General features: G+C 36.7%; 1 protein-coding gene across 1 annotated transcript; it reads right to left on the reverse strand.

Annotated features, from left to right (window-relative positions):
* Positions 1-13,892: 13,892 nt before the first annotated feature.
* Positions 13,893-60,529, reverse strand: LOC117418154 (transcription elongation regulator 1-like protein). The gene is made up of 14 exons (XM_034030791.3): positions 59,549-60,529; positions 57,915-58,219; positions 56,230-56,376; positions 55,633-55,813; positions 47,788-47,979; positions 25,889-26,002; positions 23,500-23,591; positions 21,607-21,695; positions 19,231-19,385; positions 17,657-17,726; positions 16,936-17,068; positions 15,967-16,056; positions 15,369-15,487; positions 13,893-15,054 (listed from the first exon to the last, which is right to left on the reverse strand). The coding sequence occupies exons 2-14, from the start codon at positions 58,182-58,184 to the stop codon at positions 14,898-14,900; spliced, it is 1,809 nt and encodes a 602-aa protein (XP_033886682.3). The 5' UTR covers positions 58,185-58,219; positions 59,549-60,529; the 3' UTR covers positions 13,893-14,897.
* Positions 60,530-72,089: the final 11,560 nt, after the last annotated feature.

Genomic DNA, 72,089 nt, shown 5'->3' on the forward strand with positions numbered 1-72,089 from the left:
TGGAAAACTACAAAGCGTTATGCAATGTAATATATGAGCGTAACATTATTCAGCAGGTTTCATTCGATTTTAAGAAGCAAAATGTATTGATTCTATAGGGTGATGCAAAACGTTTGGTCATAGCTTTAGGTTAGTCCTCATTATCGGTTTAACTTATTCCACATGTTTTTTGATCAGTTAAACCAATTACCAGGATCATCTGTTTGGTACACTGCAAACAGGATTAAGTTAGTCCCCTTGATGTGGACTAAATCACTGGTATGCTGCAATTGACTTAATGGTTAAATAAATAAATAAACAAAAAATATTTACTCTAAAGCTTTAGAATGATGAGTCGGGTATTTATGCCTTTTAAAAAACAAATTGTAGAGGCCTTTCAATAAAAACCAGTACAAAAGAAAGATTGATATGATACTAAAAATGCTCAACATGCACTATGGTATTCGATTTACTGGTGCAGTGCAGCAGTGAAATTGGAGCTAAAGATGTATTAGGGGGCTCAAAGGTGTGATCATCTGTTCCGAAATAGATGGCCTGAAAAGGAGTTAGATATTCTCCTGATACAACTAGAACTAAAACTTTAAGAAAAAGTACATCATACTTGAAATTGTATTTAAGCCTTATGGCGATAAGTTTGACAAGCTGTACCCCAATGAGTGTGATAACAACAACAAGAAGGTGTTCCACATTTAGTAACAATTTAAAAAGAAGACGTTTTTAATTGTATTTAGTTCCAGTGATAAGATTTAATATTGTACTTTTCCGCCAGTGGATGAATACAGATGCACACCCAAATATTAGAAGAATTTCTGAACAAAGGCTGTGTGTTATACAGTATATGTGTTATATTTTGAATATAACAGTACAGTAACCTGTTCATTAACCTGTCAAAACCCCAGCCCCTCACAGACAATTTCCACCTGGGGGGCTGTGCCCTTAAATAAATCACAATATCTTCCAAAGTATAGACAGCACAGGCATGGTTCAGGGCTTGAATTCAAGGTAACCCCTTGGGCATCAAGACTAAAACCTCAGGTGTGATAAAAGTCTTACTCAGTACCACACTGGAAGGAGATATCCAGAAAAAATACATAAAAAAACAACAAATGCTTTTCATTTTTTTATGTTCTATAGTCATTTTTTCAACTTGTAGCATATGAAAAGAGCCAGATTTTTTTCCAGTGCTTCACCAACATGTCTACTATACTGGGTAAAAATTTGGAACTGTTTGAACAAAGGGATCAAATTCTACAGGAGTTTTTACAAAGCTAAGCCCAAGGGTCCCCAAACCTCTCCAAAAATAAACATTGTGTAAATCTTTATGTCAATTGATATACTAAGTTCTAAACGGGATGTTATCTTCTGGCACCTCACAGGTTAGCCATTGCCACATGCATTTGCCTTTGAAAGGCTTTTTTTTCCCCCCTTATCTCATTCAAGAGGTGGGCGTGTTTGTTTGCACATCGATTACTCTGTGATGGATTGGGTTACAAACAAAGTAAAGGTATGAATGGAAAGCTTGTGACCTCCCCTACAACGTGATCAGGGAGACTTTACCGTCATCAAGGTTTTAAAACCAGAGCAGCAAAACGCAAGCTAGTCGATTGCTTTTGTTTTAAATGCATGGGGGTACTAGACACATTGCGAATGGGATATCTCAGCGGTGAAATGACGGATTCAAAAAATTCCTTCGCTGGTTGACGGTAGGAAAACAACGATTTTGATATCGAGTCAGCTTTTTTCTCTTTTGCTTTTGTAATAATATTAAAAATGAGTTATGAAATATAATATTTACGTGCAGTTCCGTGTTCCGCCCGCGGGACTAGAGGGCATAAATTAAGGGGGCACACTCATGCAGCTACCACCATCGAAGACAAATAAGTGTTCCCACAAAACATCACAAACAACTACCTTGTCTCATCAACTGAATGTATTGTACATTGTCTGCTGACCGCACTTGTTACAGTACAAAAAAAACATATTAATGTAGGCAGGTATCTCAGTTTTAAGGCCCCGAGTGCAGTAGAACAGTATATTTGCTGGCTCGTGTAAACCTTAGTTCATGGTGATGTCCACACTCATAGTTAACTAATGTTATTGAAATGCCTGAATTGGTTTCTTTCTGACTGACAGCAGTGGCCAGTGTCCCACTTGACTGTACCTGTTACATTACGTGTTTTAGTACTCATCAGCTATCATTTCAGCTCTCTTGGTATGCTCACTAGCAGGTTTTTTCCACTTTACTTGACTGATAATGATCCTGTTCATTTGTGGGACCTATTTACAAAGCTGAGTGAATATGCCATGGAGCAAAATATGTGACACTATATTTTCCCAGTTCTCTTTCTCAAGTCTGGCCACCTTCAATTGGGTAGTTGGATTGTGCACCATGATCTGCTATCTTCTAAATTGTAATTGTAATACAGTATATTATTCTTACTCTCAGCATAAAACTTAAGTGTAAGTACCCATATTTATTCAAAGCATAAACACGTTTTATATTATCTACGTATTTTATATTATAACTAACTTCAAATGTTATTCCCTTACTTACATTGCACTGAGTTGTTTATGGCCATGAATAATACAGAATCAACTGTTTATTGCAACATAGTAGATAAATAAATACTTTTATTCTACACTGAGTTTATGTTTTTTCTGCATAACCCTTTTCTCAGAAAAGTCTTCCCAAGTGATATCAAATGCCGTAAACCCTGGAAGGGAAATTAATGGCGTATCACTGAGTGCATTCTCTGCAGTGAATATAATATTTGTACAGAGACAAGGTACGTAAAAGCTGGAGATATTGCTTCAATTTTTCAGAAAGGACTATATTGCAGGTGCTCAAGTATTGTTGCAATCCCAAAAGAGTCACAATGACATAGGCAGAATTAGAAATGCTGGAGACACTTTGGTAGTAGCATGAGGTATATTTCTGTAGAACAACAAGACATTATCCAATCAGTTTTGAATGGATAAGTTTCCCTATGCTGAACTTAAAGATTGTTTCAGGGTCTGAACAAATCTCTCTTCCAATATGTTGGTAAATTGAAGGTAGCGTGCAATTCCTGTGATTCCTCATCAACATGCATCTGTAAATATACCTGACACAGATCAATCTTTCTGAACTTCTGGGGAAGTAGGTATTGTTCTGCACACAACACCAGGTTAATGTTAACCTTGAAATCACCTAAGAGCCTAATGGAAATGTCCTTCTTTAGTACTGGAACAATGGGCATTGCTCAATCACTCCGTAACAAATCGAAGGTTTTACCTACCTCCCATCGCACTTTGTGACCTTCTTATCATCTACAATAGCATTTGCAACTACAAAGTACTCAAAACATTCAATATGAGCTCCACTGCTCCACATTTCCTTCAAAATGTCCCATTGGCCCTACTACTGCAGCTGTTATCATGACTGATTTAGTTACTCGATATGTTTCACTGGTAACTTCAGTCAGAAATCCTCCTCCTAATTAACAATGCTTAATGAACAATATACTTCTTTGATCAGTCAAAATGGCTATCCAGTCCTTCATTATGATTTTGCTGGGGGGGGGGGGGGGGGTGGGGGGGGGGGATGTGCAGCGACCCGCACTTCTAAATATAGCACTACACCACTGCTTGTCGCCAATTTGCTATGTTCAAGGAGACAACACTATACTGTATTTTAAATTGCAAATTCAGCAGACATGAAGCAGAGGTGTGAATTCACAGCAGTTTCCTTTATTAACTTACTGCAGCAGAACAACAACAAAACCAAATAGCCCTTGCCATCCCATAATTGACTAGCCTTCCAAGTACGACAAGCCACACAGTATATAACAACACCTTTAATACATTTTTGTAAAATGTAAATCTGCAAGCATTTTTGTATGCTGTAGTAATCCAGGAGCTTCTAAATTTACAAGTTAAATCAATCAGATAGCTGAAATAGCACAGCTGCATGCAGTGTTATGCAGTGGTTTGCCAAGGAGTTTACTGCAGGCAGTAACAAAGCACACAATGCAAAACCTGCAAAACCACTAATTTAGTTGACAGCATACTTCAAGTGAACTCTGTAGCTCAGTCCAAGGTAATCTTTGAACAGTGAACTCAATACAGTTTGTTGTTTAGTGATAACATATTTTCTTACCCTGAAGAACAGTGTGACTGGATAAACAGTAGGACCTGCCACACAAAATCAGAAGAGGCCACCTTAGGGTATGTAAAGCCATCTCTGTGTAAATGCATTCTGATATTTCCAGCTATCCGAGAATGACTGTGCTCATCTTTATGTGTAGCCGCAACAGTTCATACCCCAAAGATGATGGCATGTTAAAGAGGGAGTATGCACCCATAAAACATGCAAAAAGTGTGTCATGCAGGACATGACAAGATGCTCAGCCATCAGGATCACCAGCAGGTCACATGATGTCAGCTGCACCGAGGATTTATGGGACACCTTGAATGCATGTACACCAGTTGTTTCAAGGCAATAACAGGACTTGTTGCTGAACCATGCAGAGAAAATGAATGAACATGGCTATTTATTCATGATATTTAATTCTGTATTTCAGCTCTGCCCATTTGAATGAATTTGTATGCAGCCATTGTAATGCAAGAGATGAGCTCTGGAAGTTGGAACCCTTTGCAATGTGTGATGGAATAAAATACTGTTACAACTATTTTGTTGTGCTAATGTGTTACTTAAACCTGTTTCTTATCAGCAGATACAACTCTACTTTCTGATCATTGGATAGAACAATCTTCCATTTCAGATTTCCAGCAAGTGATTCCCCCCTTGATTTGGCAACCTGTTAAACCAGTGAATTAGGAGGATCTGTACAGCAAATTAATTGTACTGCTGGCTTAGTTTAAAAAGAGATAAATAGAAAAAAATTAAAATGTTAATTTTACTTTTCTTATGATATGATATATTATTCGAACATGAACATGCGTATTAGGCACTAATGCCTGACCTTTAGAGTCTTTTACAGGTCTGTTAATGACTGTCTGGAGGAGGGCCTGAGGCAGACACATAGGCACAGTTTACTGTCATATTCTATTTTTCAACAATACCCAGCTTGAACAATAGAAAACTGAAAGAGGCAAGACTTATAAGGTTGATCATTAATATTGGCAATCATTCTATCTTGAATGGCACAATGGCTGCTTCAAATGACTAGGCCTTTTGGAAGGGGGAATCCACAAAAGGCATCCTCTCCACCAGTAACAGTGAGGAAGCTCTTCTTTGTAACTCCCTTTAAGGGTAAAGCCTGCAGACAGACTTACCTTGGACACCCAGTGAGGCAACAGAGGCCAGTCAACCTCCAGATGCTCTTAAGTTGACCTGTCTTTTCTTCGATCCACAAATCCCTCAGGTGCACCATCTTACCTCCGGTTAACTCAAGCCTGGAGGCGCAATGCCTATTCTTGGATCCACACATGCCTTGAGACATACTGCTCATTCATACCAAGTAAAATCCTCCCATTCGCTCACAACTCCTGAGGAAAGACACTGTTACCTGAACTGGATTGATAACATGATGTTCAAGCATTTGGACTTTAGTTCACTATAGGAACGTAGCAATTGGGATCCGCTTTTATTCACGTCCGTTTTATTCGGCATCCAATTTGATCAGCCTTCAAATGCATTTTTGACCTGTATGAATGTTATTTACATAGCAGTCTTTTAATGTTTTATCAATGTTTTATCAATGCTTAACAATTAGGTTAGAGGGATTGCTGATTCTGCTCTGTTTTGTTTTATTTTGTTCTTTACCCAAACAAGTACTATCCATTTTGTTTTTCTAAATGGATGAAATGAGGATGGTGCTTGTGGGCATGATTAAAACAATTAGGTGCTCAATAGTAGTGCTGTAATAAAGTAGAAAGCAACTACATGTATATCTAATCTTAATCATCTCTGGTTCCATTAATTATGTTTAACACTAATTATATTTAACGCTAAATTAATACTTATTAATTAGTCAGTCCAGTTTAATTTGTATCTAAATGTCATTATAAGCAATAATTAAACCTATAATGTCCTATGTAATTGACTAAACGTACTTAAGCAAACGGGGTAAGTATCTAAAAGGTCTCAGCAAAGAAAATATATAATTTCCATACATCATAGATTAGGATTTAAATCTAATGCTGTAATTGACCCATTGTGATTTACAGCACCAACCTAAATGTCCCAGGGTGTGATAAGTAACTAAGCCACACAAAGAAGCTCAGTGAAATAACCCACTGAATGGTGTGCTTAGGTCCTTGTTTGCACCAAGCGCTACCACACAGTTTTCATCAGTGATCATGGTGTGGAGACCAGAATATGTGCTTATTAGGAATTCTCACTCTGAATCTAATCACATGTCAGGTCTTTTTACCCATCAAGTGAAATAATGTGATAGCACCCATGCACTATTCATCTTTTACATTTTAAACATTTTAAAAAAGAGGAAAACAAGAATAGACCTCAAATTAATACAAAGAAGCACTGTGGTTTATTTGGTGTGCTTGATGTATACCTTTTTTTGGGGAGAATAAATAAAACAAAATAGCTCAGAAATCAATTTTGTCACCAGAAGAAAACTAACCCTGAGGGTATACTCGCTGTGACCTGTTGTAAATAATGGTCTTCAGCATAAAAGCTGCTATGTCACAGGAGTATATAATCATTTTAAAGGCAGTGGCATGCACACTGCCGCATGACAATATTGATTACATAAACACAGAAGAAAAATACATTCTAGCAAAGCAAACCAATGCAAATTCACAAACTTTACTTGGAGTACAGTAGACAAAATGCCTACAGTGTTGACATTTTGGTTAGTCTGCTGCCATAGATTTTACATAAGAGGGCAATCGCCTCTTCTTTCCATCAACTATTATATATAAAAAATGGACCCTCTCACAGCTTTAATAATCAACACAATAGTACACAGTAATTGGTCACAAAGCACACCCTGGAGAGAAAAAAAAAAAGTTTAAATCTGTCCTCTCATCTATGTTTCTAATTGAAATGTTAGCAGCTGTCTATGCTGATTGCTTAACTCTTCCAGTGAGACTAAATTCTAATCACAATAAAGGGGAGTTTAGTTTAGGGGACAGTTTCAATAACTGGTCTACTGTATACAAGCTTCTAATGCATTCCAAGTACTAACCGACTCTCGTGAGATCGCACTTGTGCAATTTATAAAATATCCTGGCCCTCTTGTGAGTTGTGACAGTGGTCTATTATTGTTTGTGTTCCAAAGCAATGTAAAAAGGCACAGTGCACTGCACACACAGCTCATAAGATTCACGAAACTGGCAGGATTTATCATTGCACCAGGAGGTGCACAGCACCCCTGTACTTCATGCCCAGGGGTGCTGCCACACCCCCAACACCCCTACTTCCCGGGCCCCTGGAGAGTAGAAAATTCCAGATCATATGAGCACAATGACTGAAAGCCCCAGTACTGTACCTTCAGTGTGACACTTTGACAAAAAAACAACATGTAGCATGAGATCAGAGGAATGAAAGGGTAGTGTGGGAGTGAAGCTGCAATCAACCCACTGAGATATAGCTTACCAGTAGAAGACTGTGAAGAATTTTAAAAGAAAGATGAAAAACATTGAAGGTCGTCATGAAACTTACTATCAGGAATTTGGCTGTGCCAGAACAGGTGCTTTACTCTCCAATGGCCTGGTTCATGGCACACTAGTAGAAAGTTACACACTTAGACTCATGAACTCATAAACATTAACATATACAAATCACATGTTTGTTTTTTACTTTATTATTATTATTTTTTTTTTTTTTTTTTTTTTCAGAATATGACTATTTTAAAGTGCTACCTTAAAATAACCCCTGTCTTATTTTGAGGTTTGGTGCTATGTCAGATAAATATTTTAATATTTAAGGTGTTATAGAACTCTCCTCACACAATATAGGATGGCATTCTCAGTAGATGGCAGACATGTGTTAACAGTGCATACAAATCTATTTTCTGTGTAAACTTCAGTCATACTAATTGGAATATTAATGAAGCATGGAGGGTGACTTATCAAATTCAATCTTAATAGCTTCTCTGGATTAAAAGTTACAGCATGGAAAAGTCAAGTATTAGGTAAAGGAGACTGCTTAACACAAATGCATAGTTCAAGTGCCATTGCACCAATTAACTGAGTGGTTTACTTGTGATTGTATTAGCATCTTCTATTTTGAAAATAAGTAATTAAAGCAGTAAATTGATCACAGCAGTTCAACATATTCAAAGTTCAAATTGTTATGTTAAATGCATGTCCATGTTAAAATGTATGATTGCAGAAAGGGATTTTTTAGATGTCAAAGGAGTGCTAACCAGGGGTTTAAAGGAGTGCTGACGTTTTTACATCCATTTTCTTTCCTCATATAATATTGCTAGTGTGAATAACAAATGAAAGCCTTGGTTAGCACTCCTTTATAATCCATTTTCTTTCAACATTAGCAGCATTATCATCTTGCAAATAAAATTGGTCATTATACGTCTGCCAGTTTTGGGATAAATATATGCACCCCTTCCTATTAAAATGAGCAAAAGAATGATATAATATTTCCATAAAATGTGAAAAGAAATGCTTATAAACCTCCTCATATATTTCATGGATTATTTACTCTGATTTGAAGACATGCTCCATCAATTTAGTAGGAAATATCAAATATGTTACTTGATAGAGGCTCAGAATTCACTTATAAGTAAAAGCTTAACTTAAAAATGTTATAATTTCTAATAATTGCTTCTTTTCCACCCTTATCAATGAATTGTGATATTGCTTAATAGGAAGCCATTATACATTTGACAAACCATAAATCATTCCACTATTTTGACCATTTAATATGTTTGTATTTCTTAGTCTTGTTATACACATAAAAAAAGAAAATCCCAAAGGGAAAAGATACAAGTGGTAGTCTTTCACATGACACCTCTTCTCCGAACATGTGTGCATCTTTAAATAGAGCCTGTAAGATGTGAGTTTAATTGAAAACATACCTTCTAGAAAGCATTGGATCACGTAAAATGCATGGTGGTCTCATTCCCTAGCCAGTTCCACAGTGGATTATTTGGCACTGAAGAATGTCCTCGATAGTCAATAAAGATTTATGCTTGGTGCCTGGTAGAAATATAATGAAGATAAGGTTGAGGAAGGGTGGGTTTACAAGAATAATACCTGTATAGCAGGACTGGCTGGGAGCAGAATCAATTCAAACAAAATATATAGTAACATCAGGCCGATGGTAAGTGGGTCTCAACAGTCTCCACATATACATTGAGTCTCAATCCTCTCCATCTCCTATTATAACGAACCATGTGTAAAAAAGCTGAAACTTTAGATGGACCTACCTAGCAAAAATCAGCCATACATTCTATCCAGCAGTGTGGAGTAGTGGTTAGGACTCTGGACTCTTGACTGGAGGGTCGTGGGTTCAATTCCAGGTCGGGGACACTGCTGCTGTACCCTTGAGCAAGGTACTTTACCTAGATTGCTCCAGTAAAACCCCAACTGTATAAATGGGTAATTGTATGTAAAAATAATGTGATATCTTGTAACAATTGTAAGTCTCCCTGGATAAGGGCGTCTGCTAAGAAATAAATAATAACAATAATATCCAGCTAAAGACAAATGGTATTGCATTTGTGCTCCAGATGTAAATATATTGTTAGTGGAAAATCTTTACTGACCCTTGTTGAATTAATAAATGATGAATTCACAGAAGGTGTATATGGGGATGATGTTATCTGGATATACACCTCTTTGTATGAGGAACGAATAGACAATGAATTACATTGTAATAAGTGGGTAATTACAAATGGTTACTGCTCTTACACGATTACTGCTGTGTAATTACATGGACATGGCATTGAGAACAACATGCACACCACACCAGCAGCTACTGTACCTGTACGAGCAGGACATGTTAGAAGTCACACAGTTATTACCATGTTATTACATGGTTATAAATGCAACACAGGACTGGATAATATCTTTTACATAATGGCAAACTATTTTCCATTACAAATACTCATTTTTGTTTTTGTATCTTACTCAATTTTATGTTTATAACTATAGCAAAAAATCATAGGTAATTGGACAGAAAAAAGCTCACAGTTTCACCTAATATGTAAACAAAACAAGGGGCAGTGCATGCCAGCCCATCTGATGAAATATTGTCCTTTTTACCAGAATTATCCAGAATTGATAACTTGGCAACTGTTATTCATTAGCAATAATCATTTTACTGTAACTACACTGGGCTTCATTCCGGATCAACATTACAATTCTGTCTAACAGTCAGAGATGTGTTAGTTCAGTTTTATTTTCTCGCTAGCACTGGTAAAATCCTCTTTACTTTTAGGATGTGTCATGTTGATTACCATGTCTTGTACCTTTGAACTACCAATTCATGTAATCCCTCCCCCATAGTTATATTCTTGGGGCTGCACAGCATTTTAACTACCTTACAGCTTTCAACCTGAAACCACAGCTTAGTTCCATGCAGTATACAATCAATAGCCCCCAAGTCTCAGTCACTAGCTTCCATGATGCCAACTATCTTCCTGCATATTTCCTTTCTCATACTGCTTTACTCCATCTAGGAATGTCAACCCGACTTTTAATGTATTCATTCGTAGTCAATGACACTGGTGGGAGTACTAAACCTTAAGGTTTCAAAGCACTCCTCTCGTGTTAATCACAGAAAAAGTTGATTAAAGGGGGAGGAAGGAACATTAAAATGCCATTTAAAGCAAATGATGTGCTAACTTACTGCACCTGTGACATTTTCTTTAAAGAAGAGGGTGTTTTTTAATGCAGCAAATCAAACCAATGTGCACTCACAGATGATAAATGTACATGCATTTATTAAATGTCAATGTGTAGGTTTTTATGGTTTTGTATTTTGTTGTCTGCACATTTTCAGATCAATCTAACAAAGCGTTCTGAAGACTCACTGTGACAGAAATACAATGATTCTTGGCTGTAAATCTCCCTCCTGACCTGTGGGGGCGCTAAGCAGCGAGAACAGAATTCCCTGGACGAGCTGGTCTAACAGTTCTTTCCCAGGGTTCAAGGGAATTCAGCCAGCCAGGAAGGGGGCGAGACTCCGTTGCAATAACGCATTGACCCGGAAAGGAAATGACATAGCAGCCACAGATTGGAGAGGTGGTTGCACTCGTTTACCAAGGGGTCATGTGTAACAGCATAAAAGGGGACGGAGAATCGGAATCTGTTCCTTAATTTTGGTGACTGTATTGAGACTGGAAGGACCTGTGTTATTGTATTGTGAGTGTTTTGTTTTGTTTATCTAACTGTTGCTTGTTGTTTGTTAGACGGCTAAAGACGTTCCGGAGCTGTCGCCAGAGGCCAGCACCCACCTGGAACATCACTGCACTAAAAAGCACACTGTATTATATATTCACCAGGAGCACTACTGCACTCACTAAAGGATTGGTGACTGTGTATGTTTTGTCTGTGTGGGTCTATTTTTGTGAACTTGTGTGTTATTATTTGGGACTACCCCGTGCGTTATTTATACAGAGCAGTACCAAGCATTGGATACTGCCTGTATTTCGTTATAGTTTCTGTTGGTCAGTTTCGACCATTGGATTATAAATAAAAACAACTATCATATCACCAGAACTGTGTTTGTCATTGTTTGGAGCACTGCATCACCTCCACACCTGTGCACTATAACCCACTGTGCCACACTCACATATTAACAAATAAACCATCAATCAGAAATCCAAACAAAATAAAAACTTATAAAAGAAGTATGTGCACTGCACAACAGCTTGTACACTTCATAATGGCAGTAGCAGACAGAACAGGAAGGAATATAAACCTGTTCAGAACTAACAGACCTGTAAAATGCACATGATAGAAAACAATCCTTTCAAACCCACTTTTAGTCCCACTCACAACTGCAATCCCCGGTACCAAAAACAGAACTCTTGGTAGGTTGAAGTTGATATAGCACATTCAGGCATGCAGCAAAATTACTGGGAACCAACACAATCATACTGAGAAAGATAGATGAAAGTATGCTAGTATGCTGCATATCCCTAGCTACATCTAATTGTTTGAATTTGCTTAATGGGCTATAGCTGGGAAATGCTGCATTACTAATAAACACGTCCTTGTTAATATGCAAGTCAGGAAATGTAATCTAATCCCTCTGGTACAGGTATAGCAGCAGCTGAAGAAACTCTGCTTCCCTCAGTAGGAATTTGTAGCAGAGTCTGGGGTAGCAGTCTAGTCTTTAATGTGCTTTTTTCAGCATTTGAAGATTTATCAGAGATGGTCCAATACTTTTTAAAGTGACAGTTTCTTCCTTAAGGCAAAGTCTCCAGTGGACATACCGGAGAACAATTGATTTATAAAGTTCCTTCTGCCTTAAGCTGTCCCTTGAGCTCTGACTGTGTTTAACAGGAACATTAAGATATGGTCATAATTTCCAGCCATATTCTAGTTTATTATGCATCATGGGGGGCTCTAGGCTTCAACATTTTAATGCTGTTTTCATTTGTATTAGTTTTAAAAGCGAAGGCACTTGAGGCCATCCATTTCAGACATGTTGCCAATTATATTATTCATAATAAAATAAAAGCATGGCTGGCTTGTTTTGTTACACCCTGAATCAATCTGGGAATTCCTGTTTTGATAATCTGAGAATTTGGAGACAGAGGCATGGGGGTTTTGTTCATTTTAAATTGTTGACAGTATGTTTTGTTTCAAAGTCATATCATGCATTATCTGTTCGGTGTGTTGATTTATTGAAAAGGTAATACAGAATGACTGATTTTAAAGGCTTAATAAAGTGTGTGCACAGACACCTTACATTTTTTTATTCATGTGTCCTCCCGGAGTATAAAAGTACAGTACCTAAAATCCTTGTCATTCCTACAGCTATTGATTTGAAACATCACTGATGATAAATGCCTGTGCAATGAACTCAAGGAAAAAAGAAAAAGGCTTTTCTTTTTCTTATTCTTTAAATTACCAATCATTCTACATACTGTTAGTTGCAGGTGTTTTTCCATTTTGTTGAGGTTCTCACATTAATCTATTCCTTTTGTCATGTGACAATTCCTTTTTTTTTTTTGATAAGATTATACACCATCATACATGTCAGGATGTACCATATACTGTCTCAAAAATATTCAGATTTCTCAAAGCATGGTGTTCATTACAGACATTTTCTGTGCTTTACTTGTTCTACCTGGCCTGGTAACTTGTTCTCACAACAGCTGATTTGAAGGTCAAAGAACAGAGAATATCTCTCCTTATACAACAGGTGTTGAAAGATATCTTGCTGAATAACTTTTTCGTATTCAACACTATAGAGTGAATACCTTATTTGTACCTGGTTTCTTTTTGGAATGGTGAATCACATTTCCCTTGGAAACTATGAATCTACCCACTAATCACATACGTAATCAAACTGTTCCTTTAAATAGCCTACTCGTCTACTCCTCCTTGTAGTTTTTTTGTTTGTTTGGTCCCCCTCCTCCCCTGCCTCCACCTTGCAGAGCGCCTTGTCTAGGGGGAAGGTGACACAGAGTGCCACTGGTCCTGCCAGCTGGCATTAGTTATCATTCAATCAATATATATTACATCATAGTTCGGCCAGCGTATAGGGGCAGCTATTGAGCTCCAATAGGAGCTTGATAGCCGCCATGGGCCAAATTATATTACGTTTCATTATGGGCATGGTCATTTGTCAGATGTAATAAATAATTCTTAATTTCAAATCTTGTGGTCTCTTTTCTGGAAAAATAACACTGCACTGAGAATCAAAAACATTCTCTGATTTCAGCCTTTTCTCTTCATTTTAAACATACTTTCTTTTCCATACATTGCATTTATTATAGAAAAATAATACAACTCAAACGTACTTGAACGTGTGCTTACAATTCACACTACTCTATGAACCTTCATCTAGTATCCTTTATTCTGAAAGAAACAATATTCACCCCAAAATCCATAAATTGTGAAATTTCAATTGTTTACAGATTGTTTATATGATTGCTTTGCTTTCACCTGTTTGGGTGACAATTTGTTTGCTGAATACCGGAAGAGTTAAACTAGTAAATACGTTTTGGTATTAAAAAACACTTTGCAGTTTATCTGTTACTTTTAATTAGACAAATGTGGGATTCACAACAATTTTGCATTTCAATAAAAATATTTTACTACTAAATAACACAAGTAGTTTATATTGTACCTGTGAGTTAAACAAACAAACAAACAAACATCACCGCAAGTTCAAAACATTACTACAATTACTAGAATTTGAATAACCCCTTTCTATTACATACACACTGGTTGATGTCTGAACATTTATGGTGGATATTATGACCAGCAGTTTCTTGTTGTCCACACACCAAAAAATGAGGCAAAACACTGAGAGGAGTTGTTCACATTATGAAAACTCTTTTAACAATGCACTGGTAGACAGCAAAATGAGCAAAGCAAAATGCTGTTGTTTTCAATTGTTCTTTTTTTTAAAACATCGATAGTGTCTGCCTAATTACAAACCTATAGCGGAACTATAATGTTTAGGTTAATATATTACAATGGGATTTGCATAAGTGATACATCATTTATAGTGATTTGAATGCATAACACCGACTTTATAAAGAGCTTCAATATGAAACAGATTAAATCTGAGAACTGATTTACTTCATATCGTGTACAACTGAATCACACATTACCATTAGAAAACTGAAAACAGAGTGGAATTTCTAGAAGTTTGAACGTACTATGATCAGTTGCATCAGTCTCTGGAATCGCGATTGGGATTTTATAAAACAGACAATCGGATTTAGTGTTCTGCAATTCTGTCACAGTATTTGGAATCCTCTGTTGCAGAGATGATGTCCATTTCATCTCATCTTCCTCAGTCTTAGTCTGTTTTCCTTATCTCGCTTTTTCAAACTGTTTATAAACTGATTGAAGAAATGTTCCTGATCTTTCTTTTTCTGAACTTTTTTAAAACGTTGATCTCTGCCGTATTTCTCTGCAAATTCCTTGAATGTTGACCTAAAGAAAACAAAAAAACGAAAGCTTTGAACAAGTTGTCTGATCATCAGCTTCGGATATACTATAGTGGAGAAAGATACTGTAGCGGTACAATATGTTCTGTATTTGTAAAATCCATCACACTTAGCCAATCTTGCCAAAGCATAGTTAAAGATTAGACAGGTTGTTCACACATATCTTAGTATCATTATCTAGTTTATTGCTGTATCAGTGAAACAAATATTTATCAAAATCAACAGGAACAGTGATAAAAATGTTTAACTACAGTTCATTTTTATATAGTTGGACAGACATATGACTACATTCAATACTACCTGGATGTTATCTTAGATTCCTCAAGAAGTTTTCGAAATTCTTCTTTGGCCTGCTGTAATTTGCTTTTTTTCTCCTTATATTCTTCTTTTATTCTGGTCTTGACAAACTGTTCAAATACCTTGAGCGTGAATGAAAATATATATATAAAAAACATGTTTTTTCTCGTATGTTATAAATATATGCATACTGCTATGCTATAAAAACAATCTGAAATGTGTATGTGTTCCGTTTTATTTTAGGGGACAACTTTACACTCAACTGTTTTGTCTTTCAACTGGTTGACCAATTTTTTGTCTGATTTTACTATCAACTCACCTCAGTGTCCCTGATAAATTTTAAATATTGAGGCAGTGAATGAGAATTCAAACCCAATGTGAAGTCTATTGCCCTAAAAGAGCCAAGGTCAATTTGCATGTCTTTTCATAATTAAAAGTAGTATTGGATGACTGCAGAATATACAGGAAGCTATTTTTAATACCTACTTTATACTCAGACCAAGTAAAAAATTAATTAAATTAATGTACAGTTAAAACAAAAACCAGGAGGGACACCGACCCTCTAGGACCAGGGTTGGAGACCCTGTTTAATGGGTATTACCTGTTTCCTTTCTTCTGAATTCAGCAGGAGATAGCGAGGATCAAACACTATTTTGTGCAACTCTTTTTCCCAAGTGGAAAATGCTGAAACCTATAATTTAAATAGTTTAATAAATAAACACATATACAACATGTTAATATTTATTTTAGAAATATGTGTTACATTCCTATTTGACACACACATGTATTAAGCCTCTTTTACACTGGCACTGCTACCCAGGTCACAATCCCGCGTAGTGTGAAACCACATCCCTGGCTCATATCCAGGTTCCGACCCAGATAGAGCATGTCAGTGTGAAAAGAGAACAGCTGGGTAAATGGAACATGTAGGTCTCTAAACAAAAGATAATATTCTCAAAAACAGAAGAAAACCAAAAATACATGTAAGTGTATCTCACATTTTGAAAAGGGAACCAAGATTAAATTGAGGGAACAGTCAGGGAGTCTCCGCTGTGGTTACTTCACAACATGTAAGGATTAAGATTCACATGCTGTCTAGTTTGTCCCATAAGCGTCCTACCAAAAAGCATGTACCCTACTTGTACCTTCCAATTTGGTTGTAGACTTGTAAAATACTTGCTATAGGAGTATATATATATATATATATATATATATATATATATATATATATATATATATATATATATATATATATATATATATATATATACGCATTATCATTGCTCACGTAAAAAAGGTAATATTAGTATTTCTTGAACGGTGGTTTGTTTATAACAACTCCTTTGGGGTGCAAACACACAGAAGCCAATATATTTTCTAAAGTTTTTTTTTTTTTTGCACATACATATGCAAATCTTGTATTGATTTGCATTACTTAGCTGATATTTTTCTCTTCCAATTGTAATTGCTCTGCTATGTCAGTCTGCTGTACATACTGAGCTACGTATCACAGCAAACCTTACATGATTATATTACATGATTCTTTCAAGATTAGTTAGCTTTGACCGACCCCTCTCTCAAGAAGCATATCTCTGAAGTGACCGGTGCGCACTTCCAAAGGAAGGATGGTCCGGTGAGGGGATACTTTGAAGGGTTTCTCTGTATCTTCTTTCTCCTGCTCCAGCTCTACAGGCTCCTCGATTCTTATAAAGAAAAAGCATATACTCAATGATAACTGTAAATTATCCATCGGATTTGTGTATGCCATAGCCATCTCTTTTAAAACATCTTAGTGATATTCATGTTTGCTTATAATTGCCTGTTATCAAGTTGCCAAAAACATGTCATTTATTGTTCTAGCTGGGCTTATATATGAGCAAGCAGCAGTACATACGGTGAACTGGTTTAATACTGCATGTCCTTGAATACTCCAAAATAAGATAATCTATGAACTTTTAGATTGTAGTAATTATTTGCCATGTCCTTATTAGAACATGTAAGTGGCAACTACACATATCATATTGCTGTGAATGTCATCTCACACTCTGAATTTCTCATAATCACACTTCATTACCAACAGTGCTAGCAAACATTCTTTTTTTAACAGTTTAATAATTAATGTTCATACTACCAATCAAATCCTAAGTTTAATGGACCTCTCGATTTCTCTCACAGGTAAAAAAAACAAACAAAAAAAACAAAAAAAAAAACCTTTTATTCAGGTAGCATTGGTAACATTATTTTACACACTCTGATAAGCTGATTAGATAAAGCAAATGCATTGTACGTACTTGTTTCTTTTTGTTTTGGTGGTGTGCTCCTCATGTATGTCTTCTGTATGATAATTAGACCTTTCATCTGCTGTAAGAATGGCAAATAAAATACATTCATTCATTATGGAATCTAGTTAACTGATACAGCAATGGTTCACACACTTCATAACATCCTTTTGTTGTAAGATGTGTAACCCTATAAACATGGTATAAATATTATAAACCGTTAATGGCATAAAAAAGCTTATAGTTCACAATGTATATAAAAAGCAAAGGTTAGTGTATATATTTATAATTGTATTACAATACACTGCAATCCTGTGAGGTAGCATTACATGTATTTCATATTCATGACTTGCTTCTCATAGGACTCACACAATAAAAGTGGCACCTGCTATGAAGTGCTGCTATTGACTAAAACCCTGACTATTCAGTTCCCAGGAGCTAATGTTTTTATTGCTTCTTTCAATCTGTACTGTCATTGCACACTCTCTGTCCTTGTTCATTCTTTATCAATTGGCGCTGTGGATCATTTGTTGGCAACACCATGTCGAAGGCAGCAAATACACTTTGGAAAATGACTGTTTGAACAGTCAAGTTTAAATACTTTAGGTCATCTAAAAATAATTACCCAGTAACTGGAATAATACTAAAACTAAAGTACCTTTAGACCTGAAATACCAATTAAATAGATTGCTGATTAGGCATGTTCAATGTTGCCTGCTTTGCAAGACCTTATGCTCCAGTATTTATACTCTTAATGGTTTGACCTTGTTTAAAAAAGTGAAATCTAAATTAATTTCCAAAATTACATCCATTGACATTCAAAATTGTATGCATCACCCATGGTTGCATTGGCAATTATTCTGTGTATAGGGTTCAGCAAGACCACAGCATGAGAAAACAGTCACACATTACCTAGTTTCTTAAGCCACATAGAATTGTTAAAAGCAAATAGCTTTAAATACCTTGCTTGCTAAATGCTACTGTAATTAGACTGAAATACACAAAATATTCAAGCAACAAAATACATACCGATAGTAAAGGCAAAACAAACATTAAAGTTGCATTGAGAGCTACAATATTTACCATTTTATCTTCTAGCCTTAACGGCACACAGGATGAAAAACAATGCGTAAAAGCAAAGGGATACAATATTTTTTTTGGATAACTCGGGTCCTTGATTAAAACATCATGGAACATGTTAAATGTGCACCAGGTTGCAGAGGCTTCCCTATAATTTTTTTTTTTTTTCTGACCAGCTGCATTTAACATGGTAACTGATTTGGGCAGAGATACCTAATACAGAAAGCAAGGAAACAAGCATATCTATCACATGCCATGTCTGGCTGAGATACAGAGAACTTCCTAAAAAGCTTCAGGAATCTTTTTAATTGGCTGTTATCAAGTTATATAATAGCCTAAGGTTCTTACTGGAAAATTTGGCCAAATCTGTTATTATTAATAATTCAGATAAACTTACTACATTTCACAACAGTAAATACATGTATAATTGAATAATTAAATAACTAACATGCTTTTATGTTTGGATTGAGATTTTTTGAACACAGAATAATTCTAATGTCATTTACTTGGTGATGCATCCTTTTTGCGCTTGTGCGGTGGGTCTTCAATAATCCTGTTGAGGTCTCCCCGACTTTTAAGGTCAACTGGCTTGTCCCATACAGACAGTTGCATTGTGGGATTGAAGAAGAAGACTCGATCATCCCCAGTCCAGACCACACACCTGTGTATATGAACAAAAAATATACAAAAAAGATTTTCAAAAATTATATAGATATATGCATAAAACTCTAGGGGTCTAATTTAATTAAAACTGCAAGGATTTTTTTTTGCAATTAATAATTATTATCAGTGCCGTGAATAAAGTTCTGCTAAATAAGTAAATACATAAATAAATAAATAAATAAATAAATAAATAAATAATGCTGTATATGAATGTATAAATTAATAAATACTCTCCCAAAAAACTATGACTATATCGGGTGGATATGAAGTCAGGACCAAAAGGAGGAGCCAGTACTTCTAATCATTATTTCATGCATTGCTTGATAGGGCACCAACACTCTCAAGCACATTTCCTCAGCAAATCTCATCACCTCATGGCAGATGTCTTCCACAGTGATTATAGCCAACATGTATTTATAGCACTGCACATTGATTTACTGTAGTTATTATGTGCCGACAACACTAAGTATTGTAACTTGTTGGGTTTGCAAAAACATGCTATGAAGTGTTAGATTCCTCTGGCATTTCCACAGGCTGCTCAACACACAAGGGGTTGCTCAGAACCCAGAACCTGGTCAATACGCAGGCACTGCGGGGGCATTTCCCACCAGAATACAACCGCTAGTAGAGCCCATTCCCAACAGGCGCCCAAATCCCCCACCAGCTACCTTAGCATACAAACACACCCGTTCCCACTGGCAGTGAGGGTGTTCAGTGCCTCACCACTTGCCGTTTGTAAAAGCTTTGACAAGCAGACACAGGTGGCAGAATGGACTTATCATTGAAGCCTCAGATGTAGTTTAAAAATGAAATACATGACTCTGAATCAAATATTAATTTGTATTATAATCAAACCAACTATTTTAAAATGGCTCTGCACATGGGTGCATGTGTGTTTGGGTGTGTGGTGATGGAAATTGTGTTTAATTGTGTTTAATTGAGTGATTGTGGAATGTGGCCAGCTGGTAATGGAACAATTAGTTGCCAATTACCTTTGGTCATGCTCTATAAAAGAACAAAGGAATGAATGTTTGATGTGTGTTGTGTAGGAGAGTTAGGAGCAGAGAAGGAGCAGAAAAGGAGCAGAGAAGGAGCGGAAAAAGAGCAAAAAAGGAGCAGAAAAGGAGAAAAAAAGGAGCAGAGAAGGAGCAGAGAAGGAGCAGAGGAGTAGAGAAGGAGCAGAGAAGGAGTGTGCTGTGAGTAAAAAATTAGTAAGTGGAGAACACCAGGATAGCTGTGCTTGGGTGTTGTACTTGTGCTATGTGTATTTAGGAGTGTTTTGTTCAGACTGCTATTTTGTTCATGTGTGTGTGTTTTGATTGTGTTTGTAAACATTAAAAGTGCTCAACGGTGCTTAATTGCAGTTACTGTGTCTGGTTTGCTATTTCTGCTGCTGGCAGATGTATACATCATCCAAAAGGAAAAGTTATAGATTTCCCAAACCCCAGGGCTAGCTGTTAACCTAACATAAATGCAAAACAAGGTTTGATTTTGCAATTCACTTTTCTATTTGTCTTGGAAATATCTGCAGTTTGACTTTAATAATAAAGATTCATCTTCTGCTGTTCCCTTCCATTAATCAAGTTACTGTGTAAGCTGAATTGTGTTGCTGCTGCCTTAATAAAATATCAAACCATGCTCCCTTTTGCCAGTGTCATTAGTATTGCTGCTGTTAAGATGTTCAAAAAGGAAATTATATTTTTGGCTATCACTATTAATTTAAATAATACTTTAGTGTGAGATATTGTCCTCTAACATTTAAACATGTGCATTAAGTCCTATGTGCAGCTGTTATCCAGAACAATTTGTAAAAAAAAAAAATCCTATGTGAAACATTGGGTTGTTTAAAAGTTGTTGACTAGACCACTGCATGGATGGTGTAAAAGCATGCTGCATAGACCTTTTGTCACATACCATCTTCTCTTGTGGTGAATTGTTACATATGAAATAACACATAAAAAATGCCTTTTTTTCTTTGTTTTTCTTCAATGTATATAAAACGTTGAACTCAAAAATGTACCAATGAGTAATTTGAAGGTTTTGGAATGGATACTGTTATGAGTTAAAGCTTTGTGAATATAGCCCATCATCACAAAAAATCTAACTAAGCAAAGGGGGAAGCTGACTTTCTTTCAAAAGTGATGCATGACAATTATGACCTTTGCAAAACCACTGTTAACAAAATGTCATTCGAATTAATGAAAGATACATTGATGTACCATTGTGATCCGGGAACAGGAGTAGATGCCACAGGTCTGTTATCCTTGGGAGTGATGTCTTCTTTAATAGTTATCTTGCTAGAATCTTCCTAAAATGGCAGGGGATTTAAAAAGTCAGTTGAAACTGAACTACAAATCAATGACACCAGCAGTGTAAACATCTGCATATAACATACATAGGGGAAAATAGTTGTAAAAATGTAGTTAAAACATAATTTTGTAGTCATTTAAGCCTGTGGAGTAATGCAGTACTGTAAATCTATTCAGGTTTTTAGCAATGACATTTTATATCCACAAGTACAGTACATCACTGATATTCCAGTCCTTTACAGTTAAATTAATAAATACATATTGCTGTATACCCCCCTATCTTCCTGTCTTGACCATATTTGTTTGCCTGTTGTGTTCCCATTGAAACTACTGTTTTACAATAGGGCTAAACTCAAGGTGTAAGAAAATCACTCAATCTAATTTTGATGACCAGCAGTTTATGTATATTTAACCAAACAATAAGAATGCAGCTAGAATGACCTACATGGCTCATTGAGTGTGTAAGGGAACAGTCCTCCAAGAAGATACAATCTAAGACAGAGTCAAGGTCTTCATACTTGTCAGGGAGACGGTTGCCATGGAGTTATTAGACGTGCTCTGTAGTTCTTGCTATAGTTTTTTTTTTTTTTTTTAAGGTACTGGATTTAAATTTTTAAAAGTCTGCTGCCCCTCTGATCTCCTGAATTTAAGGTAGCTGAACGGGCAGGAGAGCAGAAGGCTAGCAGCATGAGCAAGGTTATTCCACACTAAACAAATGACTCATGTTTCAAACTGAACAGTCTCAGTCTTTGAAAAACATACTTCACTGCAGGAAATTAGAGAATTTAAACAATCAATCTCTTCAGAAAGAAAATGTAAATAACTTGTTGATACTCAGCATGCTGCTGTTTCCTTGGAGTTTTTAGATGTGACTGATTAATTGTATTCATTGGAAACATCAGAAAACTAATGTGTTTGTTTTGATTTTACCAACTGTTCTTTAAAACCAAAACTACAAAAAAGCATGTATTTCCTTGATAGACCTATTACATTACATTTTACAGGTTCTCAAGGTTGCTAAATGAAAATAAACTCAGAGGACAGACAAGGTGGAAACATGGGACCAACTTTAACACATTTGTTGGATTTTTTGTATTTCTCTTTTTTTTTTTTTTTTTGCATCTTCAAGATGATGTCCTGGATCTGAGGAAGAAAAATCGCCTTACACTTCAACTGCAGTGCATGCCTCAGTTTACAGAGTGTAGATAGGTCAGGATGGCTCTCTCAAGCGCATCTCCAAAACATCCCACAACTGTTTCATTGGGGACAGGTCAGGAGATCAGGCTGGCCATGGCACGAAATATGTGGTGTTTCGTGGCAGGATATAGAGTAGGATGTTCATTGTCCAGGCAGGAGCTTTTATGTGAGACAATTCTTACAAAGTCCAAAAATGAACATCAAAATCATAAAAATAAATAGATAGTATGTCGACCTATTACCCAGGATGACCCAAAAAGTCAGCTAAGTCGACTTACTTTCATTGGGGTCCTGTTGAAATGAAATGGATGAAAACCATATATAAGAAGAAATGACATATTGAAATGAAAATGTTATAATATGGGTCACATGGGCATTCAGGAAGACATTGTTTCTTCCATCTGAAGTCTCCTATTAGATAAAAATGTATTTATCTGAATTGGGTGCAGGTTGGTGTCATAGAAACCTGTTCACTTGGAAATGGGCTAAATGCACTAGAATTAACTTCACACGCTCTGGGCTTAAAGGTTCAACTGCTTCACATCCCTCTGCCAGTCCATTATGCCATCTAACCACCACCTTTGAAAACGTGCTGATCTCACCCACCTCATTTTTGCTTTCAGTTGATTTAGTCTGCCGATCCGTATGCAAAATTAGTGTCCCCGTGCATAAAGTTGTATTAGCCTCAATGCTCTTATCTGTAAATGTAAATGGAGAAAATATTAACTAATAAAAAGATGACAAATTAAACAATGCCTAACTTCTGGACAAGTTGCTGCCTTTAATTTGAAGTTGCTCTAAAACCCTTTTGATTTGTTTGATTAAATATAAATCTAAACCAGAATTCTATTTGACCTGATAGTTGATTCTACAAATCACTACTTGAGTTAATCAACCACAACAGGCCTCCGTTTCAACTTGTTTCAATTGACAGATCTGCGGGTGTTCTGCAGGCTTTGGTTAGGATTGGTAAAAGGTTACACTGAATGGGACTATTGGTTTTAGCTGAATGGTTTATTTTTTTTATTAAGCTATTGTAATTCATGAAGCAGGCCTGCATACTAGTACAAATGTTTTCTGAATTATTTCACACAGGTCTCGGAAATGTTGGCCAACACTTGCATTGTGAATTAGTCATTATTCTGATAGATTAATCATACTGCAGGCTTTGAACCTGAAGTGAATATGCAATGTTAAATTAAACGCCAGTATCTTTTTTTTTTTGTTTGTTTGTTTTTTCACTTATTATGCGTTTGGCATTCGCTTTTTAATTCAAAACCGTTAAGTAAATGTTAGACCTGAAAGCAAAGACAACAGCCATGCAAAACTATTCTGAGCGACAAAAAAAAAAGAAAGTTAATTTGGTTCTTTTCACAAAGCATGACATATGAACTGATCACTTGCTTTGGGGGGGGGGGGGTGATTTTTTTTCTACAAAATAATCACAAGTTGACAACAAAATATTATGTATGTCAGCTATCAACAAGATTTTGATTAATATTTAGGTCTGGAGGAAAAGGAAATTATGAATATGGCATTTGAATGTGTCAGTGTTTTAAACCAGAGGCAGCACAAATCAATTCTATTAAGTGTACACACGTGCCACAGGGGACTTGTAATGAAGAACATACTGTAATGGCTACATAAATCATTATAAAAGGTAGACAAAAAGGACCACTACTTATACAAATCCAGTACAAGTTAAATCGTTAAATCAACAATATTTCATATTCAGTTAAGTGAAACAGACCTAATAAACAGCTTTGTGTGAGTGTCAGGCTATCCAAATAAAGCCTTATGAGTCCTTGTATAACTAGAATAATTCATACCATGTGAATTGGATTATAAGAAAGTGATACAGAGCCATTTTTTTTCAGCACGTGATTATCTGAATGTTGTGCATTTTTTAAAAAAGCATTGCACATGTCCTGCATGTAAATAGTCTTTGCTCTAAGCAGGGGAGAAACACAGAAACATGCATTTACTTTTAAGTTCTGTGAAACCCTTGAGTATTTCATTGATCTCAGCTGGATCTCATATGGAGTTAAACAAAGAAGAAGAAAGGCATTTACCGGTAAAGGGGATTAGATGGTGAACTGCTCAAATATTGATAACTGGATACATGTAAAATCTTCAGTGAGGTAAAAGAATATCAAACAGCTCAGTACATGGAAATGAGAAAATTCTTCATTGCTCTCTCAACTATAGTGCCAGTCAATTAATGTACTCTAGTTCTAATAGAGAGGGTGACAGCTGAAAGTTTATTGAGTGCCAAAATATGTCAACATTGGTCATTTAATTGGTTGATTTTTCTGTTTCATTTAAGATAAAGGTCATTCTGTTTTAGGGAGAAAAATATAACACTAAAATGAATGCCAAAAACCTTCTTATGAACCTTCTGCCTAATAAATTGACAGACTTATTTATCACCCTTTCCATTAACGTTCTTGTTTACAACGCCCAATAGCAGTGTTCCTCTGGGTGGTGCTGATCTAACTTTTAAATCACTTGTCTAACGCTAACATGTTTCCCCAAATCACTTCAGACTTTAAAGTTTCGAATAACAGGCATTCCTTTCAGCAGGTATCTTCAACCACAACAGTTCAACAATGTTATAGTCAAAGATACTATCAATCAATACAAACACAGATGTAGTTGAAAACGAATTAAATGCCTAGAGTATTACAATTGTTACATTTTTTTAAATTGAAAACTCAGCAATTTTAGTTAGGGAAATTAAAACATTACTTTAAAGACCATAATTGTATTTCTTTTTTAATTTAAACTCACTGTGAGTTTTGTCTCAAGCTATTATATATTTTGTTTTAAACATCTATTATAACATAATTGACAACTACAAATTTGTGTTTGTGGCACTCTTTTTATTCTTTCTGAGTAGACGAAGGTCTATGAGTCAGGCATATGCTGTTTTCTTTTCTCAAAGAGACTGTATTTTGTCAATGTGCCTAATAATGTATTTTTTTTAGTATCATACCTGCTGGTGTTTGATCTGTCCAGTCAGTAGCCATGAAAGACACAGCTGGAGCTGAGACTCCCGTTACCCTGGCGACTTGTGCTGGCAACTGTCCATCCATCCCAGAAATAGCCGCTGCATACAGACAATATAGGAAAAAGTTCATTTTAATAAAAGAATGTCTTGCATAAAACAGAATGTGGCATGAAAAGCAGTGAGCAAGTGAGCAAAAGCCTTCATCAGAGGATCGGTGAAGTGGGACTCAATACATTTTAACCACAAAGTTTTAAATGCAGGCTTTTAGCTACATTTTTGTGTGAGGTTAAGACACTCTCAACTACCAAGGGCTAAAAATAGTACTTTTTCTTTTTTATTCATCTATAGTTTGTTCATATTTCAAATTCTCTAATATACCACTTTCTGAATTGTTTCCCTATTTTATTCCCTATCGATTTAATGATATGACCTATTTTTAGGACGTTTTGTCAAGTCCCTTTTTATTAACGTAAAATCACAACCCAAGAACGGCAGTTAAAAACAATGAAAAAAAAACATTTCTTTTCTTTTTTTTATGTCATCTTTTTTCGCTTAAGAAATACCACAGATAATGCTAACAAAAAGAAATTGATTTTCACACAGAAGAACGATTAATGTAATTGTTCTTGTATTGTCCACTCTAACTACATGTCAAATTGCATAAGAATAAAAAGCACCAGATGCAGTACGTTTAATGCTTGGAATTGACAGTTTCTTTGAGAAAGTGCCATTGCATTATACTGTATATACACCAGGTATAATTATGGAAATGACCTGCGACTTCATATTCTCTTGTTGAGTGTATTCTTGTCAAACTGCAGTAATTTATCAACTGAAGGTTTAATCAGCTTTAACCAAATCACCAACCCCATTTTGAGTGATGTAGCCACAAGCTTTACAGATTTATCACCACGGGTCACTGTACAGTATGCATGAACTGATGCCTTGTTTATCATACAGCTCCCCTCTGTCTTCATAACATGCCACTGATGTTTTCAAACGATTCAAACGAAAATTAAATATTGTGCCGTGTAATGATATGATCTTTGTTTTTCCAACACCTCTTGGGATCAATAGACTGTACCCACATTTGCCCTTGTTTATCATAATAGAAAGCATTTGAATACATTTAATGAGCAATCAGTCTATGCACATTTCCCATGGATCTGTCAAGTCTCCTACAAAGTTAAACAGAGAATCCATCATTTACATTTTACTTTAAAGCCATTATTTAAATAACAAATTTGCATAAACAGTACTGTATGTATATTGGTTAAATGCCACGCTTCCAATGAATCGCAATCATGCTCTGCTGCTGTGATACTGGAAAGAGGTATTCCATTTACTCACTTGCAGTAGCCACAGTTTCAGAAGGGGCAGACATTACAGTTGCACTCCCCTGCTGGTCATCTTACAGAATGAGTCTGGTAAATGTCAAAGGCACTGGGAGTTTATTTATTGTCTTCTCACTATGAAACATACAACCTTTTTTTACATTCTGTTGTCTTTTGATGGACATTAAATTATTACAGATAAGTAATGTTTTAATAAAGGTTGTCAGAACTAAAGTAAATATCATGCAATTTAAACTATTTTAGAATATGAATTTAATAATTAGCCTTTTAGGTCAGATGGTCTTGTGTACAATGATGGGATGTCATTAATGCAAATTCTTACAGAAAAATGGTCTAGGAGTAAACTAACATGAATATAATAATTGTCTGGTCTTTAATGGTCTAGGAGTAAACTAACATGAATATAATAATTGTCTGGTCTTTAATGGTCTAGGAGTAAACTAACATGAATATAATAATTGTCTGGTCTTTAATGGTCTAGGAGTAAACTAACATGAATATAATAATTGTCTGGTCTTTAATGGTCTAGGAGTAAACTAACATGAATATAATAATTGTCTGGTCTTTAAGTACAAATTGCAACATTTATGAGTGATAATGAAACTGATAATTATTCAATGCTTTGTTATTCTCTATAAATTCAGCATACATCTTCTGATGAATTTGTTTAATTAGGTTTCATAAACATTAGTATTGCAAAGTAATTTATACAGTGAGATAGAAATATTTTATTCAAAGGAAGCAAGAAACATTGCTAAATCAAATTAACAAAGCAGTGACTGTATTAATAATAACAGCAATAATAATTCCGTGAGGTCCACCTTTTTATTAGAGATAATTGATTGTAGTTCTCTGTAGACCACATTTTGGAAACAGCAACAAGCATATTGAACCACATTCCTTCCCAGTTATACCAGCTGGAACAAAGCCACTCAGGTACAGTAGGTTTTTACATACTGAGTAGCTGTTGGAAGCAGCTGTCATCTCAGTTGGATCTAATAGTTCACCCTCGGGTACTGAGACAAAAAGGCACTGATTAAAAACTAGGGGCTCAATTAAGTCTGAAACATTTCCAGATTTATTTATTTTTTCTGGCTGATTTAAGATTGTTGTTAATGTTTTCAGAGTGATCTCATCCAGCTGTGGGCAGTGTGAGTCTTAACACTGCATCAGTTGTTTAGAATACACATGGCTAACAACCTTACAGCAGCCTTAATTGATCATTTTCACTGAGGTCCAACGGAGACCAAGTGGTAACCCCTACTTTGGTGCCACAGATAGACACTTGCCTGGCCTGTTAGATTAGAAGCTTTGAATAAAATATTGCAGACTCATCATGTCGAATCAGTGCAACCCTGTCTGCCCACAAGGACCCATACAATTGACAGGGCTAAGGTGTTGCTAATATATGCTGTGATGTCAATATAAGTATTGGGCATACTCTTCCCAGTGACTGAAGCTTAACAAAAGACAGAATATTTTCCGTCTCGACTGATTGCTAACATCTTTGTCAAGTGACTGATCCATAACAGCAAAAAAAAAAAGAAAAAAAAAGTTAAAAGGGTTCCATTAAATGTTCATTGGCAGCAATTTTAAACCTTTCTACAGTTGTGACCCAAACATCATAAGGGAGGGTTCAACACAAGAACTTAGGGTCAATAAACAGCAGATATTACTTAAAGAAGACAAAAGGATTTTGGAGCCCTATTAAAAACTGAAGCGACTTGACAAAAGGAGACAGGAGAACATTATATTCACAGATTTCCAATCTGTTCAGCTATTGAGTTGCTGGAGTGCCACAGTTGAATTTAGATACACTGATCCTTAGCCTTGGACAGTGCATTTGGAACTATTATCTGAAACAGAAATGTATATAATCCAGCATAAGGGCGTGAGGTCTGGGGGCAATATGGTAATGGCTTTATATATGGTCATTCAGGCAGATTCTAAAATCCAATTTCACATTCAGACTACTGAAACAATTGTCTTTAGATGGAAAATTCCCCACATCCTTCAGCAGTTTTGCTCTGAGCCAATATATCCTCTGTTTGCCAAGAAATCTCAAATTGTACTTATGATGTAATTTTAAAAAGGAATTGGGAACTGCAGGGCTATCAGGATTCACAATGCATGTCAATGTTCATTTATTATTGTACTTGCTTTACTTTTTGCCAATACTGAAAAGGCTGAAAGCACACTGGAGGATATAAACTGCAGTTCTGCTCAATTAATAAGTAATTTGTTTTTAAAAGTATTTTTTTCTCTTATTATATGGCATAATAAGGGTATTTGAGGGTTGTCTGTGCCAATGAATATTTGGAAACAGATTATGTTAACATTATTAATGCATTCAAATCTAAAATAGAGAAGGCTAGTAATAACAGTATGAACTAAGACATACTTTCCTGTCAACAAGAGATTTAAGAATATTAATTTAGAGTTATATCTGCAAAACCTAGGTCTTCCACACACATAATCACATTTAGACTGCAAAATTCAGTTCATACAGCAGTCCAATGATGTTATGAACTAAAAAAAAAAGCACCTTGTCAAATAAATGAAGACTGAAGTGATTTCTAGCTAGGGTTTTCACATTTCTCAAATTTGCCATATTCTTTCTCAGTCTAACAAAGCGCTGGCTTCCCAAACATTCCATTATAACACATTTTGAGCTAAGTTTGATCTTGTGCATGGAAATTCAACTGTACCATTCCCATTCTTCAAAGAAGGGGAGATGCTATTAATTGTGTAGGATTAAATGTTAATTGTTTACAAACATGTTTCCTGATTTCCTTTGGGGAGCAAGAGATCTGGGTTGAGAAACTCAGACTCTCATACTATAGGACAACCCCATTCCTGCAGTGCCTTTTCATTACATTGTAAATACAATTAAATTAAGTGCCTACCCCTTCCATATGCAGATCTAAAAACTAACCATTGCTTAAATGATTGTGATACCATGTGCGGGTTTCCGTGGTGCACAGAAAACAGGAAGCTCAAGTCTTGCTCTTTAAACTATGTAATTTTGCTTTGTGACTGGGTACAACAATTAGGAGATATACTTCTTTTTGAAGATGGTCAGAATATATTGATTACCAGAATAGATTGATTACCAAACTAATTTGGATGGAACTCCATTATTATTATTATTCCTAGGAACTTTTAGTTCTTTCATTTTCAAATTACCATATGCGTCTTTCACAAGAGCATGTTCTGCCTGAAAAGCAGATCAAATCTGGAAGAAAAGTGCTGTAAGCCTTTTTTTGACAGATTGAGGGGTCTAGTTCAAATCCAAAAATCAAAGCCCTTTGTGTTTCTGTCTTCATAACAAATATAACAATATTGAGTGCATCATCATAGACAGTCAAAGACAGCCTTGTGATTGCATCAGTATAAAATCTACTGCCATTTAAATGTACCCCATTCATTTTGAGCTTTGATGATACATCTGCAAATGTTTAATATTTTCAACTGTTTTATTCGTTCGTTTTAGTAGACCTGACAAGTAGGGCGAGTGTGGCTGTCTTCACTAATAAGAAGCTTGAGAGACAAATGTCCCCCAAGTTGATACTCCTGAATGATTTATAATTGGTTTCAATACGCAAAGCAGGTTCTCTTATATGTTTGGAGGCACAATCTTTCAAACCTTGAATGTGAAGTGCATTTATTTTTACCCTTTTTTTTTTTTAGAAATGTGATTAGAATATCACAAAGAATATATCAATGAAAAAAGTCAAAACAAATCAAAAATGTATATAATGACTGGATGTGTAAAGGCAGACGTTTGTGATGTGTGAAAGTGTGTGTACTGTGTATGTGACAGTGAAATAGGAGACTTCGATTTGATAATAGCTATTAACATTAACAACATTTATTCAAAAACAACATTAACAACATTCATTCAAAAACAGATCATAACAAAAGCAAAATAGATTTGAAATCATAGCATCTCTATTATGGACAATTACAATGACAGGCCAAATGGTCTTGGTGAAATAAACAGTATACGAAATGTTAGATAATGTTATCTGTTAGATAATAAATAAAGCTATAGTATGATAGTCAATAAGACAATTGCCAGTCACTAGACTGGTTAGAAACTAAATGTAGAACAGATTTGTGTTTGTCTGTTTTTTTTTTTTTTTTTTTTTTAAGGTTAGCAGTCCATAAAAGCATCATGTCACAAGTGATCCTCAAATCCCTTCTCTCCTGTATAAGGTATTAGTTCCTTTGGAATGGAAGGCTTATGTTGCTAAGGTGTATGGGCCTTCGGTAGAACCAACTTTATTTCTCTGGGTGTTCCCCCACAGATGATGGAGATGAAAATGAGGCCTGGGAACCCTCTGATATGAAAAATAGCGAATTCTGACCAACTCAGATATTTTGAATGGAAGGAATACCTAATAAAATAACCCTCTGTGATCAAATTAAAATGTATGAACGAAATAGTCATCAGTCCTGAGCCATTACTCCCTGTGGGGAACTCTCTGAAAAGGGGGATAGACAGGAATGTGTCTAGACCAGTGGTTTTCAAACTTTTTAGGTCCCATACCCCTTTCCAAATAATCTAGTCTACCGCATACCCCCATCTGAGATAGGGTCATAATGTACCTACAAAAACAGGAAAACATATGGTATTTTCTAATTACTAGATGAAGTACTGTAAATAGAAAAATGCTGTTAAAAATGAATGAAATAAAATACAATTAGTTAACCACTGTGCAAATGCACCAACTGAAAATGCCATGTAAAATTCTTTCAAAATCCAGACTCCAAATAAGAGTGCCGAAAGTCAAAATTAAGAGTCCAAAAACAGGTTATGCTTCTGAAAAGATTCCAATTTAAAACACAATCAAAAAGCAGTGTAGAGAAAACAGATTTTTTTTTTAATTAAAAAATATAGAATTTTTAATCATTGAACACTTGAGCTGAGACAATGTAAAATGCTATGTGTTTGTGCAGTATCGAATCCAGCCAGAATAAGCACATTGTTTTGAAGTGAATATTTCTAAATGGGATATTTAGATCAGGCAGTCAAAAATGACTTTTAGCAAAATGCTTACATGCTAAAGTGTTCAGTACAGTAGTCTGTTCCTGTTTACCAGCTGAAAGACAATTAAAGCTTGTGTGATATAAACACACTCAATAGGCTGGAGTAGGGAATCAAATTCTGGACACTTTTCCCAATACTAGGATTTAGGATTTTTTTTTTTTTTTTAATCCTGCGATTCCATTTTTGTAATAATAATAATATTGTGCTTTTGCTTTTATTAATAATTACCGGTGTGGAGGCGTAGGGTAATGCACTTACATGACAAAGGCGTTCTTCAACGAATTAATTAATAATTGAAAAACACATAAAGCATTGTACATAAAGATAACAGTTGTGTCGCTCCAGCTCCAGGGCAGAACAAGTGAGTGGTTTCACTGTCTAAGTAGGGTGGCCCAGCTACCTGCGCCTCAATAAAGAAAGGGGCTTATGACCAGGAAGTTCCAGGTTCAATCCCAGCCACTGTCTCACTGTGTGTGACCCTGAGCAAGTCACTTAACCTCCTTGTGCTCTGTCCTTTGGATGAGACATAAAATCGAGGTCCTATTGCAAGTGACTCTGCAGTTGTGATGCATAGTTCACACCCAGGTCTCTGTAAGTTGCTTTGGATAAAAGCGTCTGGTAAATGGCTAAATAATAATAATAATAATGATAATAATAATAATAATAATAACTCAATACTGTTATTTAAAAATGTAAAATAGATAAAACACTAAACTGATTAAACTACGAACAGTGAACATTAAACTCAAAGTAAACTTACCTAGTAAATACTACACATTTTTTAAAGACACAATATCATACAATGAGAATCTTTTGATTTATTTTTTTTGCCCACAGACTGCAGTAACCAACACCCTTTGTCAGCAGATGGTTGGGTGTTTATAGAACCTCGCCCAATAGAAAGAAAACGTCCACCAGTAAGCCTGTTTTACTTGAAAGGAGATTCAACATTGTTGATTCGATTGCTAAGTTTCAAAGTACTACAACGTGGTAAAAAAAAAGCATTAGCCGCCATTACAGGATTTTTGAAAACCGCTGGTCTAGACTAATATATGGATGTCAAAGATGTAGATCTGGGCTGCCACAAGCATAACCAAAAACATGTCCTGCATGTACTCCTATGGTAAAGCATTGTAGGATCATGTTTGAATGTAATGATCCACAAGGAGTATCATTTTCTCATTTGAATCTTAAAACAGACAATGTAAAGAGAATTGCATGTATGGGGTGTGATTCAGCTCACCAAATAAAGTGGGGTCATCTGGGAAAACTGGAATGCAAAGATGGGAGACCTGCTACCAGAATTCAGGTCTTATGCACATACCAAATACTTAAAACTGTTACACACACTTGCGATGCTCAGCGCCCTATAGTGCCGGAGGACAACACAGATCTGAATGGCTCCACTGCAGACCTGCAGGTGCCCTATCAGCCACAGGGGTTGCTGGTGCGCAGTGTATATTATTATTATTATTATTATTATTATTATTATTATTATTTTAATTAGAAACTCAAAAATCAATGACAAGCAAATAAAAGGCGGGTTACAGTATAACATACCTGCATACAAGGGGAAATCAGCACTTTAGTTTCATTTGAGTTTTCTATTTATTTATTTATTTATTTATTTGTTTGTTTGTTTGTTTGTTTTAGGGTACTATGATTTATAAACAGTAAGTTATTTTTCTATCACAAGTCTAAAAAATGGCTTTGATGGCTATTATTATTATTATTATTATTATTATTATTATTATTATATTTTAATCCGTCACGTGCATGTTATAAACAAAGGTAATGGTTACAGTGCGTTCCTTCAGGCATCATAAAAAGGAAATTACTGATCTGTGTTACAAGACACAATATCATGAAAAAAGTCCAAATCCAATTTCTTTAAAAATGGTAATGACATTTTAATCCAAGGCCTCCAGCTAAAAGTAATAAAAGGCTATTCAGTTGCCAGTCACAGATAACCCTTACTTTATTGTTAACATATTCAATAAAGTCTATTTTTTTTTTTGCATAACTTAAAATTAGAATCTCACAGACATTGTATAAGAAAACATAAATGTAAAAGGAAAAAAAAGTAAATTAAGTTACTACACAAATAAAAAATGAATACTGTTATACATTCAAAGAAAAAAACACTAGATTTGTAAGTACCCTGGAAGAAGAAAGAACTTCGCTCCTAGTGATGATGTATGTTACTGGTAGGTCTGTAATGGCCCTTGGGAAATATTGGGCATTTCAGGAAGTAAACATGAACAGTGAAGCTATTTCTACAATCAATACACATGTAATCAATCTGGACACTGTCTGACACATATTTAGAATGCTAAAATGTTGTGATACATTCCGAAACTCCATAGTTCTTTATGCTAAGCAAGTTGGGATTGAATGTTATCTGTCTATTGGAGAAGCCTGCAAGTACTGGGCATCCTCCCAAAGTTGTTGTAAGTGATTTTTGGTTCACAATGCAACAATACCCTTACATTAGGATGTGACTTCCTTTGAATGAAACGTTGACCACGGTTCAGTCCACCATGTGGTATTAAAGATCCCTGACTACCTGGATGAATTCCCTAACTACATTACATTAATGTTTTCAAATACATTGCATTTCAGTGTGTCTATCTTGAGAATTAAAGTGAATATTTGTTTTATACTGCTGGATTAAATCAAGATGAAGATCCATGACATTAACCTTGTTATCTAACCTTGCATGGATGGATAGCTTAACAGGCAGAGTGTGTGCTTCCTGTGTTCACTAGGAGCTTCCATGAGGCATAAGAATATGTTTGTTGTGGCAAAGAAACGCAGGGCTCTAAATTTTACTCGGGAAAAGAAGAAAAATCTACAATAAAATCTAGTTAACAACAATAAATAAATACCGGTATTAAAAAAAAAAAAAAATTAAGCAATACTTATTCAATTTCAGTCATAAACACCATTTGATTTTAATTAGGAATGCCAACATACAACAATATCTCATAGGCTAAAGTAAAAGTAAAAATAAAAACAGTCCTGTGAAGTTCGTGCCTCCGGTGTGAAAGAAAGTGTTTAAATATAATTGTGTACATTATAATTGTGTACATTAAGAGTCCAAACAAGTATTTTACGAGTTACATTACATATATGAGCCGCTGGTTATTGTTCAATGGAGCGTCTTGCTGAGTAATACAATAACACACCAGAATTAACACAGGCTACTTCATATCTTACTCCTCAGTAAAGTTTAAAATATCAATAATCATAATTATCCTAATCACGGACAGTAACTTGTGAGAGTGTCTAACTCCAACGCCATGCTGTTCAATACATAACACAATGAACCACCTTCTCTCACGGGACGTTATCTAGAATTTATATGTAACTTACTGTTAAAGGTATGCATCCCAAAATATACTAATGGATCATTATGGTTCACTATAGAACATGCTGTATATAATAAGAGATAAATGTCGAGAAATATTTGTGCAATGCAAAACTTCAATAGTACATGTTTGTTCAGATCTTGCAAACTAACAATTTTCTTTTTCTAACCAACAGATAGGAAAGGTTCCAAAAAGTCCTAAAAGTTAGGAAAGAAACTTAGGAAATTAACAAGTTAGGAACGTTCTGTAATATGCTATTTCCTATCTGATAGGAAAATAAGTTGGGAGAGCATTTTCTGTAATATCAACTCTCCTAAACTTGTAGTTAGGACATTCTATCTCTGACGATAAGATAGGAATGTCACTTAGGGTGCTTTTGAAATATGGCCCCAGAGCTGTAGCAGTTCAAGTCACAGTAGTAAATTCCTCCTATCTCTAAATCACTGCATAATCTATTATTTCCTTGCAACATTTTAGAAAATAAAGTTCTGCACAGATGTTCACTTCAAACAGGTAATTTATTTCTAAACTAATATTATTATTCACTCTCCTGGGTAAGCGGACACAGTTATTCTGAGAAGAACTACCAGGCAACGACAGGATCTAAAGTTGAAGACAGAACTGCATTTTACTAAATATTAACAAGCTCCTCCTTTGCTGTCACCCCTAAGGGAAAAAAGAAAAACACATTATATCGCAGACAATAAGAAGGTAACAGCAGATGGTGAGCATGAGCAGTGAAACTGTGTTCCCCTAACAGCATATACAAATTCTAATGCCAGGTACAATAGTGAGTTCAAGCACCACCAGGCTTAGAAAATCAATGACTTTCTTTCATCCCTCCTCTTTCAAGTTATTATACAATACTACAAAGCCATTTCCCTTCTACTTTCTGTGGAAAATGTGTGTCTATATATATTCTTGTTTTAATAAATCCTCCTTTACCACACACTAAAGGAGAATAGGCAAACTGGATGTCAATTTACACTAAATCAGAGTTTTGGAGGGGGGTGTATGCATTCTTAGTAGAAGTGTACTGGATCAGATCCTCTACATCCAGTGCTGAATTCATGCTTCCCCACCGCTCCACCCTTTTGATGAAAAACCTCTTTTTATACAAAATGTCCGTCACTAAGAAATCGGTGTCATACACTTTTCATTACACTGTATTATTCAGAAACGAGAATCCATGATTGATGTAGAATGATAATTTCTTGATTTAAAAGAAACATTCCCATATACAGTATGAAACTTTTGGCCCATGGCCTTGTCCATAGGAGCTTGTTAGCTATCTCTATGCCGGCAGAATATGCAATATAAAAAAAATGCTGGCGGGCAGGACAAGTGGCTTCAGGTCACCTTCACCCAAAAAGGACAAGGCCACCTCTACCTCCATGACCTTGCAGAATAAAACCACCTGGTGCTCAGGTAAGGAAAAAAACCCTACTCAAACGGTAGGGGGAAACCTTCAGAAATCCATGGCCAAGGGTGGCCCTTCCTCTGGGCTCCAAAAGAAAACTTCTTAAGGCTAAAATTAATTAACCACATAATGTTTTTTGCATAGTTAACATGTCATTGTCATTTTTTGAAATTTATATTTCATATGCTCCTGATGTCCATCTCCCCATAGCTTTGATTAGATGTGGAGGAATGTTTTGTGAAGCTGCAGGAGTAGCTGCACTGATTCTGAATAACTATTGGGCAAGAAGATGCGGAGAAGATGGTGCGTTGGATATGCGTCACAGAGAATGTCCCTGTAGAGATTGAAGGCAGTAACAAATTCCAAGAGGGTTCATTTTTTAAGCAGACATGGGTCTTTAGATTTCAGTATGACAAACTTCACTGCAATCCAAAATTCTATTGTCATAGGCTTCTAGGGAAGACAGTAACAGAAGGACAAGATTAACGTCCTTACCTTCCTGGATTTGTGCACAAATTTTACTGGAAACCAGGGACGGACGGGGCAACAGAGAAACTGATGATTGAGATTCACTGCTGCAGCTTGAAGGAGGGAGGGGCACTGGTAGCATTGCTGGGACCAGGCGGGGTAGTTGAATATGGAATTGCTGTAGACTGGAAAGCACCGCCAGAGCCAAGACTGTGAGTGGGCTTAGATGATTTATGGCAGGTCTCAATAGTAGAAAGGCACTTATCTAAACCAGAAATAGTGGATTGTAGTGATTGGAGAGCTTGAAAAATTATGTTGGAAATATCGCCAGTGGAGTGAATTGGACTATTTGGGAGAGATGTAGGAGAATCCAAACTTGATTGAGGGGATTGTAATGAAGGACTGTGATCATCTGGAATCTGCAACGGTGATGAAGCAGCTGGATGAATAGTTTTGGATGTGGAAACGTTGGAACAAAGCAGCAAAGCAATCAGATCTTTAAGGAAGGTGGTGGCACTGTAGGATACTTTCCTTTTGAACAATGTATTCAGAATACAAGGAATTGACCAAGATTTGTATCCTTTATCGGAATCCTGACGGGAAGTCAGTTTTCCCCCTGCTGGATTTTGGAGCTGGAGATAAAGTATTCTCGGCGTTTGGAATGCCAGGTTTAACGCTTGGAGGAGTCGCCATTATGCAAGGTAAGTCAAAAGACGCTAAACAATATAAAAACGACAAGAGGATGTAGACAAACTAGGCTTTTATAGGTTTTGATGATATGTTATTGATTAATGGGTGGATTCTCCTATTCAGAAAAAGTTTCCAAAGAAATACTGATCCAGAATTATATATTGGGCCTTTTATCTGGCCATTTGGATATAAAAAAAGCAGAAATCCCTCAGGCACTGCCTATTAACTAAAAGATTTTAAATTACTGCTGATATGCTTTAGTATAGAATTAATCTTGGAATGGCTGACATGTTGTAATTGGCAATATCCAAATTATGAACTGCTTACTGTAATAATTTCCTGGGCGCTGATCTCATTAATCTCCAAGGGCCGACTTTCTTTAAGTTATCCTCCCATGCAAAATTTACACCTCCAGTGAAAAATAAAAATACTGGTACTTCAAAACTAGCAATAAACAACTCCTATTTTTTTATATATTTAATTTATTTTCTAAAAAAAAAAAAAAAAAAAAAAAAAAAAGCATGCAAATGATTACATTTTATCTAGATGAAGCTAAAAATGTCCATGATAATCAATCATTTTTCTTTTTTTTCTTTTTTATAAATTTAGTCATTGCCAATTTTTTTTTTTATTATTATTATTTTCTCCCAATTTAGAAGGGCCAATTATTTTTTAAGCTCAGCTCACCGCTATCACCCCAGCGCTGACTCAGGAGGGCGAAGACGAACACACACTGCCCTCCAAAGCGTGTGCCGTCAGCCGACCGCTTTTTTTCACACTGCGGACTCACCATACAGCCACCCAAGAGCTACAGCGTTGGAGGACAACGCAGCTCTCGGGTAGCTTACAGGCAAGCCCGCAGGCACCCGGCCAGACTACAGGGGTCGCTGGTGCGCGGTGAGCCGAGGACACCCTGGCCGACCTAACCCTCCCTCCCCCCGGGCAATGCTCGGCGAATTGAGTGCCGCCCCCTGGGAGCTCCCGGCCTCGGTCGGCAAAGGAATAGCCTTGACTCGAACCGGCGACGTCCAGGCTATAGAGCGCATCCTGCACTCCATGCGGAGCACCTTTACCGGATGCGCCACTTGGGAGCCCCCCTCATTTTTCTTTTTTAATCAGAGTTAATAGCAAATGGATTGAATCCCTTACCAAAAAACATAACACATTACCACCCTGCCAGGTTTTTCTTTATTGCTTGCAGCCATTTGTCCCTGCTCTACTCAAGCTGTCTTTGAGTTTTACTGACAAATATATCTAGAATGTCCCTACAAAATCTTGGTTAAAAAACATGTATACAAATACCTTCTTTATTTGTCCCAGGCTGATTTAGGCACTAAAGCTCTGAGAGCCTCATGGTATGAGAAGCTAAATGGTCTCCGACTTTTCTACTGTTTCATTTATAATAATGCTTTTGTTGTGTTTCATTGTAAATAGTTGTTTTTATATATATTATTTACTTACTATTTGTGGGATTCATTTATGACGCAGTGCGCTAATTTACTTCATTAATTTAATTACAGTACTTTCCTGCCAAAAGCACTCGATCAGCATGCACACAAGTAAACTATGGGTTTGAAATTATTATTTTTTTCAAATATGTTAGTTTTTTTTTCCCACAAGGTAGTAAATATTACAAAAAAAAACACATTAAATTATAAAAAAATGTTTTTTTTTCTGTTTATAGTAATTTATTTCTTTTTCTAGTTGTTCTACTTTCCACAATGTCTATGCTGTTCTTTCCAAATATATATATATATCTATTGTATTACAACATTCCTACTATTTCCCTTGATAAACATCAAATTGTACATATAAAGCTGTTGATCACAGTATCTATGTTAACCATCCTGTTTAGATCTGTTGAATAAACACGTGACTAAAACAAAACAAAAATCCATAAAACAGGAGATCTTTCTGAACAGATGTTTTAATTAAAGCTTCCCTTTGCGGTACTGTAGTTAATTTGCTCAGCAGACGTAATATAATTTAGCCAGCACCTACAAACACTCTGTCACAGGGAAATAACACATAGCAGAAATTGTCTGTGCAAATGGTATATGTGCAATAGAAAAAACAATATAAATAAACCCAAATGAATACTACACTTAATGTAAAGCCTACATCTATATATCACAGTGTTCTGGGCACAATACCTGAATATTGTACTTCTAATGTCTAAAACACAAGGGACCGTATTCAGAAAACAGCTTGTTTTCTAACATTAATGTTTTGGTTTTGTTTCCATTTGTTGGCATGACTACTACTAAAAAAAAGGAAACCTTTTGTGCCTGGACTGTCCCTGCCCCTCATAGTGTCCTCCATTGGATGAGAATATTCAGAGACCAGATGGGGAAATCTAAGAGATGGTCAACAGTGTCTACTGTATATTGTATATAGTGTGGTAACAGAAAAAGTATAGTCGATGTCTGTGTTTTTCTGTCATTTTCCAAATAACCCCTTACACAAGCATGCTCATTACCACTAGAATTGAAAAGGGATGTATACACAACTTGCTTTCTTTCATATCTGAGGAAAATTCTAGACTGTGATTCTGTGTTTGCTGATTTTACATGCCTCCCGATGTGTCCTTAGTGTGCTCTGTATAATTTAGTGAGAATCCACCACTGGAAGCAACTATTATAGAGTCTACAGTTTTCTACAAACATTCATAATGGACTTTTCCATCCACATACTTTTTTCATGCATTATTTATAATATTTGGCTATATGGATTTGTACACAAAAGGCACATATGGATGTAAATCAAATAATAAAAGTCTCTGGAATTGTGGCCTATGTGGAATATAACACAAATCAAACAGCAGCACAGATAACTATAGTGTACAATGCAAATGTTTCAAGCCGTAACCATTTATTTACTTTACCCTGAGTGATGCAGATATTAGGCATAGCTGCTATGGACTCAATCGCTTTTTGAAAGATTTGTACATTAAAGTTATCAATTTTACAGCAAAGGTGGCCTACTAAAAACTTTCAAGAACACAGTAGGTTTCTTTTGCCATTATTTAGAATCAGTCAGTTGGTTTTCAGGTAAAAAGCGTAAATTTGTTTTTGACTATGAATAGATAAAAAATAAACAAATACATTAGGAATGTAAGTTCATTTTTTTTTTTGTTGAGAACAATTCTAAAGTTATCATTTGTCCTGCATACCATTAAAAGATTATTGCAATAAAAGCATAGCAAGATTGCAGTTCAGCACAGTGCAAACATGCACAGCATAATCATTCAAAATGACTGTGAAAATGTACATGGCTTGACTAATGCATTTCATGTTAATGAATAAGATGTAATTCACAATCCGCCTGAGAGTAGAACGGTGTGCTATGTATGTGTGTTAGTCCAACTCCTTCTTCTTTAGAATACTGTATCCTGGGAAAATGCATTCCTTACCTGATTCCCTTCAGGGTGTTACAATTCTATCAAGGATTTAAGTATGTACCATTACAAATTCCAATTGATATCTCCTATTCCTAGAATGTCTAATCCGATTGGATTGGAATCTCTACCACATCCGTAGTTTATATAACATAACATTTGGCTGCATCATTACAAGCCATATCACCATTGGGCTCAACAATCAACAACCAATGCCAAACCAAACTCCACTGACCAATAAAATAGACTGTAAAGGATGAAGAAAGGGTCAATTCAAAAAATGAAAATGATAGTTAACATGGAGAATAGCACACTTTTTTAAAAAAAGATCCCCTATTTCTTTAGCAAATGAGATTGAAATTGTGCACTTTCAAGTGGTTTTCTGAAATGCAAATGAAACTAAAGAATATTATACATGAATAAGTTAGCAGGTTGTTTTAAAAGCTCAAGTCATTGCCTAAAGGAACTTCCTTGCTGAATTCAAAATATATTTAAAAAAATATATCTTCTTAATATAAAATAGCTCTGGATCCCAGAGACACATGGTATGCAAAGTTCAATATGAACCTTTACTGAAACCCTGTGCCTAGGAATGAAAGGGTAAGTTCACCTCTCTGATGGGTGTGACACATGTAAAGACAATTAATAGCTTTCATTAAATTCCAATGAAGAACGACAAAAAAAAAAGAATACATTCCACTAAAAGGTAAGTGATTTATTACAGTAATTTGGGCAAACGTACAAAAAATAAACCTGAAGTATATCCTGTGGTAGTGCTTTGCATGAGTGGTGATGACTTGTAGACAGGGTTAGAGTTATGGTTAGGTGATGTTGACTTGTAGACCGGTCATGCAGTGCAATTTGGAACAGGTGCACAAAGATGAAAATTGCTCTATAATATAGCCTGCTACATTTGCATATCTCTATTAACCATAATAGTAAATATGCATATTTATATGAAGCACTTACAGTAAAAGTTTAGCTGGAGTATGCAACATTATGGCACTGCTACCAACAGCCTATGAATTGGGCATAATTTACAATATAATAGACACGTGCATTACTGATGACATAGACTGTACTGTGATTCCACTAGGCCCTATTGTTGTTCTGTTTGCACCACTGCCATTTTTTCAATATCTTAATATTATAAAACCAGCAAGAAAAAAACAGGGTCAAGTTAGAAGCAGTTAAAATAAAGTACTGAGTTTTTCTGAGCCATGTGAACTTGGATATAATAGTAATTAATACAGAAAGGCTCAAATGTCACATTGTTGCACTAGCCAACTGTACATGCTGGGAAGCAATCAAGTGAAGCAGAGTATCATCCAAAACCATCCCCAGTTATTAACATGACTTAGAGTATGAAGCAACAATCAAGCCGTCTGCTAACACGGATAAGCTGTTTGTATTCCTCTGAGTCTTTCAGCTCCCCGCCGCAGGCTACAGGAACTTTTAATGGTTCACTAGCCCAGCTGACGGTTGCACATTATTGTTTCAGATTGGCAGCTGATGCTTTAAATTACCATGTGCAGGCTTGTGACAGAGAAAGAATGGATCTTGGTTATAAATCTCCTTCCCAATGGGCACTGTGTAAAGGGAACAATTCATTCCAAGGAAAGGCGGAAGTCGACCATCTAGAAAGGGGAAGGTGCCACACTACACCAAGTCATCGCCCCAGAAGGGTGGCGATGTGGCAATCGTGGATTGGAGGAAAAGCGATTGACTCGCTAACCAAGGGGGTGTGGCTGAAGGTACAGAAGGGGATGTGGCCGAGCGAACTGCTCCTTTGTTATGATTGCAAGAGAACCGCTGAAGGACTGTAAAATAGCTGTGAGTGTTTCGTGCTTGTTTGTTTGTCGTTCTAATTGTACTCGTTTGTCATTGTTAGATGGCTAACACGATCCGGGAGCTGTCACTAAAGCCCAGCACCAAACCTGGACAGCACTGCACTACTGTTCACTCTAAACTGTATTTCACCACTTGCACGTATAGCACTCACTCTGGATCGTGTTTGTGTTCTGTGTGTGTTTATTATTTCAGGACTGAATCCCGTGTTTTTAACTGTGCAGTACACATTGCTGTGTATTGCCAGTTACTATTATTTATGGTTGCCAAACGACCTGGATTATAAAACAACAAAGGATTGTTTGGACCGTGAACTTTGTTGTTTGTCATCTGTTTGAGCATTGCATCACCTCTACACCTGCGCTACAGAAGGCTACAGAAACCTAAGAAGCATTAAAAGGTATTCCCATTCACCACATCAACAACCAAAAGCAAATGGATAGAAATACAAATTCTCACTTTTCAATCTCTTTTCTGGTAGTTTTCCACTTTTCAATTGTTTATCCTGGACCTATAAAAAAAATAATACACATTTCTACAATCATTCTTTTTTCTTTTTAAAACCAATAATCTTGCCAATCAGGAAAATGTATGGAATTGGGAATACAGGTAATACTTGTATGAGCATGGTACCTGCAGTTAGAAAGGTAAAGATACTGCACCTTTAATATTTATGAACACACTCAAAAAATATTATTATCCATACATGAAATACTACACTGGCACCATAGAAACAAACCACACTCCTATCCCTATTCCCCTAACCACTGTATTTCAAGAGTTTAAAATGAATAACACAAATAATCATACGGTGAAAAAGTCTTTCAAAGATATGTCATTACTTAACCCTGATGTCTAATTGAACTTCATGTAGTCTCTCTGTGCTCCAACCTTTCATGGCCCATTGATGCAATAATACCCCTCAGCAGGGTGTAAGGCTATTGTCCTTTCTTCTTAATTTGGTACCAATTTCAATTAAGGATTCTTGCCTCTGGTGCTGTTAAAAATGCCCCATGTTCCTAAGAATGGCTATGCCCTTTCATTGACCCGAGCAGTTCAAAACTAATTCTGTTGTCTTGGTGCATTCTGGCATGGCTTCTCAAGACCATTTCACACAGTTTCAATGGTAAAGGGTTATTGGGTGCTCATAAATATAATGTATTGTATCTGACACTGTGTAACCACGATGTAATTAGCTGTCCCTGGGTAATGGATTGTTAATTATTGTGTGCTGTATCTACTACTGCATTCCTCAGCTAAATCTTGACCCAAGTTCATGAAACAGACAGGGCTGAAAATAACTGTAGATACACAACACTGAATTTATAGCATGTGTGGAAAGATCAGTAGTATTATGGTCACTGGTATGTGCCACTACATCTAAATTGGTACTCACATGACAAAATTACAAAATGAGAAAATAAAAACAGCAAAGTGCAAAAGTGTTGAGTATTTAGAATACATGAGTATTCTGAATACTACAAATAAGGCAACCATGTTAACATACTGTAAAATACTGTACTTGGAATACTATCAGATTACAGTGTATATAATTCATCCAACAGAGATTACCATTATACCTGTAAATGCTATATTCAAAACAGAAATAAATGAATGCCTTATAAATCCGGGGATAAATAAAATGGGTCCAGAAGAGCCAAATGAATTGCAAATGGAAAAATGATGTTTCTCATGACACAGATTTTGTTTTTTTGTTTTTGTTGAAACGTTCCTCAACTAGACTACTCTTTGACTCTTGATGGGGACAGACTTCCTTGAACTCAAACAGATACTGAGTATAAATAATACAGGCAGCAACTACTTTGCAGAGCTGTCAGTGCAATGACTTTACGATTTCAGACCGTATGTGAACCTTTATAGTGTAATAGTTATCATGAGCATTTGACTCCAGTGGCATTTAACATATTGTAGGTAATTTGTGAGAAAAAAAACACTGAACATTATGCAATACATAACATTGATTTCCATCAGTATTTTCACCAATTATGACAATTTGCCATACTGATGAAAACAGCTGCTTTGTGATGCAAATCCAAGGTGTTCTATTGTATACAGCCTTACTTTAATAATAGCATTGATGTAGAGTTGAGAATGGTAACTATTTGTATAAATATACTTTATACTATGTGTATTACATGCCTGCACTTGAGGATCAATGAACACTGGTGAGCATCAGGAGGCACTGTTTCTAATGTGTGTATTGGCTGGAAAAAGAGTGGAAGAATGCAAAGTAATGAGACTCATGCACTCATCTGTGCATTCAACACTGCTCTTGCAAAACCAAACAATCAATTGCTGTTGCAGAAAGCTGTCAGTAAGAGAACAGATGTGTCTTTAGCAAACATTTCGAAACTCAAGTACCTCCATTAAACAGACAGGACACTGTACTTCACCAGACAGGGGAAACAAGGTAAAGGTTGATCTCTGAAAGGCAGAGGATAAATAGAATGTGCTTATTACACAACCTCGTACAAAACATGACCCTATGCTGTATAAAACAAAAGTTTTAACATTGAGTCCCAGCTTCTGATGATTTGGAATAAATAGCTTTGATAATCCAGCCCTTAGATTAAATGGAGCTTTCCAAAACTTGCTATAATAGTATCAACATTTTAAATAGAATTTTAAATGTTAAAACACAAAATAAAAAAATACATTTTTAAAACAGTGGCTGAAATGGGAATGTTTTGAACTAGAACATGTTGTGACCAAATGCATGAACCATGAAAAAGTAGCTTCAATTGTCTGGTACAGGATCTCCTAATTAACGAGAGGTTAATTAAACTGGTTACAGATTTACAGGAACGTTCTATTTTATATCAAGATTCCATTTAGATCGGAGTGGTTTCGATTTCAATATCATGATTATGTAGCGTTTGTCAAATTATCAATGTTATCAACTCAAAAGCATTTCTGTTTTATCAGCATTGATTTTTCTTGAATGTAATGGTTTCCATATGGATGTCATTAAGTCGACCGATAATCTTTAAGCTTATCATAGATTGAAATATTTGTAACAGGTCAATATTTATTTCTAATTTAATTTAAAATAGACTACTATGTTCCTGCTTAATTACATATTGTCTATATATATATATATATATATATATATATATATATATATATATATATATATATATATATATATATAGACAATAGACTGCAGACTGCAGTTATTATGAAGTTGCAAAGTACTGTAAGTTTACAATGTAAAATAAACAAGTACAGGTGTATTAAAGGTGTTTCTTTATCTAAACTGCACTATAATTTAATTGAATGAGGCCAACATTTTAAAACCTGTAATAAAATGCAATAAGATGTTCACATTGAACTCAAAACAAGGAAACATGTGATGCTCATTAATCATTAACTGCCAACATGATTAACTACTGCCATTCAAGATAAACTAATTATTTCCCAATCTTGCCAACAGAACACATCTGGCCCAAGGTGCTTACTGTCTATTTACAAAACAGATGGAGTGCCTTTGAAAGAAATCTAGAAGTCAAAGTGCCCACTGGGAATTTCTGATACATAAATGATTCCAGTGATTCCAAAAAGTGAAAGTATTAAACATGTCTGAGTGCTAGATGTTCAAGTTATGCACAAGTGTCTTAAAATGAGACTGATCAATAACAATGCAATAATAATTAATTATGTTTAATTTCCTTAAACCGACAAATGAAAAGAGCACCTAATCCACAACACTATGCACTGCATATATATATATATATATATATATATATATATATATATATATATAGTGACTGGGGGAAGAGGAACAAAAAGCAGTCCAAGAGGTCTCAAAAGACTACATTCCCCAGAATGCCACTCTCATCCTGGCTCCAATCTGTAATTATTATCACCTGCCTGCAATTAGCAGGCAGGTATTTAAACCAAGAGGAATGTTTGTTCGAGGCAGTCTAAAGTCTGTGTGAAACGAGGCTGTCACAGTGAAGAAAAAAAAGGAAAGGAGGTGAGGAGCCCACCTCCACTACAGCCCCGACCACCACTCCTGCGATCCAGTCCAGCACCGCTGGTGATGGTCCCTTGTAATTAACAAAGTTCTTGTTAAAAGACAGCAGCCTATATCAAGTTTGTAGGTGCACAATAAGCGCAATGCACAGTAAGCACCCCTTTGTGTTAATTTCGATCAGTATCAGTGTCAGTTTTCATGTGAAATAGTGTGGAACTTCCCCACAGGTATTCATCATCATTGATAAGAGTTGTCTATTTAGCACTTGAAGGTGCAAGACATTACCTGAGACAGGGGTAGACAGAAGTGGTATCTTGATTGGAGACAGTGTTAGTACATGATAAGGCTGGGTGCTGGCAGAAGATGGGACCTGAGTTGCTCCTGATTCGACTGCCACCATGGCTGCTGTGGCTGCAGCAGCTGCTAATGCAAACCTCTTGTTGCTTCCAACCTGTTTGATAGCAACTGGACAGCCCCCTGCAAAAGAGATAGTTTTCAGTCAAACATCCAAACATATTCCTGTCACCTCATAAACTGTGCTGCACACACATGTAGTAAATTTCATTCCAATATTCAAGGCCAGTATAACACAGAAATGTATTCTTAGTGACATTTTGCACCAATGACACAACACATAATTTATTACCTTTCAATATACCATACTATATATATATATATATATATATAAATTGATTATTATAACATTATTATTATATAACTATATAACTATATCATTGTCACTCTATTCCACTTATACACTTCTAATTCAGAGCAAAGCAAAACAGACTTTGTAATAAACAAGGTCATCTGGTTGTAAAGACAAGGATGTCAGTACTGTCAAAGGCTAGCATTAGTAAAGTAGACATTTTCAGGAATTACCTTTTTATGTTTATGTTTTGTGATTTATTTGCTACAATCTTTTATACGGATCCAAGAGATACAAACCATTGCTCCCCCTCATTACAGAACAAACTTTGTTTTATTTTTTTAATCTATAAACTTGCACACATGCACTCACCACATACAAGCTTCAATAGATCATACCCATTTAAATGAAACCATAGGCTGGAGCCCCTGGAGTCTATAAATAAATAGATAAAACTTTTTGTCAGGAGAGTTGCTTATCTTAGCACACTCTTGCAAAGCTGCAGTTCTGCAGCATTATAAACAAGTGTGCTCATTTCTTCTTATTTACAGTGTGTATGTACAGTAGTTGTGTTCATTCTCTCTCTCTCTCTCTCTCTCTCTCTCTCTCTCTCTCTCTCTCTCTCTCTCTCTCTCTCTCTCTCTCTCTCTCTATATATATATATATATATATATATATATATATCCAGTATATATAGGATATAGGCCATTCTAGAACAACACGCCTACCTTTCAAGTAATTGAACACTTGATAGCAAGGCAAATGTACAATTGAATGATTAAGGAGTAGGAGCAATAAAGCAATTACAAACTGACACTTTCTTATTAGCAGGCTACTATAATACACAAGATGAGTGAATGTATTCAAATACATTCTCACCATCAATAATGCAAGAAACAGCATACTGAGAAAGTAATATGACATTCTATTTACTTGGCCCCTCTCAAATTTTGAAAATTGCTTTAAAATGTCACCTAGTTGCTTTGTGTGCTTTACACATGGGACAGGATTACATCCCATGTAAGACTAAACATAGTGCTATTCGTTCATTGGAAGTACTTTGTTTTTCCTGCTGTGTTTATTGGGCAATGAGTCCCAGCCAGGCCAATGATCTTTTAAATGTCTTCTAGGGCAGAGCCAGATAATTACAAACTCTCCAGCAGGGACAGAAATGAGCGCCCACATTACTGCACAGGCATATAAAGGCTCACAAGGAAACAATCTGTGAGACTGATAATGTAATACCAAATTTGAAAATGTCAGATAGCTGAGCCAAGGTAATGTATATTACTGTCTACAGACTGGGAGCCCTGGAGACTGAATTCCTCTCTGTTAATCCACAGAAAAGTGATGATGGGAGTAGCAGTGTGAGCTTCCCTGCACTGCCCTGGGCTAGGACTCAAGCCTGGTTCGGAGGGACAAATCTCTTAGGGGACATGGTAGCAGATCAGTCTTCATTTTCTTTTGGTTTTGGGATGTGAGTTGGCTGTTTATGACCATCATCTATACCATAGCCCCTTTTCAATTTAAATGTATATATAGTAGCCATAAACCTTTTCATTGTATTTGTACTGTATTTAGAGATATTAATGTACAGCTGTGTTGAGATCTGTCACTTGTTAGAATAAAAATAGACTCCCAGGAGTGGAAAATACAAATACTAACATGTATGCATACTAGCAGTAATTCTACACTCACTTTTTAACTTTCCTTTTTATAGAAATGGCTATAACATATACTAAAAGGGTAAAGGCAAAAAACACATATTTAGTTACACAACATTTGTTAGTTTTATGACCCAATGAGAAAACAGGTTCATGGTTTATGGGAATGTATAGCCTGTTTTAGCAGCTTGACCTCAAAGTGGAGCTCTGGATAACAGACTGATAGAGCAACTTTACACTAGAGGCACAAAGACAGGGAGATTCAATACACATCATGACAAGTATCACATCTCCTGTGGCTTGGATCAGATTCATGTAATTGCTGCCTGCGACAAATGAACACACACATATATATATATATATATATATATATATATATATATATATATATATATATATATATATATATATATATATATATATATATATAGGCCATTCTAGAATATATATTAGGGCTGTCAATTAATCACAATTAACTTCAGCAATTATTGCGTTAATTTCTTTGGAGATTCAATTTTTAACTTGTGTTAATCATACTCCTCTGTCTTAACCCTCTCAGCATACTCATTCCCTGCATCACCATTTTAATATACTTTAATGCATGTAACGCAATGAGTGCAGTTGGCATTTGCATAGAAAGTTAGTCATATAACTGCATTATGGAGCAAAGTACTAAAAGTGAAGGACTTGCTGTGAATGGGAAGGTTATTTAAAACTTTCTGAAATATTTACTGTCAAATTGAAACTTTCAGTATCACAAACGTAGGCTACATCTAATTTGAAGCACCATCTGTGTGATAAACACACTTTTACTTCTCAAAATACACTTTCTAGGAACAACACAAATGAAATCTGTCAGTTTCAACAGAGCACAATTTTAGAAATTCAGGATTGCTGCAAGTCCATGAATCAAGCTAGGCATGATAATATAACCAATATATATAATAGTATTTACAATTAAGGAGAATATAACTGGTACTCAATGTTGCCGTTTACATGCACAAGTCATGACAGTTTTCCTCACAACGGGTTTGCTGTACTTTTCAGGAAATGCGTTGCTATGCAGTTCTGATTTAGGAAAAAAATCATCCATACCAATGCAGATTACTCTATTCATAGTCTTGTAGGGCGCTGGATATTTAAATGTCCGTGTCTGCTTACTAAGTAGGAAAAGAACGACACTGAATATTGTAAAGAGAGCTTCTTTTGCTATGAAGATAAAAACATTTAACAAGAGGAATTAATTCATGTGTTGTCACGCACATTCTGAATTATGCTGGGTATTAGCTACTTGTTTGTCTGGTTATCTTTCCAACACACACACAAACAAACACACACAGACACACACACACACACACAAAATTATATAAAATATAATTTCTACAAGTTTTACTACTTAGAATTTATATTTGTGTGTGTGTGTATTTGTGGAACATCTAAAAGTTACATTTCATTAACACTAGAACCGCCTTTTACAATACATGTTTTTATTTTGAATCTAACCTACAATATATATATATATATATATATATATATATATATATATATATATATATATATATATATATATATATATATATATATATAAGCCTGTTGTTATCTCTACTAGACCTGGCAACCATCAATTCCTTCGTTTTGTAAGGTAGGAGAGATTTCATCTTGAAGCTAGCCACAACACTTCACAGAACTGCAAAGCTGCATGCTGCAGCAGATCAACCTGGATTCTGTGCTGCGAGTGACACACACACAAGATGGACAGCACTACACCACTCAGTGTAGCCGCAAGGCTGTCAGGACCATGGACCGCACTACACCACTCAGTGTAGCAGCAAGGCTGTCAGGACCTTGGACAGCACTACACCACTCAGTGTAGCAGCAAGGCTGTCAGGACCATGGACAGCACTACACCACTCAGTGTAGCAGCAAGACTGTCAGGACCTTGGACAGCACTACACCACTCAGTACAGCAGCAAGGCTGTCAGGACCATGGACAGCACTACACCACTCAGTGTAGCAGCAAGGCTGTCAGGACCTTGGACAGCACTACACCACTCAGTACAGCAGCAAGGCTGTCAGGACCATGGACAGCACTACACCACTCAGTGTAGCAGCATGGCTTTTAGGACCATGGGCAGCATTACACCACTCAGTGTAGCAGCAAGGCTGTCAGGACCATGGACAGCACTACACCACTCAGTGTAGCAGCACGGCTTTTAGGACCATGGGCAGCACTACACCACTCAGTGTAGCAGCAAGGCTGTCAGGACCATGGACAGCACTACACCACCCAGTGTAGCAGCAAGGCTGTCAGGACCATGGACAGCACTACACCACTCAGTGTAGCAGCAAGGCTGTCAGGACCATGGACAGCACTACACCACTCAGTACAGCAGCATATATGGTAGGTTTCAAAGAGAAAGTAATCTTGTGTCCCAGCTTACTATCTGAGGAATGGAAACACATTTGAATGTAAACAAGGTTTACATTTTGCTAAAGAGTGCATATGGCCAAACATTGGGAATGTACTAAAAAAAAACACTAAAATTTCTGTCTATCATGGGGTTTCCATGCGGGGGAATTTACACATGAAATAGCGATGTGCATGCACGTTTGGGAGAATTACTCATGTAAATCAGGTTTGTGGCTGAACAAAGAAACAAAAGCCAAAGCGAGGGATAGGGTAAATCTAATTTACTCGTGTAAATAACGAAACACTCAGGAAAATCCATGCACAGTTTTGCATGGAAATCCGCATTTCACGTGTAAATGTGAATGAGCTTGTTTACCCTTAAGTGACATCACTATAAATATTGCAAGGGAGCAGGTCAGTTGTTACTGTGGATTCCAAGAAGGCAGAAAGTAAGTGGCTGATGGGTGGTTTTGTGATTAGCAGTGGTGTAGTTCACCTTAATGATAATGCGGGCAGCTTTTTTATTATTGTTTTTTGCTGTGTCTGGCCTGTCATGTTGTATATCTCTTGTTTGTTTCTGAATAAAACCATGATTTGCATCATTAATAATTAACACAACAGTAAATTCAACAGAATTTAAAAGAAAGGAGAGAATCTCTGACAGCACGAGCCTCCTCAGATCGCTGCTGTCCAATTGAAACTGGTGGCTGAGGTAACCTTCACAGTTGCCAAGTCCACTTACAATAAGCATAATTGGGCTTGTTTTTTTGAGAGTCGTGGGTTGGAAATTGCATGAACGCCCATACTCGTTTTGAAAGGCAGTGCTTCTTTTTTCTAGGGAGACTGAAGAACATAAGAAAGTTTACAAATGAGAGGAGGCCATTCAGCCCATCTTGCTCGTTTGGTTGTTAGTAGCTTATTGATCCCAGAATCTCATCAAGCAGCTTCTTGAAGGATCCCAGGGTGTCAGCTTCAACAACATTACTGGGGAGTTGGTTCCAGACCCTCACAATTCTCTGTGTAAAAAAGTGCCTCCTATTTTCTGTTCTGAATGCCCCTTTATCTAATCTGCATTTATGACCCCTGGTCCTTTTTTCTTTTTTCAAGTCAAAGAAGTCCCCCGGGTTGACATTGTCTATACCTTTTAGGATTTTGAATGTTTGAATCAGATCGCCGCATAGTCTTCTTTGTTCAAGACTGAATAGATTCAATTCTTTTAGCCTGTCTGCATACGACATGCCTTTTAAACCTGGGATAATTCTGGTTGCTCTTCTTTGCACTCTTTCTAGAGCAGCAATATCCTTTTTGTAACGAGGTGACCAGAACTGAACACAATTTTCTAGGTGAGGTCTTATATTCTAGGTGAGGTCTTAGCAACACTGGTAACCTTCCCCATGTGTCTCACAAGCAGCCTGATTCCTGAACACCTCATTTTGTTGTTGACAAGAGTTTGTGCAGGATACAGCATGCAGTGGCAATTTTGGGAACAAATTAATGCACTTCAGTCCATTTCATCAGTATCTGCCACCTCCCTTTCAAGTGTCCACTACCCGTATTTGCCCAAGAGTGGTGTTGAATGCATCCTCAGCAGCGGTCAGCCATCTGGATGGGTAGGGTTTCTATGCCAGGGTAGTATATGAGTCTCCGCCGGTTTTCAGCCATGGTGATCTGTAATACCTGTTGGTCAGTTTCATTTTATACCTCCGAGTTCATTTGTAATTAATGAGTCATAAGATAAATTAGTTGAAACAGTATTCACTGCTACATGACACCCCACTAATGACATCTGAAAAACAATTTGGGCAAGAGCAACCAGGCACAAGGTATTTTGTATTATTACAGCAGCTTAGATTCACTCGTGTACCAGTTCTCTGCGCATGGAAACCACATTTTCACAAAATTTTAATAATCTTCAAAAACAGCACAAGTACTTTACGCAATGCTAATTTACATATCAACCCCCACCGTTCCCATTCATTTGCATGACATCGGGTGAAACTCCACCTATGTTACATATGTCTGTGGCATGCAAGCAGAACTGAAGAGCTCTTGAATGCAGGAAAAAGGACAGACTTATCAAGTAAAACAAACACATGAAATCTGAGTAACTGCAATAAGATTCACTCATAACGATTGCAAACATTAAAAAAGGTAAGAGAATAGTTAGATGTTACTTTCTCTGAATTTTGAAACGCAGCTAAAATGTTATTTTTTCACACAGACACTTATTCCTTCATGCAATACATTCCAATGCATACTATGGACAACAGTTTTAATAGGAGGTCTTATGCTAGACCAATTTTACTGTGCTTACTTTGTGCACGAATAGCAACATGAGAGTAAAACATACATGTCCTGGTATGAGAGCTTCACTCCATGTCTAGCAATATGACTTTATTTGCTCAAGCTGTATTCTTCAAACCAGAGCAAACTATTGATGCAAAACAGATCAGTATAAATCCCACCACAGAGCAATTTGAAGGTTACTGATTCAATGTCAGTTCTGTCTTACAGGTGACTCAGTGCCTTCATTTGAAAGAATTTGTAATTTTCTGGCTGTTCATGAAGCAGCTGGTAATGCACTATGCTGAGTGCTTGGGAGCAAAAGGGTAACTGGGGAGCACATGGATAGGCTTTTTTTAAGAGTACATCTCTATACAAATGGGTAAATAAAAGGCTGTACCTCATCTGAACCAAGGATTTATTAACTTTGTGACAATGGCACCCTGTCTGGCAAACACAATAGTTGCTATTGGTAGACTATACAGACCTTCTGTTAAAAAAGACAACACAACCAACAATGTCTGACAGGAAACCTACAAGCCTGGGCTATCTGTTGATGTTTTTTCAGCAGGATTGCTCTGCTTTACATCTCCTAATATAAAATCAACAAAGGTCTAAACGACAGTACAAAGATCAATCAATCTGATTACTCTGTAAGGACCTTATGCATCCTTGTTCATGGAAATCATTAAGGGTCATGGATGACAGCACAGTACTGTACAACTGCATAGTATACTCTCCAAACTTCAGTCACACGATCCAAAACAAAACTGTTTTGAACCAATAGTAAAAAAAAAAAAACAACAACATTTCATTTCAACCTGCTATTTTTTTTAATAATACACCCTATTATTATTGGTAATTGATTTGTCAATTGCAGCAAATCAGGAAGCATAGCATGTTTGCAGCAGCATGAAAGATTCAACAATGCATTTCCATTTGTTAACATAGATGAACGGCCTTGTGTATTTGAGTTTCAGAATAAATTACGTATGTCAGCCAACATACATTTTATGCATGTTATTTTAAAGAGTAATGTTAATTGTCACTGAATTCCACAATAAAGAGAGAACTTTACCAGGTCTAAGCTGGTAGACATGTTAAATGCAATCAGATTGAATACTAACCTGATAGAGACTGAGGTGTTACCAAAAGCGTGTGGAGATTCGTTGAGGCAGTGGCTGGTCGAGATCTACTCATTGCTACTTGATTTGTTATCAGAAGTGGTTTTTCATGCCTCTGGAAAAGTCTTACGTCTTCAGGGTGTATCCATGTTGTATCCATTGCAAGTGAATTATTTAGGTACACCTGAAACACATTCAAAGAATTAACAGTGGTAATAGTCTATTACACTTCAATATTCTAAGTTATCATTTATGTATACCTAAACCATGAAATCTCTTAACAGCAATACACAAAATTAGCCTTAATATTAATGTGATATCTACTGTATATTCACAAAAAAGATACTTGAAAACTAGCTGTCTACAAACACTCAAACAAAAGTATGATTATGTATATGTGAACCTCTGTTTTGTTACAAATAATCTGCTACAGCACTGTACTGAGATAATTGTCCATTATTAACATGTAATAACACAATGGTTTTAGTTTAAGGTCATACTGATGGAATACATGCATGTCCAAATATGCATTTGTATATTACTAATTGACCATGTCATGCAATATGCTTTCAAACATAAGCAATGCTTTCTCTAGTTTACCTTGTATTCTGGTATCCTTTTCTCTATCCATCCCTTCTGAAAACGGGGTGGCTGGACTGATGTGTAAACTTGGGGGAATATGGGAAGTAAATCCATATTTGTAGAATGTTGGAATCTCACAACAGGTGGTTGAGAAGTCAGTTCCCACTACAAATACATGGAAACATATTTATGAATTATTGACAGAAAGTAAACATCACTTCAGCATGTTAACACACTATCCATTAAACTGAAATGCTAAAAAAAGAAGAAAACATATGTATATATTCATGGTAATCTTTATGCCAGTGGTAATTGGTGATATTGATTCTAAACCACATGGCAATCAATTAAGCTCTATTCAACTCTACTGTTTAGGTTATAGCGTTATAATAGAGGCTGCAAATCCCATAATAGCAAATACTATTAATTTATCTGCTATACACTTAATCCTATGATTAAGTCCATATGCCAGGACTGCCATAGTGAAACAGCAGATTACTAGGATTTCCTCAAACAGCCGTAGCATATAAAATCATTTTCATTTCATTACTCCCAGTAATTCCATCACTAAAGCAATATTCGTGGTGGATAAGAATTTTGCACATGTACAGTAATATGTATAAAGTGCACATTACACTGTGAAACAGACTACTTAGATTGTGTGTTGGTGCTGATTTTTAAAGGGCTTCTGTTTTTTGGTTTTGCTTATTTTCGAGTTTTATGTAAATCTTTTGCTTTTTATATACTGTATGTAATTATTGTTTTCGGTTACTTTCCAAAATGCTTGGGCACTTTTTTCTGTCACAATATGTATAGTAGTAACTCGACGGTACTTGCACACTTCCGCAAAGAAATCCTTACGGGCACATTCTTCTGTGGTTTTTGTGTGTCTACATTTCACCACAATTTGCAATCTTGTTTTTTTTTTAGGTTTTTTTTTTTTTTTTTTAATGGGAAAGGGGCGGAGTCAACGCTAATTGAGTAACCATTTCCAGTGTTTTTCCGGTGTTTTTCATGTGTTTATTGGCTATATGCCAATTTCATTTGTTTTGTATAGGGGGTGTTTTATCGTTTTTTTATTGTTTAAAACCAAAAATTAGAAGCCTGAATTATATACAGCAATTGAGGAAACAGATTGACATGAATGCTAAAAACATAATTTTGTTATGTTATTACATTATGTAATGCTATAGATATGTGAGCGTTGAAATATACAATATACTATGCACTGTCAACCCTTAAAATAACTTTGATTATTCATCAGAGAAATTGAGTAAAACGTCAAGGTCTATTCTTCCCCAATTCCCTCTAACTGTGATGTTAAAGATCTATAACTTCCCCTTGAAATATTGCTGCACTTGGTGACAGACCACTGGGAGAATCTGATCACCTCTAGTGGCATGACAAGTCATTTGTAGCATATAGCACTGTATTATGCCTGTATTATATAAATAACAAGCTGCATTACTCAATTACCACTCTACAGTGATTGAGCAAGTAAAAAAAGGTGTAGAATTATTTATGTATGTATCGTTATTTGCCTTGCACCTGAATGAGCAAGGAAGCATACAAAGTTTTGTAAATTATTGTAAGTGAAAATGTAAGGTAGCGTATGACTCACTTTTTAAAAAGCTGTGTTTCTTAATTGAAAGCAAAAGAAAGGGAACATTTCAGTAGACCAGCAATGCCATACATTAGCGCACCTGAACATTAGGCACAGGGAACTGATGAACAGCAGCTTCTGGTGCAGAGGGCATTGGCATCAAAGGCAGAAAGGGATCACAAGGAAATTGCCAACCAGCAACAGCTTGCAGTAGAGGAGGGGGGTGATGAGAAGAGAATAAGAAAGGAGGGGGCGCCCCACCGATCCTGTACAGCCCAGATGCAGCGGGGATCCTCCAAATCCAGGGAGGGGGTTCTCCGTTCATCTGCCACAGCTGCGGCTGTCCTTTTAATCTCAGAATAGGAATCATTCTACATCCTACACCCAAAGGACTCAGTGGGTTGCCTTTGAGGAACATTACCAAAAAAAAAGATGTAAAATGTACACACAGAAAAGACCAGACAACAGCAGAACCAGTTTACATGGAACACACAAAACATGCCTATAGGTTAATATAACAGATGCTGTGCTTCCACAGATAATAACTATACATGTAAGTATTACTCTGGATTGGCTGTAAGTAAGTATGAAGAAGAAACAGAAGAAGAACAACAACAACCAAAACCACAAACAGGTTTGAGCATGTAAAGATAATTGTTGTACTTAGTTTTATAATGCGATTTCTTCTCAAAACACAGTATTGTTATTTATTTCTTAGCAGATGCCCTTATCCAGGGCAACTTACAATTGTTACAAGATATCACATTATTTTTACATACAATTACATTATTTTTTACATACAATTACCCATTTATACAGTTGGGTTTTTACTGGAGCAATCTAGGTAAAGTACTTTGCTCAAGGGTACAGCAGCAGTGTCCCCCACCTGGGATTGAACCCACGACCCTCCGGGCGAGAGTCCAGAGCCCTAACCTACTCCACACTGCTGCCCTATGCAACAAAACGCATCTCCCACTCAGTAAGCATTCGCTATACATACATTCTAGTTGCGTACCCCTTATTTTGTACACATTTTGAAGAGACCCTAGTAAACTATCAATACCACAGTGGTTGGTCCCCAGATAAATCCACTGCCACTTTACCACTTTATTTAATAGCATGGAAATACAGATCAAGTCTGTTCGCAAAAGTGCAACATAGGCTACAGTATTATGTGCGTGAACTCAAAGTAGCACAGTCAATGTTTTCCAAGTCTGGATTTATAGGTAACATAATGTGACTGTTTGGAAGAACAGTTTAAACTTGATTTTGTCAGTACAGTAGCCCACATAAGTGTTTATGTCAAAGTGATAATAACCTTGCAAATAATTTCTGATTAATGATTAATGCATTTCTCAGGTTTAAGTATATATTATATTTGAAGTGTTAAACGTCTAGCTCCGAATTTAATAAAGCATGCAATAAAATGTTTTAAAATAAAACATGCTGTCATTTCCACCACCGTTCTGCCAAAATGCATACATACATACATACATACATACATACATACATACACACACACACACACACACACATACATACATACATACCTCTCAGCAAAGTATTTAACGTTTGAAATATATATTAGCATACCTATGCATGTGTAACCCGACCATGTTAGATCTGAAAATAACTAAGTATCATAAAACATAAAAAGTTATAAAATAAAATAAAAATAATGCAAAATGCAAATTTGTATTTGAAAAAAAAAAGAAAAAAGAAAATGTAACTTACTTTAAATGTGCTTCATCAATTGCCCAGGCAACTATCCTTGCATATGCTTAATTTCCTCTCGGCTTCTCCTTTGAAATTAGCACATTTTAAGCATTAGCATCCAAACCCCGTCTGCTGCTTCTCAATGTGATTTCGATCTCCCACTGACTCAGCAATGATAGAATAATCAGATGCTTCTAATGTAGAAAAACAAAAAATACACGTTTCCCATATATATCCTTATCAGGTCCGTGGTAGAATCTGCTGTTGTTTTGGGGAAATGAGGCGACAGTTATCAGCCAAAGTAGCTGTTCACTCACAGTCCCTGGTTCAGTGATGATAAAGAGGCGATCTCTCACTTCCCACTTCTGCCTTCTGATCACCTCCTTGCAAAAGTGAGCCACGTCTCCCACTATACCGCTCTTAACATCTAGCGTCAGCAAGGAAAGAACACGAAGCTGATGTAGGTTATGCGATTTGTGCAACGCTATTTCATTTGAGGACGCATTTGAATTAGTTGAAATGCTATTTAATACTACTACTACTACTACTACTACTACTACTACTACTACTACTACTACTACTACTACTACTAATAATAATAATAATAATAATAATAATAATAATAATAATAATAATAATAATAATAATGTTTTAGGTACGATCCAGACTCAAATTATAGAGGTGTATGAGATACACTGTCTGTTTGAAATAAGCTATATTAAGTATTGCGTCTTTATTCGACAGTGCCCTGCAACTGAATGCCCAGGATGCTCAGGCTGTGCATAAAAGGTTTTATTCGTGCTGTGCAATAAGTGAACGATTTGCAGCAACTGCACACATTATTCAATCCATTAATAGTCTTTGTTTTAACAGGACAGATATGACAGCAATATTTTACATTTAAGTTATTGAAGTTGAATAGCAAAATATTGATCAGACGACAAAAGTCCAAATAAAGACAGAATACAATCTGTAAATGCCTGGAAATTAAGCAGCTATTCTGTGTGTGTGTGTGTGTGTGTGTGTGTGTGTGTGTGTGTGTGTGTGTGCGTGCGTGCGTTCGTGTGCGTGTGTGTGCGTGGGTGCGTGCGTGCGTGTGTATCTGTGTCACTTTCTGCATTGAAAAGTCCATTACAACGTACAACAGTGTTAAACATGACTAGTCATGTACTTTGTGATAACATTTGTGATAAAATAGAGATACAATGTTTTTCAAGAAGCCCCTGGATTAAAACATATGCCATGGTTTTAAAACCTGTATTTTTTTTAAATCTGGCACTGCAGTTGACCTTTAAAAAATATGAATTACATATGAACAGTTTTCTTTCCACTCTATTTTCACTAAATAATTTAATGACAGTATTGAGCTGCATCTTTGTTCTTTTACGAAACACAAGGTACTGGAGTGGTAAGACTAATACTTGAGTTGCTTTAAAGGACTAGCTAACCACCTTTTAGTCCAACAAATGGTCCATCAAAGCTGTCTTTATACCATCTCTTTTGTACCCTTTCACTAAAATGTTTTTGTTTTTTTAATGCATTAACTTTAACATATAAGAAATATGGGGGCAGTGCTGAAACCTTCTTAAAGAAGTATTCACCCAGGTTTTAAAATCAGTTTTCTTATATCTTATTAGCACTTGCTATGTGGTGGTTCTTTAGTTAAGACAATGCTCTTAAAAGAAAGTACCTGCTGCTTGTTGGTACCTGGTCACTTCATGTGTTACAGTTCAAACACGCTCCAGTGGTCCAGCTGCAATCAGATCATACAATCTAAGTAAAATATATCATGATGCAGTAGTGTATCTATGCTGTTATAAAAATGTTTTTAAAAAATACACTATGGGCCTCATTCACTAAAGGGCAGTATGTTTCCCTTTTTATTGTGTGTTAACTGTTTCCACACTGCGTGGTATCTTTCCTAGTTAATTGCCATATTCATCAAAAATGTTGCTGGAAAGGGGATTCCGAGTGGCGCATCCAGTAAAAGTACTCGCTAGAATGTAGGGTGCGCCCTATAGCCTGGACGTCGCCGGTTCGAGTCCAGGCTATTCCACAGCTGACCGTGGACGGGAGCTCTCAGGGGGCGGCGCTCAATTGGCCGAACGTCGTCCGGGGGGAGGGAGGGTTAGGTCGGCCAGGGTGTCCTCGGCTCACCGCGCACCAGCGACCCCTGTAGTCTGGCAGGGCGCCTGCGGGCTTGCTTGTAAGCTGCCCAGAGCTGCGTTGTCCTCCAACGCTGTAGTTCTGAGGCAGCTGCACAGTGAGTCTGCAGAGTGTAAAGAAGCGGGCGGCTGACGGCACACGCTTCAGAGGACAGCGTGTGTTCATCTTCGCCCCTCCTGAGTCAGCGCAGGGGTGGTAGCGGTGAGCTGAGCCTAAAAATAATTGGGCATTTCAAATTGGGGAGAAAATAATAAAAACTAATTGGCAACGACTAAATTAAAAAAAATAAAAATAAAATGTTGCTGGAAAAAAAACATCACGCGCTAAAATATCTCATTAGCATATCCCACCCCCAGTTAACACTCAGTATTTTACTATGCATTAGGACAGTTTATCACGTGGCCTATGAGCCCCTATATCAGATTTAATGAAAATATATTTTAGAAACTGAATTTTGCAGATGCTTCTTAGGCAGTTAGTAAGTTATGAGAATGGGTTTTGTATTGCAATTCCAGAAATACATTACACAGGCGTATGAGGATTATTGTGTGTTTGAAGTAAGTCTTGCGTCTCTAAATGACAATGACCTGCAACTGAATATGCACGGGACTCAGGCTGTGCGTGAAAGTTTCCACATGTTTTTTTGTTTTATTTTACCGTACATGCAAATGTATAAAGAGATCACTACCTCAGACCTCTGTATTGTGTTGACAGAGCATGCTTTTCAGAATGAAGACCAGCATGCTCTTTAGTAATGAAGTATGATTTATTAAATGCTGCCACAATACAATTGGCCCAAGACCTTATTCCTCGTGGAGCATAATATTTAAATAATCTAAATTGATGTACTTAGACTGTAAGAGAGGCAGGTGATGTGAGCGAGGCAGGTGATGTGAGCGAGGCAGGTGATGTGAGCGAGGCATGTGATGTGAGCCAGGCAAGTGATGTGAGCGAGGCATGTGATGTGAGTGAGGCATGTGATGTGAGCCAGGCATGTGATGTGAGCCAGGCAGGTGATGTGAGCCAGGCAGGTGACCTGGCTTCCTGTCTTCTAGATTGAGGGCAGTTGCAAGATGGAGTAAAGGGGCTTGGAGGGCTGATCAATGACATGACTGCCTGGTCCCATTGTTTAATTGATTGATTGGCTAGGGGCATCATTCCTTTCATAGAAGTCCTTTAGGTTTACAGTACATCCATTTTTACCTTGTGGGCAGCTGGTGAGAGGAACATCATGTCACAAGTATCTCTTCAGAGAACAGAGTTTGTGAATATAGCCTGGTTTTCTCCACAGCTCAAAATATGTTAAGCTGAGGTCACATAAACACATGTCTTTGAAAGCTAAACAGAACTAAAAAAAAAACAAAAAAAACATTTAGATATTGTTCAGAGAGCTTTAAATAATACAGTTTGATATACAAAACTGTTCTAGATTGTTGCTAAGGGAGCATACCACATAACTTGTGAGTTAAAACTTTGTGAATAGGTCTGAAGAGGATATTTTCTGCTTTTTTCTGCTTTGCCGCAAAAGGCTTTAAGGACTTTAATAAGGAGTGTTTTAAGGAATGTTTTAGGGGTGTTTTATTTTGATGTACTGTTTTTAATAAACTAATAGAGTTTAAAAAAAAAAGTTGAATGAATCAGCAGATGTTATTAAATTAATCAAAAGGGGACAGTCTTCCAGTTTTTGAATAGGTCCCAACGGCTCAACTAAACACGCTAGACAAGCTTATGACACATTCTGTGAGTCTCAGTTTCTGTATTCCCTTTATAACAGATCAGTAAAGTCTCGCCTGCCTTGTGTTCATCCTGTCTTTCAGTGATTTCATTGAAGTTTATAAGAACAACATTCATTTTGCATCATATTTTTTATCTCTCCATCTGGTTAAAAACTGTAACATTTAAAAATGTGAGAAAAGTATTGTTACAATAACTCTAAACATATACTCTGCAGAAGTGTTCTTAATGTGCGCAATGAGGCTGTGTGGTCCAGTGGTTAAAGGAAAAGGGCTTGTAACCAGGAGGTCCCCGGTTCAAATCCCACCTCAGCCACTGACTCATTGTGTGACCCTGAGCAAGTCACTTAACCTCCTTGTGCTCAGTCTTTCGGGTGAGACGTTGTTGTAAGTGACTCTGCAGCTGATGCATAGTTCACACACCCTAGTCTATGTAAGTCGCTTTGGATAAAGGTGTCTGCTAAATAAACAAGTAATAATCCTATATCTGGGCAGAGGAGATGCCTTTTAGACATTTAAAGGTACTTCACCTTTAAGAAGCCTTTCATACCTACAGTATAATAGCCTTCTAATCGCTCCATTTTCTTTTGGCAGACACCAGCTATCTAGCAGCTGGGTACATTTTAACAATGCAGCACTTAATAATTGATGAATAGTTATTAAAGAAAAAAGTACATATAACTTTCAAGCAGGGACACAACTGATGATGACAAAAAAAATCAGTGTTGTACTTTATTGATCCATTTGCTGGAAAATAGCCTCTAATGGAACATAACAGCTGCCTCTAATTTTGTTAGGAGCTCAAGGATACTTAAAGCTAGTGCTGCCAATGAAAAACATGAGTACATGTATATACAGTAATCTCTTAACCCCAAACAGTATCTGCATCACAGGCAGGTTTATTTCTTAATATAAACACTGCCAATTTTGGTTTATTTTCTATTATTTGTTTATTTAGTAGATGCCTTTATTCAAGGCGACACAGAGACTAGGGTGTGTGAACTATGCATCAGCTACAGAGTCACTTGCAACAACATCTCACCCAAAAGACAGAGCACAAGGAGGTTAAGTGACTTCCTCAAAGTCACACAGTGAGTCAAGTGAGTGAGCCAGGATATAAACCGGGGACCTCCTGGTTACAAGCCCTTTTCTTTAACCACCGGACCACACAGCTGCCTGTGCTAATAATCTATTATGCAGTTGTGTGAACTGTACGCTACAAAGTCCTGAAAGCACTTCAGCAAAAATTCTATGCCCTTCCTGAATAACATGCTCATTAATTGTACAATTATTTGTTTAGCTTGCAAGCTTAAAACAACAAACAGTGTGTGAGAAGAAACCGCACTCTCAACATGATTGGAGGTAGCCAACTAGAACTTTCAAAGCACATGATGCTTACTGTTTACACACAGTTACTGTGTATTATTAATGGACATATGGGGTATTATAAAGTTCAAAGACTTGGCATACATTGCTTGGCATGGAGTACAGTACATCCACACATCATGCAGTGGCTTTTTTAGACAACATAGAAAGCTGAACTTTGGTACTAAAACACAATGACGGAACAATTGCACATAGGGTCTGCTGTTGAATCCTATATGTGCATAGAACATAAGAACATAAGAAAGTTTACAAACGAGAGGAGGCCATTCAGCCCATCTTGCTCGTTTGGTTGTTAGTAGCTTATTGATCCCAGAATCTCATCAAGCAGCTTCTTGAAGGATCCCAGGGTGTCAGCTTTCTGGCATATAGGAGATAAGCACATAATTAACTGTTTTGCATCATTGTTTTCCCCATGGCTTGTCTTTTTTAATACTCTACTTTGGATAGCTAAGCAACAGCTGGATTGTACATACCCCAAGTGACTTCATGTCAGGCATTTCAGCTACCTTGTGTGTTCTTGCAGTGCTTAGACAAAGTGATGATACCAGTAACTGACCCTTTGCATACCAGCAGAGCTTAAACTGTAAATGCAATGTAAACTATTCTATTAGATAGAATATCCTGACCTTCTGCTAAGCGTCATAGTTTATTACTTCAGATAAGCACGTTTTTTTTTATTTTTATGATTATTTTTTATTGTTTTTTTTAGATGAACAAATCAATGATGGTATCACAGAAGTCTTTAGAAAAATAAACACCTCAGCCAAAGCTAGATTTGTGCCAGTCAGTAGTGAAACAGCAACAGGTGTACAGCAGCTGTACTGATTCATTAGAGAGGAAGTCAATCCACATAGAACGCAGAGTCAGAACTGTTTTAAAGCTAGTTCACAAGCTAAGTCTATACTAACATGAAGTAATAGGTCATGATGGAATGAGAATGGGTTAAATTACAACTTCTTCAGTGCTTACACCCAGCTCTGCTCAGAAGCAAACACTCTTTCTTTTTAAACATCTGTTTTTCACTGAAGCTGCCTGTTTGAAATTCAAATTAAAAACCTGTCACTGAAACATCAAATATTCACAAGCTAAATGCTACACATCTGGCCGAAACATAAACATGTTAAAATGTGGGTTACAAGATTGGCATTTGACAGTAATGCATGTTGACATTTTCAACTCTAAATGTTTTTATGTTTGTTTATAATAGGTTATTGCTATGTAAAAATGTAATCACCAGTTTAGTTAAAATACCTTGCGGTGCCTATATAGTGAAACTTTGTGACATTTTCTGTCACTGGTATCAATTGTAAGGATTTGCTGCTTATTCTTCCATTTATTCAGTCTATGAATCTACAAATATGATTAATAAAACAATTAGTGTAAAGTATTTCTATCAAAACTCTGTCAACAATGCAAGATACAATCACATCAAATATAAGATAGGATAGTTAATAAACAATAAACTGTCATGACAAGCAATCGGTACATACAGTATTCTAGAACTGTGAGTGTACATACGTGTTTTATTGTATAAGTGAGGCCCTTATGTGCGCAGTGTTACAAGGGAAATATTAACATGGTTAGGCTGTCTTGCCATATTCTAGGCATGATTTGGAAATGGTTTACCCGAGTAAATGAGTGTTGGCTATGTTAAAAATCAAGTCTTAACCTTTAAAAAGCATGGTGTAGTATGGTTTTAACATGATCTGGCTGGTCCAGGTTCTAGATTATTTCTCCAAAATAATAATTACTGAGTTACAAAGACAAAGCAGAGGCTAAATGTTAAAGTGAGAGATCGCCTAATCTACCCTGCATGTTCCCTGGTAATTGGAACATGATTCATAAATGATGTGTAGGTTGCTTCTCAATTTGCATAATAGACCGGTCAGGGCTAAAGTGGCAGTAGTGGGGAAACAAATGTTATTTGTGTCTATCAATGCGTGATAATGTGTCTTTTTATGAGTTAGTAAGCAACTAATGGGTTTTAATGGGTAAGGTAATGGGTATATGCATGCAATCAGATGTCATAAGATACAGGCCACTAATCACTTGTAATGAAAGGTAAGGCTGAAAATTAAATACAATTAGAACATATGCCTCTGTAATTCAAATACGAATTGAAAGGGACATCATTTGTCTACTACGGTAAGTGACATTTTCCAAAGTGGACATCTGTATACTTGAAACAGTTTAAGTGTAAATCGTGTTCATCAGTTAGTGTGGGCAGCCCTAAAGTTGCACTACATTGACATTTTACTAACTTATAAATGATGATGCAGAATGTGGTTTCAAAATTAAAATAGAAGATGATTCAAACATTCCCTGGTTGCCATTGCCTATCCTTTGCCCACTGGGTTTTTATTTTTGTCTGGGTAGTCAAGCATGAATAACCTGAGCCCATTAAATGACCAATTATCCATACAGCCCTTCAGTCATTACTTCCCTTGTGATTTTACAGTATCGGTTTCTGATTCTCAATTCCAAGGAGTTCAGGCATTGCCCGGAATGTGACAGTTAGCTATATACAACAGATATAACATAGGGCATGATTTCATTAAAACATATTCTTAGTAATTAGATATGTACCAAGATTAATGCATTGAAGAACACATTTTTGGAGTTGTGGGCAAAGCACCGAAAAAACATACATTTGGGTAAACCTAAAGACATTGTTTGCACCATATTTTATGAACCAGTAAAATTCAAAATAAAATGTAACAAAACTAGAACAAAACAATTATTTAAAGGAACTTTTTTTTTTTTTTTTTACATTTTAGTTCCCAATTATTTTATTCCCAATTTTATTCCCAATTTAGACTGTCTAATCCAGGGCTTCTCAAACTCGGTCCTGGGGATCCCCCTGTGGCTGCTGGTTTTCATTCCAACCGAGCTCTCAATTATTTAACTATACCCTTAACTGATCGTTTGCTTAATTAGACCTTTTTACTTGTTTTCAGCTCTTAAACAGTTGCAGATTTCAATTTAGCTATAACATTTTACCTCATTAATTCCACACAACAGTTTAGGAGAATGAAAGGTCAGTGCGCCTCCACCAATCCCCCCACCACACAAGAGCCTCTGCAGGACAAAGGCCAGCCCTGCAGGTGTCTGCTTCAGCTGACGAGGCGCCTAGCCAGTAGGGACCCCTTTTTTAAGCTTTTAACATAAAATAAACTAGTGTTAACTTAGTGATGGTGGTAAATGTGTCCAACAATTGTGTTCCATCTTACATGCCACAGTAACACAATGCAATACAACATACAACAACATACACAATCATTAGGTCATGTATCAAAGAAACTTGTAAGAAAACGTGTAGGGCACAGTCGAGGAAATTAAATTACTTAAAAACACAGGCATAGATATACGAATATGCCCTGGATATTTGTATTCTTTACAATCACTATTTAGAACACAATTAGAGTGTCCCTATGTGTATTTTCCCCTGTTTTTCTTGATTTGTTTCTGTAATTGGACATTTAATTTCCTAAGGGTATTCTGAGAAATAATTAGGACTTTGCCAACCAGTGACCTTATGATTCTAAATTGTATTGACAATTGATTATATTTTATGAGTAAAATATCAATGAAGCGGATAAATGGTTTTTCTTGTATTGTTTGGTTACCGTCTGTTGTTTATTTATTCAAAAATCCTTGTGTTTACATTCCATTAGACTACTAAAAGGCCACTTTAATCAATATTTGATTTGGGTGGCATATATTCAAACTCCTCCATGATTTATCTGGGATATAGAGTAGCTTGTATTGTGCATTACATTAATTAACCTTTGACCGGGCTCCCGAGTGGCGCATCCAGTAAAAGGCGCTCCTCGCAGGATGTGCCCTATAGCCTGGAGATCGCAGGTTCGAATCCAGGCTATGTCACAGCTGACCGTGACCGAGAGTTCCTAGGGGGCGGCGCACAATTGGCTGAGCGCTGCCCGGGTAGGGAGGGCTTAGGTCGGCAGGGGAATCCACGGCTCACCGCGCATCAGCGACCCCTGTGGCCGATAGGGCCCCTGTGGCTCTGCAGCGGAGCCGCCAGATCTGTGTTGTCCTCTGGCACTATAGGTCTGGTGGCATTGCTGTGGATCTGCAGCGCGAAAAATGACGGCTTGGAAGAAGCACGTTTCGGAGGACGCGTGTTCCAGCCTCCGTTTCCCAAGTCGGCGGGGGGGTTGCGAGCGGTGAGCCGGGGATACAGATAATAATTGGGCATGCTAAATTGGGGTGAAAACCGGGGTAAAAATAATTGCCGACGACTAAATTTAAAAAAAAAAAAAAAAAAAAAAAAAAATTAACCTTTGACCATCCCCCCTGTAGTGTAACAGACAACTCATTGGAGTACAACAGATAAAATGCAATTGCTGAATAGGGAAATGTTCATTCTGAACTCCCCGTAGTAACTATAAGTTCTATAATCACCACAGGACATTGCACAGAATACTAGAAGTGTTGTTCATTTTATTAAACATCCTGTGTCCTTGGTGTTAAACTAATTACTTCAAACAATCAGTCATGAGTTCAACTTATCAGAAACAAGCATTACATATAATTAGGGCTTCTGTTTTTCAGGTTTTAGTAATTGTATTTTTCAGTGCTTATTTTTAGCTATTTTCGAGTTTTATGTCAATCGTTTTTTTTCAGGGCTTTCGTTTTTGATATACTGTATGAAATTAGTGTTTTCGGTTACTTTCCAAAATGCTTGAGCATTTTCTTTCTCTCGAAATGTGTATAGTAGTAACTTGACAGTACTTGCACACTTAAGTTGTACCTTCTTTCCATTGCTATCTTCCACAACGAAATCCCTATGGTCATGGGCACTTTCTTCTGGGGTTTTTGTGTGTAGGCATTTTTGTACATTTTGTACATTTTCGGTTTTAAAGTCCCGCTAGCAAGCCTCCATCCTGATTGTAATCTCATTTTAAATCTCGCAAGGGGAGTCTCATATAGAAATGTAGGAATGTGCTGTCACTCAGTAGTTTGGGGTGGGTTTAAAGTATTCAGAACGAGGAAGGTGGGACATTGTCCAGCAGCACTGGGAAATGTATTTATTATTATTTATGTATTGTCCTTTCTTTTTAATATTACTTTGTTACCATTGATCCAGTTAACCTGTAAGGTGTACCTGATACATTTCAAATGTTTAAATAATTGACTATGACCCAAAGAAACAAGAGACAGATACTTTACCCAGTACACAAGGGACAGTAAATAACCTGAGAATGTAAGTCGTGGTATCATTTCTTAGGGTACGTATATTTCATAATAATGAATTTATATTTTCATCTGTTTCACTTGTGAAAATAGAGACAACAGGTGCTTATAATCATTTGTCCATAAAAGATTGTGAATATTATAGAATCGTTTGTGTCTTCAGAGACCAGGGAAGAATTAAAGGAAACATATATATATATATATATATATATATATATATATATATATATATATATATATATATATATATATATATATACAGTGCCTATAGAAAGTCTACACAACCTTTCAAAATGTTCACCTTTTTTTGCCTTATAGCCTGGAATTAAAATGCATTAAAATATATATTTTTTTCATTTATCTACACATCCTACCCCACATCTTCCAAGTGAAAAAAATATTCTAGAAATTTGTAGATAAGTGTCCACCTCCCTTGTAATAGCAATCCTAAATTAGCTCAGGTGTAACCAATCGCCTTCAAAATCACACACCAAGTTAAGTGGCCTCCACCTGTGTTAAATTGTAGTGATTCACATGATTTCAGGATACATTCAGCTGTTCCTGTAGGCTCCCTCTGCTGGGTAGTGCATTTTAAAGCAAATAATCAACCATGAGCACCAAGGTGCTTTCAAAAGAACTCCGGGACAAAGTTGTTGAAAGACACAGATCAGGGGATGGGTATAAAAAAAATATCAAAGGCCTTGAATATCCGAAGAATCCGACCCTTCCTCACCAACTATGCTACCCAGCTCCTGGTCCAGGCCCTGGTACTTTCCCGCCTAGACTACTGCAACTCCCTCCTGGCTGGCCTCCCTGCGTCCGCCACCCGTCCGCTCCAGCTCATCCAGAACTCTGCTGCTCGCCTGGTGTTCTCTCTACCTCGCTTCGCCCACGCTACTCCACTACTCCGCTCGCTCCACTGGCTCCCGATCACCGCTCGCATCCAGTTCAAGACTCTTGTACTAGCCTACAGATGCCTTGATCAGACTGCACCCAGCTACCTCCAGACCCTCATCTCTCCCTACACCCCCACTCGACCTCTCCGCTCCGCCTGCACTAGAAGACTGGCTCTACCTCCGCTACGCTCCCCTGCCTCCCGAGCCCGCTCCTTCTCCACCCTTGCTCCGCAGTGGTGGAACGACCTTCCTACAGATGTCAGGACTGCCCAGTCCCTGACCACATTCCGGCGCCTCCTTAAGACTCACCTCTTCAAACAGCACCTGTAGAACTCCTCTGTTGTATCCTGGGACACTATCACCCTTCATTTAAATATGCTTTATTTTGCTCTTATCTGCCCCCTATTTTACTGCATTTAATCCTGTACCTCAGAATATTGTAATCTGCCAAGTGTTTAATCTGTAGTATTTTGTACTTAATCATATCCTGATGTAACTATCACTATTTAATCATATCCTGATGTAACTTTCACTATTATCTGCTGTATTATTGAATTGTGGTTTGTCACACTTGAGAATTATTGTATTTCTTGTTCTTATTGTATGACTTATATTGTAACACTTGAATGTATTTGTATTTGCTTGCGATTGTAAGTCGCCCTGGATAAGGGCGTCTGCTAAGAAATAAATAATAATAATAATAATAATATCCCTTGGAGCACGGTCAAGACGATTATTAAGAAGTGGAAGGTGTATGGCACCACCAAGACCCTGCCTAGATCAGGCCATCCCTCCAAACTGGATGACCGAGCAAGAAGGAGACTGATCAGAGAGGCTACCAAGAGGCCAATGGCAACTTTGCAAGAGCTACAGGCTTTTATGGCCAAGACTGGTCAAAGTGTGCATGTGACAACAATATCCCAAGCACTCCACAAATCTGGCCTGTATGGTAGGGTGGCAAGAAGGACGCCATTACTCAAGAAAGCCCACCTTGAATCCCGTTTGAAGTATGCAAAAAAACACTCAGGAGATTCTGTAGCCATTTGGCACACCCCCAGTGCATCATCCAAGCAGACACAGCTTTCTGCTCTCAATCCCTGATGGTTGCAACATCTTGTCCCTTGGTTTTTGCCAACAATGTTGTAACTTGGTACCACTCAT

This window comes from Acipenser ruthenus, chromosome 13, assembly GCF_902713425.1.
Source record: "Acipenser ruthenus chromosome 13, fAciRut3.2 maternal haplotype, whole genome shotgun sequence".
Taxonomy (NCBI): domain Eukaryota; kingdom Metazoa; phylum Chordata; class Actinopteri; order Acipenseriformes; family Acipenseridae; genus Acipenser; species Acipenser ruthenus.

Bases quoted from the DNA above. Each gene is read 5' to 3' on its own strand.
- LOC117418154 (XM_034030791.3), bottom strand. From the start codon at position 58,184: ATGATTCCTATTCTGAGATTAAAAGGACAGCCGCAGCTGTGGCAGATG. The intron at 21,696-23,499 runs GTGGGTGAGATC...CTGCCATTTTAG, and splicing joins CAACTGAAAGCAAAAATGAG to GAAGATTCTAGCAAGATAAC. The intron at 19,386-21,606 runs GTACATCAATGT...TCATATACACAG, and splicing joins CCTGTTCCCGGATCACAATG to GTGTGTGGTCTGGACTGGGG.